Genomic DNA, 72,089 nt, shown 5'->3' on the forward strand with positions numbered 1-72,089 from the left:
GTCTTTATCCAAGCCCACTCAAATTTAATTCGGGCTTCTAAATTTTTGTCCAATCCCGTACTGAATTTGAAAGTATCTTGTTTAAGCCCTAAAAAAATTCAGACTGGATTCAGGTTGCTCAAGTTGAGTCTACCTAAGTTGCACTCCTATAATTTTTTAGGTAAATTATATTTACCTCTCCTAAGAATATAATAGTCTCATGCTTTTGACATTTTAACTTGGTTTTTTTTTTTTTTTTTTTAATGTTCGGCTTTTTAACTTGTTTGGGAACATGGTTATTCCTTCCACCTCAAAATATTGTTTTTTTTTTCTTTTTTGAAAATTCAAATTTTTTTTAATAGTATAATTATTATATTTCAAAAATATTAATTTTTTAAAATTACCCTTGATTTAAAATTAAAATAGTACAGTTTTTTAAGAATATCAATTGCTATAATTATATTTTTGTGTATATTAATGTTAATGAATTTAAAAAAAAAAGGTAAAATAAAAAATTCACATTATTTTAAATTTTGATTTTTTAAAAGAGACTCATATTTTAGAACAATAAAAAATAAAATGAGGGACTAATATTTATGGACAGATAGAGTATTTTAGTTGGCTTTTATTTTTTAGTTAAGTTGTATTTGAGATGACAATAATTGATTTGATAATTATAAAAAAAATATAAAATAATTATGATTTAAATGTTAAAATTTTATTTTATTAATTATTTTAACATATATATATATATATATATATATTTTTTTAGACTATTTTAGTCCAACCGCCGTCGGTGTGAAACAAACCCGGTCAACAACGTAAAAAAAAGTCAAAAAATTTTGCCAACAAACCAACACCCAGTATACACGTGTCCCACCGTTGAAATTTGAAATGATCAGAGCGCCGCCCTCTCACCCCTGGTAATCTTTTCCCGCAAGTCTCTTTCTGCAACAACCCTACTAATCTTCTCTTTCTCCTTCAATCCCTATCTGGCTTCACCATCCGGTCTTGCTCAAATTCGAGGTTGCGCTTCATTCACCTCTCACCCTTGAACACAAATTGTATAGTACTAGTTTTCATTTCATTACTCTCTGATCGATATCATAACGTTGCTCTGTGATATGAATTGATTTGTGCAGTGATGGTCCGTGGATCAGATACCTTATCCTGTGCTCAATGTGGCAAACCTGCTCATCTTCAGTATGATATTATATTTATTTATTCTCTTCGATTTTATTCTCCACCATACATTATTCATTACATACACACACAGACACAGTTCAATGTATACTTGGATTGGGATTTTTTTTTGGTTTACAATGTTGACCAATCAAGAAACAATTAGGGCATTTAGGAGGATTGATGGAGTTTTTGCTACTCAGAAATTAACTTATGGAGACCCTCTTTCTCACCTCCCCTGAAATTTGAGAAAAATATTGGTTAGCATAATTACCCTCAACCTCCCTTTTGGTACGGTTAAAAGTAATCAAAACTAATGTAAATGGTGGGTAACACAAGAATAAACAAAGTTAAATATAGTAAAAAAGAGATGATAATATCATCTTTTAATCTTGCGACTCACAAATTACTGATGAAAAATGACTATGAATTAAATCTTGATGAGATCATTGTAATTATGTTAAAAGTATGGAGTTAACTGTATTTTTTTTTTTTAAACTGAGAGATGAGTGTAATTTACCCTATTATATAGCGTGGAAAGGTGAAATGACCAATTCTTTGGAGAGAAGACAACAAATTACTTGTTCAGGAGGTAAAATAGCATTTTAAAACCAGCAACAACCCAGGTGAATTGGGTGATTTGGGAAGAAAAGAAAACAAATGTGGTCCATATAACTGTCTAAACTATAGGATGGAGGTCAAGCTAATTGGAGGATTGGCCTAAGTTAGTTACCTGGAGTGCTTATTGTTCCGGTACGAGGAACAGAAAAAGACCATGGTATGCCACGTGTTCTAAAATGTAGTATGGTAGAAGGTAGACACTTTAATAAATTGCACAATTACATTTTTAACATTTCTAAATGTAAGAGATATTTTCTTTTAATAATTAGACATTTAAATAAAGATTATAAAATATAGTTTTATTTTTTCAATTGATCATGTAACAACACAATTCTAGGAAAATTATAGGCTATCATTTTTTTTTTTTGGCCTCCCCAAAACTTCATTCCATAGATTTTAGTTCATTATATTTGATTTTTTCCTCTTTCAAGAAATTTTTAAAGAAATATTGGGGATCGTTTTAAATTGCCAGGCATAAATGCCAAGGGTATTTATTAATGTTTTCTTGTAACACTGAGATTGCCATGTTCAGATTGGCAATGCTCATGAGTTATTGAGCAAAATTGTGGCATACTCTGGAAAGCTAAATCGTGAATTTGTCAGCACTAGGCCAAGTGGCCGAGTCTTTTCCCTCTTTGTACTGCAAGTATGATATACTGAAGATAGTAGCATGGACTAGTTCATGTATGGATAGCACTATGCTCACCTCATCCATCTTAGCTCTTCTCTTGGAATGGACAATGCTTGTTGGGAAACCTCTAGAAGAGAAATAATGGGCAGTGGAAGATTCAAAATTTTCTAATGGGGCAAATCAGAGGGCATAAAATTATTGATTTAAAACCTTCTGCAAAGCAATTGGAAGTTTAATTGGGGGAACAGAACTTTTAAGCAAGAACACATACTAGTGAAGGGTTGTTGTGGAGTTGAACTTCTTGATCCATTCTGGTCTTCACTGGGGCAGCTGATTTCTGTTCCCAAAATGAATTTCCCTTGGCTAAGTGTGTTTCCTGGTATTATTGATGCAGCCAAGCAAACTTTTGAATAAATTGTTTTGCAATACACTTGTTTTCCGGTTCACTTATATCTTAAAGGGCTTTAGATTATGTTTCTTTCATTGTGTAAACAGAAAAAAGTAGTATATTTTGGGAATAGTCAATGTCTTAGACAGTTAACAATCTAGGGTAATTCAAGTTTTCTTAAAAGAATTGGCTTCCTCTGATTTTCAACTCATCATTCTCATATGGTTTCTACCAAAGGTTTGAGTTCCTCAGCAGTCGTACCCCCGTGGTGTTACACCTCTTGTGAGGGTTGAAGTTATGGTAAAATAAAAATAGTCTCTCCAATTATTTTCTTATGGTTTTGCTTATTTCCTTCTTTTGTCTTTTTTGCAGGTGTCCTAAGTGTGTGGAATTGAAGCTTCCTCAGGAAGGTGCTGCTTTCTGGTTTGTAACTGCTTCCTTCACTGTGTAAATTTTTTTTAGCGCCACTGCCAAATTCCAGAAATGTGATGGAGGCTCATGGTAAAATTGTGAAATCAGATATCCAGTGTGACAGGCTTGATGGCCATGTTTGGTTTGTATTTGTCAAACAATTTTGAAAAATAATTTTCTAGAAAGAGTTTACAAAATTTGAAAATTTGTTTGGTTGTATGTTTTGGGAATAGTTTTGGAGTTCGGGATGATTTAATTTATTTTTTATTTTTTATTTTTTGTAGTTAAATAATGGGTGTGAGAGAAGAAATGATTGATTGACGTGTAGGATGTAAGAGTAAGAAAGGCGAAAGAGAAAAAATGATTGATTGATGTATAATAGAGAGAAAAGCAATGTTGAAAAAAAAATTCAAAAATTTTTTGAGATTTTTTCTCAAAAATTGTATCTCTAGATTCAAACCAAACAAGGCCGATGTCTTTTGCTAATTGCCATGTGCTGACACATACCCAAGCATTACATATAGTTCGATAGATGCAGATACTTTTCTTATACAATTTGTGTATACTAAAGATCCTAGTTAGGTGTGAAATTTGAATTAGATGGTTAATTATGAGTGAATGTAGAGTGGAAGTTTGTAGATTTACTTGGTAAACTGTAGAGATTGTGGTTGAGATGAAGGAATGATAGAAGAGGCATAACCTAAAAAACAGTCGCCTCTAGCAACTAATTTGCGGGGAGAATCTCAGTTGAAATTTTAACTGGCTTATGTATATGCTGATATAGTTCTTGTGGAACATGAACATGTTTTAGGGGTAGTTTCCTGTGGTTCTCTTGATGAGTTAAATAAATGTTAGCTTATTATCCATTACTAATATTTTCTGGGGGAAATAACAGACAAATGGAAAACGGGGAAAATAATTGCAAATCAATGCAGCGCAAGTGAGAAATATGCAAATATGGCATAGATCTTACTTGCACTCCATTGTGCAAAAATGGCATAGTTCTCACTTGCACCCACTTGCACTCCATTGCTTTGCAATTATTGTCACTGATTCTCATTCATCTGATATTCCCCTTTTTTTTTCCTAGCTATTATTCAGTTTATGGCTTTCATATTGATTTAAGTTATACATCAGCACTCAGGAATGTTTCAAGGCATCATGGAGCTCTCATAAATCAGTTCATCTGAAGGCAAAGTTATCCTCATTTGGGCCCAGTACTCGAGGTGAACAAAATTTGGCATCATCAAATGATGGTTGGTTATACTGCTTGAAGAAAGGGCAGGCTCGAACACCTAAACTTCCCCATTTTGATTGGACAGGGTATTCATTTTAAATTTTGATTTTTGCTCTAATTTCATATCATAGAACGCTTTTTTTACAAGGACTCAAGTTTGCATGCATAGTTTTCAATATTGTTCCATATTAGCCAGTACAGCCCGATATAAGAATACAAAACAAAGGGGGGTTGAATTTTGTTTTGGGTTGTACACACTGGCAGAATTAGTGTTTAGTCAGTTCAGTTGTTGTATTGAAAAAAGAAAAAAAGAAAAAAGGGAAGAGTGGTTAAAGTTACAAATAAATAAAAAATAATAAAAATAATGTCAAGTAAAAGTTTTTAAAAGATGATTAATAGCTGTGAATATTTCGACCTTTTATTTAAAATGTACTTAGTAAAGTGTACAAATTATATTTGTAAATATAAATTATCAGTCATATTACTTTTTGTGTGCATTTTGTACTGTCAAGTGTTGGAAACTATTAAATACTAAAGGTGTTATGTTTTTCTTAAAGTGTATTGATATTATTTGTAAAAATTGATAAAACATTTTTAATAAGTAGCTTATATAATATATATTTGGCTACGGATGAGTGCTTGGTGTCAAACTGTCTAATTTTTGTATCTTAAGACATGGGTTAACCTATTATCACTGGTTTCATTTTTTTTCAATTTCCCTTCCGTGGCTTCTAAAGTAATAGTGCTTATACATGATGGTGCCTTCACTTTGAAATGCCATGCTGTAAGCTAGGGTACTTCAAAATATTTTAAGAAACATAAAGGCTCCGTTTGGTAGAGCTTTGTAACTATGATTTGAGAATATGAGTTGTATTTTGAGTTTGTGTGTTTTAAAATTATGATTTGAGTGTTGAAAATTTGTTTGGTTATTGTTTTTGAATAAAGTGTTGAATTGAGTGTAGAATTGAGTTTTGAATTGAGTGTAGAATTGAGTTTTGAAAGTTTGATTTGACATGTGACGTAAGAAAATTTGTTTGGTTATGAGTTTTGAAAAGAGGTTTCAAAACTTAATTCAAATTGCTATAACTCATAACAAAACACATTACTTTCACATTATTGAAAATTTTGATCAACACTCATAACCAAACTCTTTTTAAAATTCAATTAAAAAATTTATTATTAACAAAAAATAACATTAATCAATTTTTTAATTGAAAATACTACAAAGGAAATATTTTTTTTTCAAAATAAATATTCAAAAAATTTAAATCATAAATATTTAAATAATTTAAATAATCTAAAAAATTTAATAAGTAAAAAATTAAAATAAATATTCAAAAATTTTAAATCGTAAAAATTTAAATAATTTAAATATTCAAAAAATTAAAATAATTTAATATTTTAATATTTTAAATTTAAAAACAACTCTACACTCAAATCGCAACCAAACATATAAAACAAAAACTCAATTAAAAAATTATTTTTAAAACTCATAACCAAACACATAACTCGAAACTCCATACTACTTTCACAACTTTATACTTAAATCGTAATCAAATACATAACAAAAAAATTAAAATATTTAAAAATATTTTTATAAAATAGAGTTTAAATTTATTTTTATAAAATATTTTAAAATTTAAAAAATTAAAATCGTTATATTTAAAAATTAAAATATTTAAAAATACTTAAAAAATTAAAAAATTAAAAAAATCGTAACATATTTAAATATTAAAATATTTAAAATCTTAACAAAATTAAAATATTTTTAAAATATTGATTTGAATGGAGTTTTGAAAAGAGTTTTGAATTATGTGTTTGGTTATGAGTTTTGAAAAATAATGATTATGTTTTGAATTGAATTTTGAAAAATGAGTGTAGAATTATGATTTGAAAACCGTAAACAAACATCATACTCAAAAGTGAATGTGGAACTAGATTTTGAAAACTCCACCAAACGGAGCCAAAGTGTGCTAGATACATGTTTTCTCCATTTCTCTAATCAATGCTCACTTTGGGAAGTGTCTAATAGCAGATGTGCTTGACACTTACCTCATTTTCATACCCACATTGTGTTTTGTCTGACATGGTGCCCACATTAGCTTCTTCTGCTTCCAAGCATTAGCAGATTGAGATCTGCAGCACTAGCCTATTGAGATCTGCCTGAACACTGGAGAAGTTTTGGGGATTGCATGTTCTTAAAACACCAGAATGCTCAATGACCCTGGGGAAATCATATGGTTTCTTTAAAAAGGTGCCACTGTAGGCTTGGCCGCCTTCTATGCATTTGTGAAAATTTATTTGATAAAATTTGTAGTTATACATTTGACCTGCCAAGCACTGTCAATCTTCTCCAGTGATGATGAAATCCCCGACTTTTAAAATTGTTTGTTCCATTGTTTGGGGTATGGTATTAATATTTTGCTTTTCATCAATGATTCTCACATGAAATAGTAATGTCTAATAGTGCAATGATGTTTGGTTTTTCCTCCTAGATAGTTCATAAGTTGTTGCATGAGGTTTTTTGAGCATTGATCTCAATTTGACTCGAAAATAAGAATATAAAGCCTTTTTTTTTTAAATCATTTTGGGTATCTTTGTGAATTTTGGATTACACTTACCTCTTGTTTGCTCTAAACTCAAATTGGTTTCTGTTATTGCACAGGACACTAAGACCATATCCCATATCAGAAAAGCGTATGGTACCTGCTCATATTGATCAACCTGACTGGGCAATTGATGTGAGTTGTTTGGCTTATTTATGTGTGCCTGTTAAGTCTTTGCTTATGTAATCTTTTCTTTCTTTCTTTCTTTCTTTCTTTCTTTCTTTCTTTCCTCCTCCTCTTATGCTTCAGCTTTTCCCAGTAGGTGATTTCATCTGATTAATATGCTGACTCTTGTCTGTAGTGATGGATTCGTTTGTCGATGAACAGGGACATACTTATATATTCTATTAAAAGTCAACTTCTGCATTTCCCAATTTTCTTGGTTCTTAGTGCTTTGATGCATCTGGCTGTGTGCATAACTTGTCAATTTATACTGCAGTGTCTTCAAATGTTTTTCGTATCTCCCCTCTAATTTTTTTTTTCCCCTCTCTTTTTCAATTGTTAATTTTTGTATCTTAACTTTGCAGGGAGTCCCTAAAATTGAACTAAATAGCAATCTGCAGCATGTTGTTGAGGTATGCTTTTATTTGGAAACATGATTCTTTAAGTTAAATTTGAATTTCTGTATAAGTTGAGACTTCTTTTATTGAACAGATTGATGTAAATTAGACTATTTTTTTTATTCCAACTTTTGTTTTGAAGATCAAAACTCCGGAGCAAATTGAGAAAATGAGAGAAGCTTGTCGAGTAAGTTCTAATCATCATTTTTTATTTTATTTTTTATCCTATGAGTTTCATTTACATAAAACAGACCTATCTTATTGTTTTTTCATTGCTTGCAGCATTAACTCATCCAAGGTCTTGTTTTGCATACACCAATTTTGTTTGTTTGTTTGTTTGTGTGTAATGAATTAGCATCTAGTAAGAGTGGAAACATTTGCTTGAAGTCAAGGCCTATGTCTAGTTATAAGTTCTTTTATCCAAGATAGGGAATTGAGGCGGTAGATTGTAGACTCAAGTAGGAATGACGATTTACCCGCATCGGCAGTGCCCTGCCATTTGGGGCTGATGACAGTATCAAATGCTGAGTCCCGATTGATTTTGGTATGGGGATGGTATAAGCCACTATAAAAGAAAGTCGCATGGCTTTCATGCATGTTCATGCAGACCATGTTTTGTGCCATGTGGCTTGAGTTTAGTCATGTTGGCATGATGACTTCAAATTTAGTCATTAAAAATTAGTTTAAATATTTACCAAAGCCAACTCAAGGGGGAACCTGTCCCTTTAGCGGCAGGGATATTAGCCTTAGAATATTCCCTGTTGGGGATTAGGAAATGTAGAATTGGAATAATTCCCGTCGGGATCGGTGATGGGGTAAATAAAAAATCGTCTCGCCCCATCCTAGTGCCATTCTTAGACTTTAAGAGTCATATGTTGAGGCCATTGTGCGAATTGGATATTGAGAAAGCTTATGGTCATGTGTGCTGGGACATTCTTTTATTTCTGATGCTGAAGATAGGTTTTGGGAAGAAATTGGTTGTTGTGAATGGAATTCCTGAGGGATTATTTTTGGGTTCCAGGGTGTTGAGGCAGGGGACCCACTCTCTCTTTTTCTCTTCATTTTTATGATGTAGGCTCTTAGTTGCATGTTGGAGAGGGTGGGCTTAATTCATGACTTTGAGGTGGATAATAGAGGAGGCTTTCTGATTTTAGTGTCTGACCTTCTCTTTGCAAATGATTCTCTTCTGTTTTGCAAGGCAAAGGAGGAGATGAGACGGTTGAGGGGGATGTTTTGTTTTGAAGATATATCGGTCTTGCACATCAATTTGGCTATGTGTGTTGTCATAGGTGTGGGGGCATTAGAAAATATGGATAGTCTTCTGGGTTGTCAAGTTGATTCCTTGTCGATTGCATATGTGGTGTAGAAATTTAATGTATAAAGAGAAATAGAGAATTGTATTATTGATTGATTTATATTGATATCTATTACAATGATTCATGATTCCTATATATAGAAGAGGGTGAGTGTGTAGTAGGTAAGGAGTAGGTGAAGTGGAGGTGGTAGTGATGTAGTGGGTTAGGTTTAGTGGAGTAGGTGAGGTGGTAGTGGTGTAGTGGGTTAGGTTTAGTGGAGTAGGTTTAAGTGGGTGAAGTAGGTGGAGAGTAGGTGGATTTTAACAGCCCCCCGCAAACTCAAGGGGGATAGGAACGAACCAACTTGAGTTTGGAGAGAGTAACAAAACAAGAAAATACATAAAAATAAAAGAGGATAGGAGACACTGTATGGTCGTGTCAGACCATTGGTGAAGACACTGGATGGTGGTGTCATAACGTTGTAGAGGACACTGTATGGGGGTGTCATAACGTTGTAGAGGACACTGTATGGTGGTGTCATAACGGTGTAGAGGACACTGGATGGCGGTGTCAGACCGATGTAGAAGACAGTTTATGGGGTCATGTCGGACCGTTGTAGCAGACAATGCTGTGACAGTTGTTGTGACAGTTTACGAAGTCTTGCTGGACCTATGAAGGAGCTAACCGGAATCAATGTCGGGACAGTTTACAGAGTCTTGTCGGACCCTTAAAAAGTCGCACCCTCAAAAGGTGTGCCCAATCTTTCAAAAGGCGTGCCATCAAAAGGCGTGCCCAATCCATAAAAAGGCGTGCCATCAAAAGGCGCGCCCACTTCATCAAAAGACGTGCCCGACAGAAAGCGTCGAGCCATCAAAAGGGGCGCCTGACACGCGGCGATGCACGTGATTGACAGAGCGCGTGTCGGCCTCGTCGTCTCTGTCTTTATAAACCAAAGCGAAGTCTGAGGCTTGGAAGCATAACAAGCCAGTTGAAACCTCTTCGTTCTCTGTAACATTCTGTAACCAACCCTTCTCTGAAACACTCAGCAACCCAAAAACATGGCTTCTTCTTCCCGTTCAGCTACCCAGAACATAGCCTCTTCTTCCCGTGGTCTGCTCACTCTCTTTCCCGACCTCAACGAGTCAACAAGAGAGATAACTGGTGCGGTGGCCTGTGAACCTCAACCAAACACCTCTGGTTTTGCTCCGTTGAACTTTCCGATGCGGTCGGTGGAGCAAAAAATGGCAGTGCAAACGGATATTGAAGCTAATCAGTATACATTGAAGTCCTGTGTTGAAACTATGACTGCGGTCACAAACTTGTCGCACCGGCTGCAGAGTAGGACAAATGAGGTGCAGCAGTTAAACGCCCAACTGGCTCTGCTCCAACGCATGTATAAGGATGCGCGAGCAGAGATAAGTGTGTTAAAGGCGGAAAATAAGGAGCTGAAGCGGAAGGCCACCGTTATGTTCCGATTTGGAGGTCCGCCATATGCTGTAGTGGAGGAGCAGGGTGGAGTGATCGTGCCCAGTGGAGTGGGAAACACGGAGGCAACACCGTCAAGGGTCGCCCAGGACGGAGGCAAGAAGAAAAGACCGGCGGAATAGGCGAAAAAGTGAGGTCGGTGGGTGGCCGTCTGCAGAAAAGAAAACAAATCTTGTGGTGTTGTGGTTTGTGTTGTTGTGGTTGTTGTTGTGTTTTTTTTTTTTTTTTTTTTTTTTTTTTTTGTTAAAATTGTGATCGGGGTTGATCCCTGAGATGAATAAAAGATGGTTTGGTGTGCAAAGCTATATGGTATGAATGGAATTTGAAAAAGATTAAAAAATAATGTGAAAGAAAAATAAAGAAAGAAATAATAAAAATATATTTGAAATCAAAATGAAAGATGGGGGAAATAAGGAAAGTGGTTTGGAGAAAATAAATAAAAATAATGGATTTTGAAATCAAACGGAGGAGAGAGAGGGGACAAGCCCATGTGAGAGAAAGAGGGGAAAAATGATAGCCGATGCACCCAAAAATAATCTAGCTGCTATCCACAGGCGCTTAGGGGAAGGAAATGGTAGCAAGAGACGGCCAACACCATATATGGCTATAGCAAAGAAATGGAGTATCAAGCTCAATGGGCTAGGATTTAGACCAGAGAGTAAAGCCACTGGTCCTGTTGAACACACACCTCCAAGGCTCAAATAATCAAAACATGCTTCACGCATTTCCTTCCTTGCTTGATCAGGAGATGCACAAAACACCTTATACAGGGCTCCAGTCATTCCTCCACCAGTTAAAGGATGACGCATGTTGAAAGCATCACCTATTAATAGTGCTCCAGGAGTAGGGTAAGGAGCAGTTGGCATACTTCTATTGGGCATTGTTCTAATACTTCCCTTATCAATTGCAGCTATAAATGAATCATGCAGCTCAGGTGGAACCTGGGGAGCCACCAGAGGGAAGCAAAGCCGAAGGCTGCTGCAAAGCCGAAGGCTGTAAAAGCGAAAAAGGAAAAGAAGGCTCCGGCTAAGACAAAAGCTGCTGCGCCAAAAGCTAAAGCCGCTGTGAAGCCCAAGCCAGCGGCAAAGGCCAAGCCAGCTGCGAAGCCAAAAGCTGCTGTGAAACCGAAGGCTGCCGTGAAGTTGAAAGCTGCAGTGAAGCTCAAGGCTGTGGCGAAGCCCAAACCAAAGCCGAAGGCGAAGGATCCTAACAAGAGGCAAATGAGCATGGAGGAGAAGCATAGATTGAGTGTTGGGTTGCAGAGTTTGCCCCAGGAAAAGATGCCACAGTTAGTGCAGATTATGAAGAAGAGGAATTCACATTGGCCTCAAGAGAGAGGATTTAGGCAGTGATGGGAAGGTATGTGTAGAAAATAAGCGGAATAGGTTGAGGTCCGGCGGGCGGCCAAGGCGAGGTTGCCGCCCGCCGGTGAAACGAAAAATACTAAGTGCTTAACCTTGCTCTGATACCATGTAGAAATTTAATGTATAAAGAGAAATAGAGAATTGTATTATTGATTGATTTATATTGATATCTATTACAATGATTCATGATTCCTATATATAGAAGAGGGTGAGTGTGTAGTAGGTAAGGAGTAGGTGAAGTGGAGGTGGTAGTGATGTAGTGGGTTAGGTTTAGTGGAGTAGGTGAGGTGGTAGTGGTGTAGTGGGTTAGGTTTAGTGGAGTAGGTTTAAGTGGGTGAAGTAGGTGGAGAGTAGGTGGATTTTAACATGTGGGCTTGCCTCTTAGATTTATTTATTTATTTATTTATTATTATTGTTAGAGTTATATCAATTTGGAATGTGGTGGTAGAGAGATTTGAAAGAATGCTTTCTATGTGGAACATGCCTTATCTATCCTAGAGGGATTGATTGACTCTGACAAGGAGTACCCTCTCTAGATTTGTAATTTGATGTCTCCTTTTCACCATTCCATGCCCTGTGACAAAGAAATTGGAGAGATTGGTGAGACATTTACTTTGTAGGGGAAATGGGTAATTTAAGTGCCATTTGGTAGGCAAGGATGGATGAACTGTTCTTTCCCATTCAGATGTGAGCCTTGGGGATTCCCAAGTTAGGGGTGTTTAATAAAGCTTTGTTGTATAAGTGGTTGTGGAGGTTCGCATCAGAAAATGAGAAACTGTGGAGAAGGGTGATGAAGGGGAAGTATAGGAGAGATTGGGTAATACCACTAGCTGAATTCTTGCTTCTTGTGGAGCAGGGTTGTCAAGAGGCATCATATGAGGGTGCAGGATGAGTTTGCGAAGAGAGGTCTTTACAGGGTGTGTCATGGCAGGAGCGCAAGGTTTCGGCTTGATTTATGGTGTGATCATAGGCCTCTTAGGAAGGTGTTTTCAAATCTTTATCATATGGTTCTTGATCCTTGCACACCAGTTGCAGGTTGCCTTTTGCTCAATGGCAGTGGCTTGGTGTGTAAACCGCGGTTCTGGACAGCATTGGAAGACTAGGAAATCCAGTTTATGAAGACTTTCTTTAGCATGCTTTATAACACAGATTTAGTGGGGTGGTCAGAGTGGTTTGGTTTTGGGAGTTTGTAAGAATGGAACGTTTTCTGATCATTCCTTCCACCCGAATTTGGGTGGTTTTAGTGGTTCTGGAGAGGTATTTGTAAAGTAGGGCCCCTCCTAAGGTTGTTTTTTTGCCAGGACTACAACTCTTGAGGCTATTTTGACAGTTGATAACCGTAGGATGAGGCACAGGATATTGATTGAGTAGTGTTGCATGTGTAAGTAGGCACAGGAAATTGTTAATCATCTCCTCCTTCACTGTTTGGTGGGCAGGAATTTGTGGAATTTGATTTGTTCCATGTTCAGGGTCCCATGAGTGGTGATGCTGTTCTACATAGGAGAGTGATACTGTTCCATTCTCAGACTCTTCTTTTGTCTAGTTTTAGGTAATCTGCACATGCCTATGGATGTATAGATTTATGGCTTCGGCCGATTGAGCATACAAGTTTTTCCACCTTACATGTTTTTTTTTGTTTTTCATAATGTTACTTGTCCAAAAAAAAATAATACAACAAAAAAATTAAAAGGCACAACAAATTTATGTTATAGATAGTTCGCGTTGTTCTCATGACCCATTCTTTAATATAAATCCTGAAATTTGTTGTTTTCAAATATGTTCCCTTCAGATTTCAAGGGAGGTTCTGGATGCAGCTGCTCGTGTTATTCAACCTGGTGTGACTACTGATGAAATTGATGAAGTGGTTCATGAAGCAACAATTGCATCTGGTAATGTTGACTCCATCAATGAGCCAGTAATCTGGCCATTTGTTTGTTGACTACTAGAGGTTGGATTTGCTAACTATTTGTTTGATTTTACCTGCTTCAGGAGGATATCCATCTCCATTAAGATATAACTTTTTCCCAAAGTCATGCTGCATGTAGGTACTTTTTTATGTTCACTGCATAGTCTGACATAGATTAAGTAAATATGTTATGTTCTTCCTATTTGTTACAGTTCAGTTAATGAAGTAATCTGCCATGGGATTCCAGATGCAAGGTACATAATACTTTCACCCTTTACTCATGTTCTCCAGCCGTCATATTCATTTTTGCACGTTATAAATTCTTTTTTTTTTTTTTATAAAATAAAATTTTATTTTCTATTCTCATGATATTCTGTTCTCTCAGTAACACATTCTGTGGTTTTCAGATTATTATATTTCTTGATTTTCTTTTTTTCTTTTTTTTAAAAAAAAAAAAAAAAATAGGTGTAGTTTGATTGCTACATCACTGTTGGATGTCATACTAACTTGTTTGTCACTTTGTCATTCTGAACTGCGTGGCAACTGTCTGCATCTGATTGTGTGTAATATGGGGTTACAAGTGGAAGTTTATTAATGAATAATTATTAATAAAGTAATAAGAATTTCTTCAATTCTATGAATTGAAGTTCCTTATTCTCGAAGTTTGTCTTCCCTCCTTCATCCTTGCACACGTGTCAATGGCCTTGTTTGGCAAAGGCTAAAATTTGGCTTTTCAAGTTAAAATTCACAAAAAGACAAAATAGGCTAAAATAGTCAATAAGACAAAATGTCACATCAAACCCATAATTATTTCACTTTTTCTCTCACAAACATCATATCAAACTACAAAAAAATTCAACCCACTTCCTAAACACACAAATTTTAGCCTACTAAAATAGCCAAAAAGTAAAATAACCTATTAAAATTGCCAACTTCCAAAGAAGGCCAATATTATGCCAATCTAGGCATAGAACTCTGGAGATTCATAGATCAAATGATCCACTGTTTTATTGCTACTCTCTTGAGTGTGTGATAATTTTGTTTCCCTGAACTTTCAAATTTGAGTTGAGCCTGAATGATGCATTTATGATCGACTATTTTTGAATTGTTTCAGGAAATTGGAGGATGGTGATATTGTAAATGTTGACGTGTCTGTCTATTATAAAGGCGTCCATGGTAAGAAGCACTATATACCCCCCTCCCACCTCAGCTCTCATTGCTTGACCAATTGCTCTTTATACAGGTGATCTCAGCGAAACATTCTTTGTGGGAAATGTTGATGAAGCATCTCGACAGCTGGTCCAAAGTACTTACGAGTGCTTGGAGAAAGCAATATCAATTGGTTTGTTTTTCTTTATACGTTTTATTACTAGATTGTATCAACTTGTTTGGAACTTAATCACTGTACCACCCATTAATTATGCCTCTCCCTTCTCTCTTTGTGGTTATTTGTGTGGTTTAGCATGAATTCTGATTCTTATATAGTCCTGATATTCTGTGCTCTTAGGTTCAACTTATAATCAATTTTAATGACTTGTTTTTTTGGTTGCTAGTGATTCCTGACTTTTTATTTGGTGCTCATAGAATTTGACCTGCTTTTCTGCGTAATCATATTCAGAGTTTTGTCCTATTGTCTATTAAAAGTTCATTAACTCTAGTGGCTATTGAATGTCATTTGTCCTTCCAGACACACCCTTGGGAGTTATATATCTTCTTTTTTTTTCGGTTAATTTTTATTCTTTCATATGATGTTAATCAAGAGTGCGATAAGTGCTACTCAGTCTTTTGGTTTAGGGAGTAAGATACATTGACATGAATGGGGTTCTTTTTAGGGATGGTTTTCATTCCTTCATATGAAGCCAGTCTTATTTTCCCTTTGATATTTTAACATTCTGTAATAAAAATTACCATTTGCATTGTTTAATGCTTAATTTCTGGAAGGTCATTGAAGTTTTGCTCTTGGAACACCTAAGCTCATGTTTGGATGGCTTTAACATGAAATTCCTACAGTAGATTCTTTTCCAAAATGGAGTTCCATACATGTTTTGGACAGTTAAGTACAAAGATCTAACTGGAAGTAATTTCCAACAAAACACAGTTATAACTAATATCAAACCAAGCGGTTCATCTTCAACCTGTTCTAATTCCTATTCTTTCTTTTTTATTTAATAACCTAATCCTGATTCTCATTCTTCTAATTTTGATGTGGTCATATCATTTTTTTTTTCTTTTATTGCATAAAGTAAAGTACCTTTTGGTCATATCATTTTTATTTTTCTAATTTTTTTTATTACAGGAACTCTAATTTATCAAATGATTATATTTGTAAAGCTTTTCCTGTTTGATCTGGATTTGCACATTCTGTTATAATTATTCTGTTAACACTCTTGGTGTGTTATTTTCTATTAGTTTCCTTGTTTCTTGCATTTTCTATAGAATCAGAACTTTGATTTCTTTTTCTGGTTCTGTATACACTGTCACCAGTGAAACCCGGGGTACGTTTTAGGGAAATTGGGGAAGTGATAAACCGACATGCTTCACTGTCAGGGTTCTCTGTGGTAATAAAATGCTTCAGATCTATAATCCTAAGAGTTCATAATTTTTATCAAAATTGCTGACATTTATCTAACAATTTTTTTCATTCTGTTGTGTAAAATTAGGTGAGATCATATTGCGCTCATGGTATTGGAGAGCTCTACCATTGTGCACCAAATATTCCCCATTATGCAAGTATCCTCAATAAAGCATTTTTTGAATAAATTATTTCATATGAAGATCTATCCTTGATGTATTATAAATTTAATAATGTAAATATCAAATTAACTGCTTACTTGCTACTCTAATGTTATGAATCAATCTCCTATCAATTGCAAGTAAGTTTTATTTGGTCATTTCTGCATATTGACCTTAACCCAAGTAGGAAACAAAGTAGTTGGTGTGATGAAGGCCGGACAAACCTTTACAATAGAACCCATGATCAATGCAGGTATCTTAGATTATTATTATTATTATTATTATTTTGGGAGAATGCCATGCCTATTAGTTGATTAATTTTGTGACCTGCTACTTACATTTTATAGGTGTTTGGCGTGATCGGATGTGGCCTGATGGATGGACTGTTGTTACTGCAGATGGCAAACGCAGTGCTCAGTTTGAACACACACTGTTGGTAACTCTCCATTTCCCCTTTTACCTGTTTCTGTTTCAATAAGGCTTATCATTGTAATTACTTTGTTTTTGTTAGTGTATGGGCTCTGATTCAGTCTAGATAATTTAGCCGTCACAATTGGTTTTTTATTCTTGCTGGGTTATTATGCATACTCGTGTGGATTGGGAATTGGCTTTTTTAGTAGTTTTTTGGCCTTTTGGCTCTTTTATGAGGTGAAAGAAGTTAATATATTTGGGAATGAAATTCGACTTTTTGGCCGATGTGATATTTTGGCTTTTGCTTGAAATTCCCATTTTACCCTTATTTTAGTTGTATGGAAAAAAGTTAATGTGAGAGTATGTTTGTCTTTTATATTGTTAGAGGCCACCTTTTTTAGATGCATGCCAAACATGCTAGCTTTTTTACTTTTTTAGTGACTTTTTGGCTAAAATAGTCTCTTCCCAAACGAGGACAAAATGATTGTTTCTCTTGAGAATTTGGCTATTTCTATTGGATCCTTGGCACGCAATGCTAACCTTTCTTGTTTGTTAGCTTTGTCTATCCATAAAAATACTTGAATGAATGTAGATTATGTAGTGGAAACCAATCTCCGGCTATTTGATTATGGTAGTAAGCTTTGGCTAGGGCTACAAACCAACCAAATCAAGCCAAATAGTAGATTATTCAATCTTGGCCTGAAAAACTTAAGTTTCAAAATGTGTTTTAAGTTTGGCTTGTTTACCTTTCAAGCCGATCTTAAACAAGATTTAATTGAAATGGGTTTGAATAGCTTGGTTTCTTACAGTGCATATACACTTATCGAACCTGGTTTGAACCGTTAAAATGTGTTCAAGAGCTTGTTTGTATAATGATTCTATCTCAAACGAGCCAAACAAGAGTCAAGCTCGAGTAGGCCGATCATTTTACAACATAAATTTGACCTAGGTCTTGATGAATGTTTTGAAATGGATATCAAATATCATGTTTGCTACACATATTGTTGGACAATTCAGCTGCTTGAAAACAGAGAATGCCGTTGTTGTTTTTGTCATGTAGGTGACAGAGACTGGTGTTGAAGTTCTAACAGCGCGCTTGCCATCGTCCCCCAATGTGTTCCCCTGGTTAAGTTCATAATTGGTGACCCATCATAGAGCTATTGCATCGTATACCAACAATAACGGAGTAGAAGAGTTGATTCTGTCACCATCGTTATGGCAGAGTGTTGTAGTGTAATTTTTTTACAAATTGATTAACATTTTGGTTTAAATTCAGAGATTTTATTGTTATTAGTAGTGTGTACTGTGGTTCTGAATTCAGCTTTCTACCCCTCTTTCAGCGATTGCATTTTTTGAAACTCAAATCTGTAACTGAGACAACAAACATGTTTAATAAAGTCACTCTGAAAATAAGAACATTTTCCCAAAATGAAATAGCTAATGAAAGAGTGGTTGTTGATTTCATGTTCATCATTTGAGTACAAACATTTCAATGGCATGTTCATCTAAGAGTAGCTTGATTTAAATTTTTTAATGCTCGCAAGACCGTCATTTTGTGGTTGTCAAAAAGGAAAAGTCATTGTCTCCTTTGTCACTAACTTATAATCACTAATTATTTTTTTAATTAAAAAAATTATTGAATATGAGATCGTATGGTTATGAATGCATGAAACAGGCGAGACGAAACATCATTTTGGAAATAGATAACCCCAACCAAGTGATAGAAGGTAGGGTTTGGGGAAAACGGTACATGACAATTTAAGCCATTTGGTGCTCTAAAAACACCTTGTATCAATGTGATAGGTGTTTTTGTTTAAAAATTAAAAATTAAAAAAATAAGTGATTGGTGTATCTGAGACAATCCCAATACCATATATTGGTATTTAAAAAAAAAAATTAAAAACAGAGAATCCTTTGCCTAATACACAAACAGTTGTTTTGCAAATTAATGTCCACAGCATGAATCAAGAGAAATAAGTGATATAATCATTGTCAAACAGGTAGCACTATGGAACCAAAAAAGTATATTCAGCTGCTCTTCCCCAAGGAAAAAAACAACATAAATTCACATCACACCCCCACACGTACAAATCTCCAAAATTTCCTAAGTCTTTCATTTTCTCATCAATCAAACAAGCTTTCAACCAACATGCCCACCCCTCAGATTTCTATTACTTGGGCGGGAGGTCAAGCATACAACAGCCATGGGAGATTTTGAAAGAAAATTTATCATATAAATCTACAACAAAATGATGGTTGCATTTTAGGTAGTTAGAACCCGGTGGACCCTACTAATGAAGAATACAATGCGTTTTCATCGGAAGCTGATGTCTTCTTTTTACCGTCCTTGTTCGACATTTCATTGCTAGTTTTGAGAAATTTCACACTTTCTAGACCAGCCGCATCATGCAGTTGTAACCTTTGTCGCTTCGCTTCTTCAACATCACCTTCCCAACAAGTTTCAGAAATAATTTCGAGTGCTTTCTCTATTTTGTCCTCCGCCACAAGACTTTCATTTTGCAGGAGAACAAGGTATACTTGTTCAGCAGAAGTCTTCCGAATCTGAGACAACCAAATTGGGGAGAGAAAAAAAAATCACGTAGAGCAATGTTCTGAAACTCGAACCACACAAACCGAAAAAGAGACTGGGTCAAGGGTCATTTGTTCAACTGTTAGGTTAACCAAAATCGAATCGTGACGTTATAATTATCTCATAAACATATTAAAAATTATACTCATTTAATATATATATATATATATGTATTAAGTTACATTCATTTATATTATTTTTATATTTTGTGATATATATGTTGACCAAATATATATGTTTATATATACATAAATATTTATATTGATGGCCAGTAAAAAAAAATATAAAAATATAAAAATATAAAAATAAATAAATAATTAATTATACTAGTGTTTGAGAGAGAATGAAGTGAAAGTAATAAATAATATGTTTACCAATTATTGTCGTGTTCAAGTCCCCTAAGACTGTCTTTTACAATGCTTGAGACAGGAGTCTTGGAGGCTTTCAAGGTTTACTTTAACTGGCTAGCTGGTTCAACCATGGGTTTGGACAGTCTAACAAAAATAAGCCAGTTTTCAATCTAAAACAGGTAGCTATTCATCATGCTTCCTTCTTTATTTGTTTTGATGTGTGTACCCTTTGTTTCCATTTTTTTCAAAAAACTTTTATATACGTATTTTTTGGATATTAGAGCCTTCAACTCAGCTCCTTGAATAGCATCAATAAGAAGAGAATTTGTGGAGCATATAATACTATGAATTATAATTTATTATCCACCTAGGGAATAGTGTGCACCACAAACCTTAGGGTATCGATGGACAAGGAAAGTCAGAAGATGGGAGAAAGCCTGGACGTTGATAGAATCAGAAAGCGAGGCAATATATCCGAGTATTGCAATGCCCGCATATAGCTTGGAGAAGTCCTTTGATCCCTTCAACTCAACAGCGAGTGATGCCAAAAGACCAGCACAGAAGACTTGAGTCTGGGCCTGGAAATCATGATTAAGAAACCAGTTTAAAGAAATGTAAGGGCTCATACCAAAGATCACAGCAAAATTTTCGGGAACATGATCAAAGTGGATAGATTAGTAGCTGTAAGTACTCTGAAACTCAAAGAAAAAGACAGTTATCCTAATTTTTTGAACAAGGCGTGAGTTTATTTGTTATTTGGGGATTCAATTTTCAAAGCAAGACGAGCATGGAAATGAATGAAACTTAATCAACGCCCCCTATCGTACCAATTTACTATGTCCAGCAATTGAAGTGGTATTGAAATTACTAGACGCCAATCACATATGAAAGAAGTTACTCAAAAAGTATGAATGCATTTCAAATTTGTTGACAAGAAAGAAAAGAAATGAACAAGAAGTAAAGGTATAAGTTGACAGAATGGGATTCTAAATATCAGAGAAATGGGCATGGAAAAAATTAAAGAATAAACTGTCCTACCTCCATGCTCAAGAACACCTTCTTGCTGAAAAGAATCTCGATGGTCTGAAATACAGAGGTCGATTCATCAAATTAATGAAATATAAATAAAAATAAAAATGCTAGTATGTATTGAGGACTTTTGAGTACATAAGGCCTGAACATGTACAATTGCCATAACCAAACAAACCATCTGTAGCCATACCATACTGTCACATGGAACACTATATGACTTGACATCTACTTCAGTATATATATAGTCCAACGAAAAACAAACCATTTTGTAGCCATGATCTTCTTGTAGTAAAACTAAAACAATTCAGTGCTAAGAGCTTCCAAAATTGAGATTACCTTTAAAGTAGGTATAACAACTCTGTCACACCTTCTGTGCTGTTGAAGAACCCAGAGGATGTCTGTAGATAAATTAAACTCTCTGAAGTTCTGCTCATTGTGTTTTCCAGATTCAGAGGCTTGAAGATACCCCAACAAAGCAGTGAGTGATGCCTTTTTCAGAAAATCTTGTAGCCCGCCAATGGAAATAACTAATCCAGACAGCACAGATTTACTATAACAACTAAGCTGAAGTAACTGCATGAAACGAGGATATGAGAAAGTGGGTACCTGCAGGCAAGCACATAATGAACTATTTGTCAAAACAAAAAAATCACTCACCAATCAAACTTTAGACAAAGCTATCTATACTTACCCCCCACTCTAATTCAGCCTTATTGGGAATGATTTCTTCTAACATTTCCCTGTAAGGTATGAAGGGCACAAAAATTGTTTTGTCATACAAAATCCTTTGGAGAACCTTTGCAGCCCTTTCTCTTATTTTATCCATCTTCTCGACAGCTTGCTTAACGATTCCTCCAACCAAACTGGTTGCCAGATTTGCATCGAATAACGTATACATCTGGTTATTCTCAACCATCTCACCCTCAGGCTGATCTGAGATAGATTCAACTCCACATGATTTACCTGAGACGTTCATGGAATGTCTCTTACAGAGGATATATGTACACCTCTCAAGGCCATCCATGGCAGCCTCACGAACCCAAGAACCTACATCACCTCTGTTATCTACGGAGTAATCATCCAGTGCTTTAAATAAAGTCTGCATCACTTCATTCTTGATCAATAAAAAGAGAGGCATATCATCCCAATCAGAACATTCTCTTGTCTCAGTTAATGTTTCACACACAGACACAAGTCCCTTGACAGCATTTACCCGTGCTTCAGCATCTCTATCTTCAGGTTTATCCTGCAAATGTAAAAATGTCCAGCCACATGAAATAATCTTCCATTTAATTATTTACAAATAGGAATTTCAGGAATAGCGGCAATAAGAAATCTTCCATCAAGTGTACCTCAACTGCACATGCACTACAAAGCTTTAGTATCACAATCTTCCATCTTTTAGCCAGAAGCTCAAAAGGCAAGACACCGATTGCGAATGCAGATCCTCTTCTTGCAGCCACATTAGGATCGGTCAACTGTTCCAGGTATTTGGACATGATATCACTAACACTTTTATCATCTGCACCGACAAGGTAAGCTGGAACGAAGTGTTTTAAGGCTTCAACAGCAGCATTCTGTAAATCATGCAGAAAGCTAATTTTAGGAATAACACTATTGTAAAAGAGTAATCAAAAACCTAATAGGAAAGAGTTCAGAATTTAAAATATAAAAAAATAATAAAAAAAGACCTGTATATGAGAATTAGGGTGTCTCAGATTCTCAGTAAGAGTATCAAGCAAACTTCGCTTTCCTTTTTCAGGCAGATGTATGTGAGCTGAAGAGATACGTTCAATGAAGCGGGAAACGGCAGAACGCATTATCTCTCCACCCTTTCCACGATACAACCGTGCTTTCTCTATAGCAGGAACTATACCAGCCACATGTTTTTGTTTATCTGTGAGACAAATTTGGAGGGTTTGTAACTCAAGGTAGAAGCTATCAACTTTAATCAGTATATCTAAGAACAAAATGACAAAACTTCTTTACTAATTAAAACAACTTGACAAGACAGGGTAATATACGAGTCTTCATAAATGTTCCTCGGTATTGTGGGGCATGGTTATGATTTCATGTATGTTCCTCCAATTAATGTCAGTCTTGGTGCTGGCCCGGCCACATTTAAACCAAAATCACTAAAATAAAAAATAAACTATAAGCCATTTGTGCTTTTCAGTAACAAAATTATGACATTTTATAACAGCATTAATTTCACACAAAAATATAAGGATTTCCATTTTCACACCCACGTGAGCAATAATTCTTAATCATCAATTTATGTACTGAAGAGGCCCTATAGAGCATTTAATTTTGTTGTAAATACTTGGTACCCAAGTAATTTATGTTGCCATTATGTTGCCAAGAACCAATTGCCCTTTTCTGGACTAACTAAAACCAACAAGAAGCCCCAAAGTAGATAACAAAAAGCCTGCCTGGCAGCCAGTTTACAGACTATAACAAAATTACTGTCTGCCACTGACAGAGATTAATTTTTTTAAAAGATCACAAAAAGAGCAGTAGAAAATTAAAACAGCCATTTTCCTGGCCAAGTTCTAAGCTAGAATCTTTCCAACAATAAAGCTCTTGAAGCATCGCAATCTCATTATCTTAAAAAACAAAACAAAAAAAAAAAAAAAAAAAACCAATAATAATAACATTCACATACAACCTCTTACTCCCTTTTATGTTTTTTGCTGGTGTACCTCTTTCTCCCTAATCACAGGATCCAACAGATTTAACTGCATTTCCAGTCATTAAACATACATTTGAAAAAAGCAGGTAATAGTACCAACCTGTTGAAAGAGCATAATCATGCTGATGTAAAGCAAAAACAACTTCCCCAGCTGCTATGGTTGAACCATGACGCATGCACAGGTCAGATGAGAGAGTGCACGTAATTAATTTCTCCAGAACATAATTTGCAAAATATTCAGGATCATATTTTACAAGAGCAGCAAGGGCGTTTGTTGCAAGTTCTCTCAAGCCTTTATCCTAAAGATGTCAACCATGAGTCAGTTGTCCGAAAATACAATTACTAGTCAATAATGACAAAAAGACAAATGCCAAACCCATTAGTCTTATTTAAGAAAATTAAAATAAAAGGAACATACCCATAGATCTTAAATATAGTTTGTCAAATGCACTGCACTTATAAATTATGTATATTAGAGGAACGAAATTCAATTAAAAATAAAAGTAATAGAAAGTGAAAGATAAGGCAACAACTTGCGATGTCTTCTTGCTGGAATGAGAAAATAAACAGAAAAAACAGCACAAGATGACTTAAAACTCTGTGGAGCAGGAGTTATTAAATAGTATATTTGCTAATATAGCATAACTCCATCCAACAAGAGGATTTCAAAGTACACTTCGGTCATATGAGCTAAATGGAGTGATTAAGCAAATATTAACCAGAGAATCAAACAACATTGGGTCACTAATAATTGATGGGTCGGAGTTATCTCCAAAGGAGGACACTAGTGGTAACATCGTGGACTTCTGGTCAAGTTTGCATTCAGGAGCTAGGTTAAGGACCTACTTTGGAGGATATGGACTTTCTAGTTATATCTAAAGAAGAAACGGTTTGACTTGAGAGACCCTTCTCAGAAGAGGAACTACTGGAGGCATTGAATAGTTGCAATGGAGAGAAGTCTCCAAGGCTGGATGGCTTCACTTCAGCTTTCATTTAGTAGTGTCGAGCGTTGTTCGATGTGATGTGATGGCAGTTTTCCACTACTTCTTTGAGCATTGATCTCTTGAGAGGAATTCTAATACATCACAGTGCCTTATCCCCAAAACAGGGGGAGCAGAAAATATTAGAGATTTTAAACCTATCAGTTTGGTAGGCAATGTTTTATAAGATCCTCTCTGAAGTTCAAGCTATGTGGTTGAAAAAAGTGAATGGAGTGCTTTTGGAGAGTCAAAATGCTTTTGTGGGAGGAAGGCAAATTTTGAATGAGGTGTTGATGGATATAGACACTGCGGTATCCAAGTTGAAGAGTCAAATTTTGGGTGACAAAAAATACAAGATCATGTTTGTTAGCAGTTTCTATTTCATTTCATGCAGAAGAAGGGCTTTGTTGGTTGATGGAGGAACCAATTGGATTTTGTGTTTCCACGGTGATATTTCACCACATAGACTCAGGTTTCTAGATCCCACATACGGAAAACAGCTCTGCTTTGGCAGATAGTCATGTTGCAGACTAGCATCATGTATGTAGACTATGTCTTGCATGATGATTGAAAAAAATAAACACTTCATATTAGTCGCTGAAGATGTGTCCAACAAGGACATCGTACACCAACACGCCTCCGACATGCCGGGACACATGTCCGACACGCGTGTCATCTATTTTTAATTTTTCTTGTTTCTCGTTGGATATGACGAGGACACATCACATGTACACACCTCCTTCCTCCGAACATGCCCAAAGACACATTTGACTTGTGATTATTTATTGTTGATGAACGATCTATACATTATTAATTCAAAGGTTTTCAACATTTCCGATGTAATGTTTAAGATTGACAAAAAAAAGTATTTTGTATGTTGAATGATTAAATTATAAATTGGGTGGTTTTTTATATTAAATTAGTTTAGTTTTTCATTATTTTTAGTTGTTTGGAAGTGTAATATTCATATACAAAGCAAATAAAAACATATAAATAATACATCTTGTCTTGTACATTAATTAGGAAGGAAGAGGTAGTGAAAGTAGGGCATCCTGCAGTGATGCAGCCTTTGTTTGTGTGTCCATGACCATGATGGTGCCCATATCTGTATCCATATTTGTATAGTAACTTACTAATCTTTGGCTGAGAAGGTTAGGCTGGTGGGCAATACCTTTAAAGGAAATAAAGTTGTGTATAGTATCAGAAGAAAGTAACTACAAAAAGTTTAAAACATAACAGAAAACTCTTCCGGGAAAAAGATGAGAACTATTTGTAGATTCATCCATTAAAAATATACATCCATTCACAGAGAAAGTTCTGAAAGAGGTAAAACAATTTAGTTTAAGATTTGAACATACCCAGTGACAGATCTTCTTGTTTATCAGTTCATCAACAAAAGGAAGAAGGTATCCATCATACTCAGCAATACAGACAGCAACATGAAGATAAGAGTTTACTCGTGAGGATAGTGCAAAATAATCAGCTGTATTCACTATGTCAATGCCATGAGGATAATTCCCTTGTCTCCCAACATTCTCCTGAAAAGCAGCTGCAGCTGCTCTTCTACAGTTTACCTACGTATTACATATCAAAAGCTTTGGCATGACAAAGATAACAACAACAAAATAGGAGACATCCTGAGGAGGAATAAAAATGCAGAAACAAAAGAAACTCAGTAATGATATGTTGTCAAGCACCTCACGGTCATAGCAGGCCACCGTTAAAAGGTGCGGAGCAAGCTGTTCCAGTACACTTTTCATATCCGTGTGATAATATGCACGGCCAAATGCCCAACAAACATAAGCAGCAGCATCACGTACGTGCGATCCAACACTGTGTGGACCTCTCCGAATATCATATTGCAGCGCCTGTCGAGAAGATTTGTTCTTTATCAGTGCCCACGACTGTAATCTTCATATTGCACATACACCTAGTTTAGCTATTTAATCCTCAAAGTCATAGAATGTTTTAACATCTATTTTAAAATGTCAATCTAGCAGGATAACACTCAAGGGGTACAAGAAAATGTGTCAATATTCATCCCCTCAATCTAATATCCAAACTGGAAGGAATGTGCACATGCATGTGCACAATCTTAAATAATAGGATGAGAAAACCTAATTGAAAAATCATGAATAAAGTCGTACAAGTCCAACTAATGCAGATAACTAGCGTCAAGCATGTTAACTTGATATACAATGTTGGATCCATTTTCCTAACAATAAGCTTTTGGGGGTAATTGGTAATATAACATGGTATCTGAGCTCTAGTTCCAGCAGATCTTGGGTTCAAGTCTTGTCACCCCTGTTATTTTTGTCATTGTACACTCTATCCTGCTTGTGTTTATGCACCTTGCTCAAGTCAATCTGTCTCTCCACGTGTGAGATGGGGTCACACATGAGGGAAGTGTTAGCTTGATATAAATTGTTTCGTAACAGCTTGAACTTTTAGGGGAATTGGTGATTTAACATAGCACAATATGAAATAGTACCATAAAGCAATTAGCAACCAGTGATGAACAGTCCTATGAAATTTAGCAATTCTACAATTTAAGCTGAAGTACATAAACAAAACATACAAATCCCAAGTCAAACCAAAATCCATTTCACACAGACACAGTAGAAAAGACAGAGCTCAAGTTGATAATTGACACCTAGAGGTTATAATTTTACACTGCACACAGGCACAGAAATGCCACCCACAAGCAAATGAAAAAGCAGGGGGGGGGGGGGGGGGGGGGAGAGAGAGAGAGAGGGCTAGAGTTCGGATATAAAAGATGAGTGAAATCAAACTGTTACAAAGCAAAATAATTAATTTATTGAGCATACCCAACATAAACTACAATAGTCCAAAAGCCTAAACAGTGAATGTAAACATTAAGCTCGATTTTCTTCAGAGGGGGTGTTTGATAACCTGATTTAGCACTTAAAACTCAATGTATTAAGTAATAATAAATTAAGCCCATTTGATACCCATAATTGATATTGTTAAAATCCACCTACTACACACCTACCACTACCACCTACTACACACTCACCTACTCTCCACCTACTCCTCACCTACTCCTTACCTACTACACACTCACCCTCTTCTATATATAGGAATCATGAATCATTGTAATAAATATAAATATATCAATCAATAATATATCAATTTTAACATGGTATCAGAGCAAGGTTAAGAAGCTAGTAATTCTGCTTTACCGGCGGGCGGCAGCTCGCCTTGGCTGCCCGCCGGACCTCTACACACCCACCAAGTTTGTTCCACTCTTTCCAATCACAAGAACAACCCTTCTTCTTCAAGCTTCAATTCACACTTTCCCTCTGCATACTGAACTCTCTCAGTCACTCTCTTCTTCTTCTCTCTCTAAAATCCATTGCTGAGAGAGAGAGAGAAACCCAGAAAAATGCGTTTCCTCCTCTTCCTCCTACTCCAGTTCCATCTCCACAGCTCCGCCGCCGCCAAACCAGGTCGCTTTCCGGCCTAAACCTCACCGCCTTCAAGTGATGATATACTTCTACACCCATCTTCATGGCTTCTGTGAAAGAAGAAGCCCCAACAGGAAGAATCATAAACTCCTGCATTGCCAATTTGTTGCCAGCATGTGAACCCCCATTGATGACATTGAATGCAGCTGTTTGGGTTTGCAGGCTGAGGCTGGGTTGTGGTGTTACCTTGCAGCTTTGTTTTGGAATTTTGCAAATGGAAATGTATGCACTCAATGAAGTGGAAGGAAATCTCATCAAAATTTGTCACAGGCCTAACAGAAAAGGCAATTAATTGCCTTCTGCCTTGAAGACTTTTTCTGAGCCCATTGACACGAACATATATTCCATCTTGTATGTTTTCCATTTCCTTCGAATCAAAAGCTTCGTTAACCCATCGGTTACAATCAATTCGCCCTGTTCCATCGTCGAGAGTGAAAGCAACATCAGTGACCCTTTCAGTCTTTTTAGACACCATACCAATCAGTGTAACATTGACTACGTCGACTCCATCAACGACGTAATTGGATTTTTCGTCGCCAGAGTGAGCGGATTCGCTTATCTGCTTCACTGTAATCGGAACTACTCCGTAAGCGTTACGATTTTTGGCAGGAGAGGAGCCGATATCGGTGGCCTGGGTTGACTGGGAAGACGTAAATCCACCGCCACTGAAGGCAGAGTTGCCATCAAACTGACTCGCGAACATTTCATCCCTTCCACCTCTTAAATGCCCCATGGCAAGGACATTCTACCAAAGTCCAGCACCTGGTGAACCACCGCTTGTTAAGGTTGGAGACAGTACAGAAGGGACAGGTTCTCTGCATCATTGAGGCCATGAAGTTGATGAATGAACCCACTTTCAACTCCACATTCTTTTTTTTAATCAACCCACTCTCTCTCTCTGGTCCCTTTTTCTCTCTCTCTACTCAAGGATCCACCACTTTGTCCACTTTCCAACCCCTTCCTTCACCTTTTGCACTCCACTCACCATATCTTTACCGATTCAGGGGACAAAGCATATATATCTTTTATTATTATAATATATTACCCACACTATTATCCTTCACTCACCCTATATCTATATATCTACTGATTCATCAATATATCTATATAATAATTTTTTCACAAACCTTTATTTTATTTTATTTTTATTTTTTTCTATCTTTCTTTTTCATCAATATTTCAATATTCTACAACTCAGTTGGTGAGTATCATCCTTTTTCCATTCTCTTTTTATTTTATTTTATTTTTATTCCCATACCAAAAAAAAAAAAAAAAAACAAACAAACAAACAATTTACAAATTTGCACAACACCCATATTTTATTCATCTCCGGGATCAACCCCGATCACAATTTTACACACAAAAAAAAAAAAAAAAAAAACAACCAAACCAAACCAACACAACTACCTCCACAGGCGGGATTTTTTTCTTCTCTACTCTGCCGCCGGTCTCTTCTTCTTGCCTCCGTCCTGGGCGGCCCTTGACGGTGTTGCCTCCGTGTTTCCCACTCCACTGGGCACGATCACTACTCCCTGCTCCTCCACTGCAGCATATGGCGGACCTCCAAATCGGAACATCACAGTGGCCTTCCACTTCAGCTCCTTATTTTCCGCCTTTAGCACACTTATCTCTGCTCGCGCATCTTTATACATGCGCTGGAGCAGAGCCAGTTGGGCGTTTAACTGCTGTACCTCATTTGTCCTACTCTGCAGCCGTTGCGACAAGTTTGTGACCGCCGTCATGGTTTCCACACATGACTTCAAAGTATACTGATTGGCCTCAATATCAGTTTGCACCGCCATTTTTTGCTCCACAGACCGAATCGGAAAGTTCAACGGAACAAAACCAGAGGTGTTTGGTTGAGATTCACGGGCCACCGCACCAGTTATCTCTCTTGTTGACTCATTGAGGTCGGGAAAGAGAGTGAGCAGACCACGGGAAGACGAAGCCATTTTCTGGACAACAGAGTGTTACAGAGTATCTCTCTCAGAAAAGGAAGAGTTTTTCAGAGGATTTTAACAGTTTTTTTGTCTTCGCCTCAGCCTTAGCCTCAGCCTCCGTCTTGGTTAAATAGACAAGGCAGACACGCGTATCGTGCGCCGCTCGGCACTAGACGACAACATGGGCGCGCCTTTTGATGGCGCGCCTTTTGATGGCACGCCTTTTGATGGCACGCCTTTTTATGGATTGGGCACGCCTTTTTATGGCACGCCTTTTTGAAAGATTGGGCACACCTTTTGAGGGTGCGACTTTTTAGGGGTCCGACAAGACTCTGTAAACTGTCCCGACATTGATTCCGGTTAGCTCCATCATGGGTCCGACAAGACTCTGTAAACTGTCCCGACATTGATTCCGGTTAGCTCCTTCATGGGTCCGACAAGACTCTGTAAACTGTCCCGACATTGATTCCGGTTAGTTTCTACAAGGGTTCAGCAAGACTCTGTAAACTGTCACAACAACTGTCACAACATTGTCTGCTACAACGGTCCGACATGACCCCATAAACTGTCTTCTACATCGGTCTGACACCGCCATCCAGTGTCCTCTACACCGTTATGACACCACCATACAGTGTCCTCTACAACGTTATGACACCACCATACAGTGTCCTCTACAACGTTATGACACCACCATCCAGTGTCTTCACCAATGGTCTGACACGACCATACAGTGTCTCCTATCCTCTTTTATTTTTATGTATTTTCTTGTTTTGTTCCTCTCTCCAAACTCAAGTTGGTTAGTTCCTATCCCCCTTGAGTTTGCGGGGGGCTGTTAAAATCCACCTACTACACACCTACCATTACCACCTACTACACACTCACCTACTTCACCTACTCTCCACCTACTCCTCACCTACTCCTTACCTACTACACACTCACCCTCTTCTATATATAGAAATCATGAATCATTGTAATAAATATAAATATATCAATCAATAATATATCAATTTTAACAGATATCACTTAAAAACTTAAGTGCCTCTTAAAATGTAGGCTAAAATTTTAGAAAATTTTAAGTCGTATGAAACTTACTTAATTCTGACTAAATTTATAAATATTAAAAATAACTATTGATAAACACTATTATAAACTCATTACCAACACCACCACCACAACAACCACCACCACCATTATGCCACCAACACCGCAACCACCACCACCATTGCTACTGCTACTACTGCCATCATCGCTACTATTACTACCATCGCTATCACTGCTACCACCACCACACCACTGCCACCACAATCACCACCGCTACCATTACCACCACCATCACTACTGCCACCACCACCTTCTTCATCACCATTGTCATTGTTGCTATAAACACCACCATCATTTTACTATCACTATCATTGTTTCCATTACTACCACCACCGTCAACGCTACCGCTACCATCTGTGAGAATATTAGGTTTGGTTTATATATATGACAGTGTTTCCTTTTCTAAGAGATTGTACAGGTGTATATATATGGTAGTGTTTCCTTTTTAGTCTTAGGGTTAGGTTTACTATATAATCAGATATATTCTTTGTATTAATACACAATTAAATATACAGAAACATTCAAAAATCTTACATGGTATTAGAACCTATGACTATCTCTCCAACTGCCTTTTCCTCTTTTTAGTTAGATTCTTTGTCAAATCCTATCTATTTGTGGCATTCCAGATTAGGACATTTGCCTGCTGACCGCTTACGGCCTTTAGCTCAGTCAGGTATATTGGGTAAAATTTCTCCTAATCAACTTACCAAATGTCGGGGGTGTAAACTTACCAAAATGGCGGCCTTACCTTTCCGTAAAAGTACCTCTATATCTGATATACCATTTTATTTAGTTTATACTGATGTTTAGGGCCCTTCTCATGTTCTCATTAAAGGAGATTCTGCAAATTATGTTTCATTTGTTGATGACTGCACCCGTTACACTTGGGTTTATCTTATGACTCATAAGTCTGACTTCTACTAGATATACCGTACTTTTCAATCAATGGCCACTACATAGTTTGGGTCTACTATTAAATTGTTGTAGTCTGACTTGGGCGGGTAATACTTTAAAACTGAGTTCTGTGAATATTTAGCCAATTTGGGTACCATTCACCAAACTTCCTATACTGATACACTAGTCCAAAATGGTCCAGCTAAGCGTAAACACCGTCATCTCCTTGAGACAGCTAGGTCTCTTTTTCTCTCTGCCTCCGTTCCGGCTCCGTTTTGGAGTGGGGCAATTCTTACTACTGCTTTTCTTCTCAACCGTATGCCTACCCTCTTTTTTCTAGTCGATCTCCTTATGAGGCACTGTTTTTTCAACTTTCTAATTACTCCCTCCTTCATGTGTTTGGATCTATTTCTTTTATCCTTTTACCCCGTAAAAATAGGACCAAACTTAATGCCCGGTCTATCCTATGTGTCTTTTTGGGTTACAGTCTCACTTAAAAAGGCTATCGCTATTATTAGCCTGTTTTCCATCGCCTTTGCATCCTCTCCCTAGGCTTTCCCATTCCTCTAGATAGGTTTGTCGTCTTCAGCGTGCTCTATATGATCTGAAGCAATCTCCTTGTGCTTAGTATGATTGCTTTTCAACTGTTGTTACTGAGCTTGGATTTCATCCTTCTGCCCAGGACTCTGCTTTATTTCTCCTCCACACCTCTGCTGGTTTTGTTGCCTTATTACTGTATGTAGATGATATGATTATTATTGGTTCTGATTCTTATGCTATCTTTGAGGTCAAGCAACATCTCTTCCGCACCTTCGAAATGAAGGATTTGGGCCTATTACAGTACTTTCTTGGTATTGAGGTAGCTTTTTCTCCCAAGGGCTACTCACTGTCTCAGGCCAAGTATGCTAATGAAGTTATTCACCGTGCTGGTCTTACTAACACTAAGATTGTTGATACTCCCATTAAGCTTAATGTGAAACTTAATATTATCGACGGTGTTCCTCTGACTGATCCTACTTCATATCGAGAGCTCGTGGGTTGCTTAGTCTATCTGACGGTTACTTGTCCTAATCTTGCCTATGCTGTTCATATGATTAGTCAGTTCGTTTTTGCTCCTCGTTCTACACATTGGACTACTTTAGTTCGAATTCTTCGCGGTACTATCTTTCAAAGATTGTTGTTGCCCTCTACTTCTTCCTTGGCTTTAGTCGCTTATGCTGATGTTGATTGGGCTGGTGATGTTACAGATTGTAAGTCCACTTTTTATTTTTGTACGTTTCTTGGCGATTCCTTGATTTCTTGGAAAAATAAGAAACAAACTGTTGTTTCTCGTTCTATTGTCAAAACTGAGTACCATGCTATGGCTCACGCTACTGCTGAAGTTGTCTGGCTTTGTTGTCTCCTCTCTGATTTGGGCGTCCCTCAGTCTTCTCCGACCTCCCTCTATTGTGATAATCGTAGTGCTATTCATATTATCCATAACACTGTCTTCCATGAGCAAATAAAGCATATTGAGATTGATTGTCACTTTGTCTGTCAGCATCTGTATTCTGGCTCTATCTCGCTTTCTTTCGTCTCTTCAACTTTGCAACTTGCTGACTTTTTTACCAAGACTCACACCACTTGTCGGTTTCAGTTTCTTCTTGGCAACTCTCTGTGTTTTTTGCTACAACACCTTGAGTTTGAGTTTAAGCTTGAGCTTGAGCGGGGCTGTGAAAATATTAGGTTAGGTTTATATATATGGCAGGGTTTCATCTTCTGAGAGATTGTGTAGGTGCATATATGGCAGTGTTTTAAGTGTATATATATGGCAATGTTTCCTTTTTAGTCTTAGGGTTAGGTTTATTATATAATCAGATGTATGCTTTGTATTAGTACACAATTGAATATACAGAAACATTCAAAAATCTTACACCATCATCACCACCACCACCACCACCATCACCATCACCATCATACCATCATCACCACCACTACCACTATCATTACAATACAAAAATTAAAATATACGATTTGAAAATAATAAATTTCAAATTTGATCCTATACCTATCAAATAATTTATTTTTAGTTCAGCACTTAAATTTTTATCAAACAACTTTTCAGCTTAAAAAATTCAACATTCAGTTTTCAATACTTAATTTTTAATCTTCGGTTTTCAATTTTCAATTTTATCAAACACCACCTAAGAAACATTCTATTCTAAGAAGCATGGACACGGATACGTGACACGACATGAGTACGACACGGACACGCTGACACGTTAATTTTCAAAAAATGCAGGACACGACACGTGGGGGACACGCATGAAATATATAATTTTATATATTTATTATATGTTATATATATGAATATATCATTCAAAGATAATAAAAAATGCAATATGACACTAATTTTTATAAATTTATATGATTTTTGTTTTATTATTGTATCTTAAGTTATTTTATTCAAACTTATAATTAGTTTCACATATGTCTAATCGTTAGACACGTGTGTTTAAACGATTGACACGTGTGTCCTCCAAGTATCCAACGAGTGTCCAGGTCTTTAAAAAATAGGACACGTTTTGAAGAGTGTCGGACACGTGTCCTGAGAGTGTCCAAAGAGTATCGGTGTCTGACACGGACATGACACGGATATGTCACATTCTTAAAAGTGTCCATGCTTCTTAGATTCTATTCATCAACTAGTAAACATGAAAACAATGCACAACCTTTACAACGACAGGTACAACTTTAGGAAAACTGATGGGCAAGAGCAATCCTCTACGAGCCAGCTCAGCCAATGCTAAGCAACCTCCGTGCCATGAACCATCTCCCTGGAAAATTAGAAAGAATCAGCATACTTGAATCCCTGAAACTGATAGAAGAATATATAATGAAGCAAGTGAAGACACATCTGAATTACTGCTCATGGTATTCCCAGAGACGCAAAGGTCTAACTTGTAAAAATAGCCATAGCAATGATGTTGTGAAACAAAAAGCAAAAAACGTGACCAACTGAACTAGCATACCTCACCAGGCGTAAACAGCTCTAATACAGATGACAGGACTTCATCTGAGAGCGTATATGTTAGATGTGAAGTTACACGACCAATACCTTTTGCCGCAGACCAACGCACAACAGTGTCCTGAATTATCATAAATTACAGCAGAAAAAACTGTCAAATTTGCAAACAAAAAGACTGATCTAGAATTAATTATAATTCATTTACTTCATTCATTCTTCAGCCAAAAATTTTTAAAGACACCACTATCTTCAAAAACATTTGAAGATAGTTGTGGTCCTGTGGAATGGCAGATTTAGGATTCTACTCTAGGAGGACCAAGTAAATTTTTTCTATCCTATATTAAGACTAAAGAGTAAATTCTTTTATAATTTTAAAGAGTAAATTTTTTTAAAATTTTATTTCTTAGATAATTGATAAACTCATTAATTAAATTAGGTACTATATTTGAAGAATGTTATATCAAACTGCATATAGAGAATAACATATCAAAAAACACTTCTATACTATAAGAGAGACAGAAAGGTAACTAGAATTATTAGTGGCCTCCATGGAATTAAAGAATTCCTAGATGAGGTCATTCTATGGATTAGAAAACATGAGAGGGGCAGTTTGTAGATAAAAAAAAAAAATTAATTAATTAATTAATTAATAAAAAATAAAAAGTGTGTGGATGTCACAGTGAAATGAGAATGGGCATTAATTTACTTTATAAATAGAAAAAACTAGACCATGAAGGTTTCTTTGTGATTAAAAAACTGCATTGGAGACCATTTCATGTTACCTCAGAAGGTTTTTCAAAAAAGAAAGTCAATGCATTTTATGGACCATATGTAAGACTCCTTTTCAGCCATATCTCCATCATATCCTCCTACTAGGTGACATGAGATCTAGGGAAAGTGGCACCAAATGAAAGTGTCATGACTTCAGTTTCAGAAAACTATGGTATGACAAAGTCGCAATTTTAGTTGCAGCAACTATGCAATCATATATAAACGTCGGTCGATAGTTTAATTATGCAACATGACAAAAAGAGAAAACATTAGCAACATGGAGAAAACATCAGCATCTACGCAATATCTTCATTATACAAAGTACTTTATTATACATAAAATTATAGTAAATTATGATAGAATCTCACCCTTTAAACATACCGTATCTTTCAATCCTGACAGCAACAACTCAATTATCTCTTCAACAATCTCTGGAACATCCATATCTTCCTCTTGCGGGCAGACTGCATTTTTGTTAGAATTGCAATCATCATTTGCACTGTGATTGCATTGATCAATTCTTCTTGACACACCTGGTGCAATATTCTCCCCAAGTGTGCTGTGTCTACCCTAAATGGAAGGGATAAGTGTCCAGCAGAAGTATATGATCAGAGTGGAGTTCATATGAAGTTTAGTAGCTTGCAAGGACTTAAAAGGAAAGTTCAGATAAGCAAATGATATAAGACAGAAAATTAAAATATACTAAAAACAGGATGATTAACACACACAAACATGTGTGTCCGCACAGCGCAAACTGAGATACAATCTATGCTACAATTAAATGAATCATTCAAGTAATTCCCCTAGCATCGTTTTTTCTCTTCTTTTTTTTTTCCCTTTGTTCACAAAAAAAAAGGTGGCAAAGGCGGCACAACCTTGGTACAAAATTAAACTTCCTCTAGGCATGAAAATTTGGTCCGAGGTCCATAGGTTGGACTGAGACTGGCCCAGACCCCTCTCAAGTAGGGTCTGGGCAAAGGTTTTTGAAGCCTGGCCAAGCCTGAGGCTCAACCCAACTGGCACAGCCCGAGGCCTGACCCAATTTTCAGTAATTCCAATGTTTTTGTGAACGTTTTCCTACAGAAAAAAATAAATTTAATGAAGATTAATTTTTGTATAAACTTTGGAGTGGAATAATGCAAAATGATATGCACGTCTGTAGGTGTCAACCCAATTAGAATGTTCTTGACTCGTAGTAATGCAATTTCTCCATCACTTAATTTTACTCTTGAAAATTTTCATTTAATTAATAAAACTTCATTTTGTTTCTATCATTTTTGTCTCTACCTGTCAATTTTAACTTCATCCTTATAAACAAATAATTTGGTGTTTGGGAGTGTTTCGCAAGTTGGCTGGATGTCCTTCAGTTTGGGGTCTTTTTGTATTAAAGTCCTGTGGGGTTAAGAGAACTAGTTTAAATGAGGATTGATCTGCAGAGAAGTGACACTTTTTCAGAAGAAAATCCAAATTTGAGCTGAGTGCTCCTCACCAGCTAAGGTCTGAAGAATTAGTCGCTTAGGTTTTGAGCAGCTGACCCTGCAGCGCCATCTGATCCCTTTATCACAGTGTATCATGCAAGAGACTAGCTCTAAGCCGCTGTTTACCTTTCTTTCCAAATCTGAGAAACTACCAAATTAAAGCATTTTCTTTGAGTTTGGGAAAGAATCACAGATTAGTGTTTTAATCTTGGTTCAAAACTACTACTATTCTATGTGGGAAAATGTTAGAATTTACCTACACCTACCACCACCTTTACCTACACCTACCACCAATTTACCCTCACCTACTCCTCACCTACTACCCAAACCCTCTCCTATATAATGAGTCACTCTGATTTGTAATATAAGATATATAAGAAATCAATCAACATATCAATCAATAATATTCATCAGTTTATTTTTACATGGTATCAGAGCAAGGTTAAGAACTTAGTGATTCCGTTTCACCGGCGGACGGCAGCCTCGCTTTGGCCGTCCGCCGGACAAACCCAAATTTTCTAATTCTCTCTCTCCTTCCAACATACCCATCTCCATCTCTCTCTCTTCAGTGCAGGGGCAAGTTTGGTAACAGCCGGTCGTAGTGCATAATCAAGCATCCATTCTTCTGAATTTTTCTTTTCATCCACCATTTGATGCCTGAGATCAACCTTTTCATCCACCATGCTTCTGACATGGTTGAATGCTGCCCTTCCATTTCATTATCATCTTCGCTGCTATTTTTGAGCTCCCAATGTGTTTGATCTTCTGAATCTATGGAATCTGAGATTTTGAAGCTCTGAGCTTCATGGTCTGGGTGGTTCTGGTCTTCAACATTGTTGTTGGTCTGAGACTCCCTAACAGATGATTGAACCAGGGTTTCAGCAGGCAGCCCTTCATCTACAATAGATTGATTTGCTTCACTATCTTCGGCTATGACACCAAATTGGATTCCATTATCATCTTGCTTAGTCATATCCTGGTGATCTTCAGATAAACCCTGCAGCATTTCAGAAGTTGGGATTCTAATCAGTGATTTGGCTGCACCCTCTTGCTCTTCCTCTTCTTTTTCCTCTTCTGTTTGATCTCCCGTATCAGCAGTAGGGAGTTCTTTTTCTAGGCTCTGGTTCATTTCTGGATCCTCGGTCTTGGGTAGCAGGCTTCCAACAAATGCCTCTTTCTTTTTGCAACACCCAACTTTCTTTCTTTTTTTTTTTATTTTATCCCCACAAACCATGTGCTGGTGTTACCAAATCCATGGGCCACCCTACACCCAAATCCCTGACTATTTCATATTTTATTACTCTAATGGCTGGCATCGTCCATTATCACTTTATTTTATTTTATTTTATTTTCATTAAAAAAAAAAAAAAAAAAAAAAAAAAAAAAAACGCGCACATGGCACTCACAGCAGATACACTCACCCACACACACCCACGGGATTGACAATCTTTTATTATTTTATTATACATAGCCGACACATCCACTCCCTCTCTCTCTGGTCCCTTTTCTATCCACTAGCCCACTTTTGAAAACCCACTTAACTTTCTTTTTCTTTTTTCTTATTTTACTCCCTCTTTTGAAATGAAACCGACAACACCACACCAAGCAACCCACGTGACCCATTATTTTTATTATTTTTCTTATTATTATTATTCTTACACATTCAAACCATTCATCTATTATTATTCTTATTATTATTATTATTAAAAAAAAAAAAAAAAAAAAAACACAAGAAGACGAACTGCACACCAAACTCATTTTATTCCTGTCGGGGCTCACCCCGATCACCATTTTACACCAAAAAAAAAAAAAAAAAAAAAACAACAACAACAGCCGAACTACCACACCCACAGTGGGATTTTTTTTTTTTTTTTTTTTTTTCCTCTACTCTGCCGCCGGTCTCTTCTTCTTGCCTCCGTCTTGGACGGCCCTTGTCGGTGTTGCCTCCGTGTTTCCTTGTCCACCGAGCACGTTCACTCCCCCATACTCCTCCACTGCAGCATATGGCGGACCTCCGAATCGGAACATCACGGTGGCCTTCCGCTTCAACTCCTTGTTTTCTGCCTTTAGCACACTTATCTCTGCTCGCGCATCCTTATACATGCGTTGGAGCAGAGCCAGCTGGGCGTTTAACTGTTGCACCTCATTTGTCCTGCTCTGCAGCCGGTGCGACAAATTTGTGACCGCAGTCATGGTTTCCACGCATGACTTCAGAGTATACTGATTGGCCTCAATATCAGTTTGCACCGCCATTTTTTGCTCCACCGACCGCATCGGAAAGTTCAACGGAGCAGAACCAGAGGTGTTTGGTTGAGGTTCACTGGCCACCACACCAGTTATTTCTCTTGTGGACTCATTCAGTTCTGGAAAGAGCGTAAGCAGCCCACGGGAAGAGGAGGCCATATTCTGGTTAGCTGGACGGGAAGAAGAGGCCATGTTATGGGTTGCTGAGTGTTTCAGAGAAGGGTTGGTTACAGAATGGCAACAGAGTGTTCCAGAATCTCTTTCTCAGAAACGGAAGAGTTTTTTCAAAGGATTTTCAGAGGTTTCAGACTGGTTTGCTTTCCACATGTTCTCTCAGCCTCCGCATTGATTTATATAGAACATGACGAAGAGGCCGACATGCGCACTGTCGCTCACGTGCATCGCCGCGTGTCTGGCGCGCCTTTTGATGGCTCGTCTTTTGATGAATTGGGCACGCCTTTTGACAAAATTGGGCACACCTTTTGAGGGTGCCACTTTTCCAACAGTCCGACATGACCCTATAAACTGTCCCGACATTTGATTCCGGTTAGCTTTTTCAAGGGTCCGACAAGACTCTGTAAACTGTCCCGACATTGATTCCGGTTAGCTCCTTTATGGGTCCGACAAGACTCTGTAAACTGTCCCGACATTGATACCGGTTAGCTTTTTCAACGGTCCGACATGACCCTATAAACTGTCCCGACATTTGATTCCGGTTAGCTTTTTCAAGGGTCCGACAAGACTCTGCAAACTGTCCCGACATTGATTCCGGTTAGCTCCTTTATGGGTCCGACAAGACTCCGTAAACTGTCTTCTACAACGGTCCGACATGACCCCATAAACTGTCTTCTACAACGGTCCGACATGACCCCGTAAACTGTCTGCTACAACGGTCTGACACGACCATACCGTGTCTCCTATCCTGTTTTATTTTATTTATCAGTTTATTTTTCTGTTTTGTAACTCTCTCCAAACTCAAGTTGGTTTGTGTCAAACCTCCTTAAGTTTGAGGGGGGCTGTTAGAATTTACCTACACCTACCACCACCTTTACCTACACCTACCACCAATTTACCCTCACCTACTCCTCACCTACTACCCAAACCCTCTCCTATATAATGAGTCACTCTGATTTGTAATATAAGATATATAAGAAATCAATCAACATATCAATCAATAATATTCATCAGTTTATTTTTACAGAAAATTATGTTGTTTGGCAGTTTATAGCCCTACATTATCACTAAAACTTCTTGTACTTGTTAAAATATTTTCTCCTACAGCTGCTCGCAGTCACATATCATATTCTTTTGTTGTATAGACTTTATTACCATCATATTCCAATAAAACCAATACTTCAATCATATTTCCCACGTTTAATCCACCAAAAGCACCTTATGAAAAGGTTTTTTTTGGGGGGGGGGGGGAGGGGGGGGGATAATTTTTTAATTATAAAAAAAAAAATTTTTGACTCCTTTTCTTTTCTTTTAATTTGCAATCCTGATCTTTTGTAAACAGTAACAAAACTTTATAAACAAAAAAAAAGAGAAGAACACCATAATTATTTGCTACAGGCCATGCATAATTCCACGACACACGAAAGCCCAAGGGCTACATCTCTTTCATTCATTTTCTCCTCTTGTTTCAGAGCAATGAATCATCCATATATACATATAAACATGTATACACATCTATTTTAAAATGTACAATACAAAAGCATGTGAAGAATATGATTAAAATTCAATTACATTTAACGGATGGAAGTTACCATGTAATCACCCATGAACACTTCAAACATCTTTAGTTGATACAATCAGCATAACCTATAATTTTCTCCACTCATGGATTCCCTAATACCTTCTACCATTTGTCCAGATCAACACCTCTACTCTATACTAAATAGCAACAGTAAAAGAGAATTTCCCTGTTTCAAGCCATCATAGCTCCCGAAAAAACTTGCTAGAAAGCCATTAACTGATACCAAGAATCTGACCATGAATATAAAATGACAGATGCACTTCCTCCATTTATCACAAAAGCCATATGCTCCAACACATACACAAAAAATCCCAAATGTGAATTATTGTTATCACTTAAAGGACAAGAGCAGTATAGCTGAGGACAAATAGACGTCAAGAAAAGAGAAAATTTGGTTGTAAATTAACCTCTAATGTTCTGTTAGTGATTAACTTTTTTATATATAACTTCTTGAGAAAAAATATATCAATTAGCAGACACATACAACAATTTACACTTTCTTGAACCCCATAAGAATTAATATTTTCAGTTTTAATATTATATTTTGGTACTTTACCAGAAAAATAAACTTGACCAAGGTAGACAAATCAAATTCTAGAAAGATAAACATCAAAACCACAATTACACAGAATTCAGCATTTCTTACCACATAACGCCAGGATGGTGAACGATGAGGGAGGCAAGTAAGCCCAATCCGCTGACTTAGTTTTACCAGATACTTGCGAAGTAAAGGACTACGGGCTGCTGTACTGGACTTCATCAAGACAGATATGTCACTCCACAAAACAGGAACCACATCAAGTAGCAGTTTACGGCTTCCAGCCTGCATTTGGAGTAAAAGTATTTACGTAATCCAAATATTACTAATCTAAAATAGAAATTCACATATATAGAGTAACTACTAAGCAACAAAAAGAAAAAAAGAAAGAAAGAAAAACAGTGGATTGGCCACATTGCTAGAATTTGATGACTCTGCTTCTCAATTTAACCATAGCCCCAACCTGCTATTTCTTACATAGGACAAATGTGGAAAATTCTACTAATAAAGTCCAATTCCCAATAACGGTCCCTGAATTTGACAGGTGCCTGGAGAGGAAGACTAGATACATACTAACCTTTGGCATAATATGCACAAAGTAGCTGTTCTCATAATAGAATCCAGGTTCTCAAGCTTAATAGCCCGAGTTTTAACCACTGCACCAAACAATGGCCCCTTAAAACACTCTCCTACTAATACTAAGCCCGAATGTAAATATATGGTAGCAGTAAGGAGTGGGTTTTAAAAGCTTCTTTCAATTGATTCTTACGGCTGGAAGGTTGGTAAAATATTGAATTTCGGTGGTTAGTATTGATGCATAGAAGGGCTGAAGGCTTGAGGCTTAATTCAACAAGAAAAGAGGAGTTTTCGGTGACTATCTGAGTGTTGTGAATAATACAAAAACAATAACCATGCTTTTAAGTTTTGTGTTATTTTGGGCAAGAGATTATAGTTGTGAAATAGGATTCTTAGGGCTATGAAAAGGCTCGAAACAACTCTGATTTTGGAGTTTTTTGGGCTGAAAGTGTGGAACATAAAGAAGAAAGAAAAGAGGATGAAAATTCTATGCTGCACTCCTATGTCTAGAATTACCTAATACAATTCCAAGTGAAGCTTCAAAAGTGCCAGAAAATTCTGCAAAACATATTCTCTATTAAATTAGAAACATTCCATAATTTGAAAGCATTACTTACTTCTAACAACTCCATACAGTACGAAATACATATTTATCTTTTTCATATATTTACTTCTACTACTCAACTTAGCCTTTGTCCCAATTACTTGGGCGTGATTACATGCATCTATTTTCTATGATTGATTCTATTTAAAGTTATATCCTTAATAAATTTTAAGTCAATCATGTCATTTCTTATTGCTAAAACCCATATTCTCCTTAGCCTCACTCAATTTCCTTTAGCGTCCTCCACGTGGATCAAATCATTATAAGTGCATACATTGGTACACTCACCATGTTGCTCTCGGATGGAGGTCACTTGAACAAATTGAGGGGGACTAAGCACGAGACAGCAAGTGTACTTAGTGCCTTTGGAGATTGTCCTCAAGTGCCTAGGAGTAAGGCACCACATGCATAAGCCTCAACCGGCATAGCTCAACCCCAAGGGTAGCAATCTGAGCGGCCCATGTGCCTATGCATGTGGACAAATGGACTCATATACAATTACTGAGAGAATAAGCTATGGAGAAGCATCGTGCACAATCACATGATGAGTAAAAGAATATGCAATGGAAAACCAAAAGCAAACCTTGAAGATGGAAGCCAGTGCTTCCACAGCACCAAGCAACCGAAAGTGATCCATAACATTGTCTGTGATCGAAGATAGAACTTCATGTGTCCATTCAGTGAAGCTGAAAAGGAAAGGGGGGGGGGGGGGGGGGGGCACAATTTTTTAGCTCAAGCAGTACCATAGAATAATTATAATTACGAGCACTTCACAAAACACCCATGTAAAGAAGTCTAGCAAAATATTCATTTGCAATGTTTTCCCAAATCAATTATATAGGGAAACCTATATTAAATAGGGGGTAAGGGGAGAATTTGAATGTAAAACAACTTAAGCACAGAATTGGCTATATTTCTTGCTTTACATATCTGTGTGTGCATCAATTGATCTCAAGCTATGAACGTTATTCAATAACTACAATCTAAGAAGCACGAACACATCTAAGGCCTTTTAGACTTTAAAAATTATTATATTTGACTTAAATATTCATATATATGACATATGATAATCATTTATCCTTATATATAACATATAATAAATATATAAAGTTATATATTTTACACATGTCCGTATCATGTTTTACATATTTTGAAAATTTCCGTGGCAGTGAATCAGTGTCATCTCATATATCCATGTCATGCTTCTTAGACTACGGTCACAAAATGCAGGATCGCAAAGTTGTTACACTGACTCAAAATAGCAACCGATCACACATCAGAATTTTTTTATTTTCATTTTCACACCGATAAGCACATTTTTGTATCATGCCCATATTGGTGTATCACATATCCATATCGATGCCTCATATTTCCAAAATTGCATATTATAGACTTTATGATAATTCATTATATTCCTATCAGTTAAAAGTAAATGCCTACATATTTGATGAGAAAAACCTGACAAAAGCCTTCAACATATCAGGGCGTGTTAGAAGCCTTGAGAGCAGCAATCCAGATATGGTGCGCATGGGACCCGCATTTGAAAGGTAATCTTTAGAGAACCCTAATATCCTCTGTACCAAGGGGGGTGACTCATCACCCCCAGGAGAATTGCTGTTGACAATACTACTATCCACAGAGGAGATATCAAAAGGAACTAACACAAGAATGGAAAGCCACAATAATATCACACATTTTGCCTCCATCTCTCCTGTACTTTCTTGCCGCAGTGATGTTACTGAATTTACAACATGGCATTTCTCTAAGAGAGATACTGCGAGTTCTAAATCAGAAACCTGATGTGGGAAGAACTTGATAACAGCTTTGTACCCACAAACTGTGACCAGAGAATATAAAATAATGCATATAGGCTTGATTATATCAAGAACTTCATCTGAGTCTACCCCTAGTTCAATGGTTCTAGACCGCACAATGAACATCAGTGGACAAACTATGGTTTCTAGGTAAGGCTCCAGAAGTTGACCCTGTTCCTGATACTTATCCACCTGCATAACAAAAGTAGAAAATTTCAAAATGTTAGTTTAATGATTTCCCTCCTATCAACTATGTGTAAAGATAGAAGGAAGATGAAAAAATTAACTTCTTTTTTTTTTTTTAATCTTAAATGGAACAGCTGAACAGAGTGCAAAACAACAGATACTATTAACTTAAAGCTCATCAAGGGTTTCAACAAACCATATTAAGTGTTTCACAAACTGGTAATCAATATGTCCAAGTGAAGATCATCTACACTCTCAATCCCCTCATAAGATGGTTTTATATGTTACATGGACTCGGATAGGGGTGTCTAGTGTGGGCATATATCTAGAAGTCAGACTCATCAAATCATAAATTTAAAGGTACATAGACTCAGTAAAAAAATGTCATATTTTTATATTTTTAATCAAGCATGCGAGACAGAATGGTACTATATATAACTTACAATGTCAAAAAGACATTTATAGTAATTATACAACATGTATATATAATAATAGTGTCATATACAATTATATAAGAAGTATCCATTGAAAAATTGCCAACACATATCCCATACCCTTGTCCGAGTGTCAGGTGTCTGACACGGGTATTTGATTTATTTTGAGGAGTTCGTGTAACAAATAAGTCTAACAAAAAATGCTCAACAAAGTTCTCCTTATTGACTATTCAATCATACTCTGGATCAATCTATTCCAAATGAATGTATCCTGTGAAAGCTACAAAGCTAGACCATCAACCATCCCATGAGTTATCGACCACTCATCCACACATCTACTCGTAAGTCCTGCATAAAGGAAGGCATCCTCATATAATAGATGGTATGCATCAAGTTTAGGATGCAAACATTTTTTGTTCAAGATCTATGTACTCTTTGACCAATAACAAGGAAAACAAGCTTTTTTATATACTGGGATAGAAGTCCAAGCTGCCACCATTGATCATTCAACCAATTTCTCTCCTTTTCTTACACTATTTTTCTAGACAATTTTGGATTAGTGATAATGTTAGATTCGATACCTAAAAAACCACGCTAGGCCATTGTATAAAATCAATGGACATTTTGTAATCAATCCTAATATATATATGATATAGCAATTTGAACTTGCGTTACATGTCTTTTCTGCTTCCCCCAGTGTACATGTGTCCATTGGATATGATAAATGTAAGATTGTGGGATTGTGTCCAAAACTCGTACCCAATTTAGACACTCAAATCCTCTAATTTGGTATGATATTTTAAGAAGACACTCACACGGCGTGTCACATGATTGGGAGATATAAATTCCTTATTTTTCTTAAATTTAATTTAATTTGAAGTACATTTGAAAACAATTTACAGCGTCCTATCTAATAATATAATACAATATGCAATATATGTGTGTATGTGTGTGTGTGTGCGCGCGCGCGTGTTTAAGACGTGTCCTCATAACATCCATACTCAAGTTTTGGATGGCATATGTGAATATCATAAGATGTAGGTCTATGAAGATATGACACTTAAACACACACCCACACACAATACTTATATCCAAGTCTATGTAACATAGGTTTCAACACGTTAGTCCGCACTTGAGTGAATCCAAAACATTGCTTAAATAAGCAGCTCTTGTTAGGACTAAGCATAAAAATTGAAAAGCTGCAAACCAGTCTGATCTAGACCAAATCGCTTGGTTTAATTTTCTCACTGCACAGTTCGGTCTCGGTTCTTAAAATAGGCGAACCGAACTTCATATTTTGGTCTGTGATTTTATAGTTACAAATTTGTTTTGGAACCAACTTGTACCTTATAGATATATATATATATATATATATAATTTGTTAACTATCATCAACACTCAACTATCTTATTAGTATTAAATATATAGATATATATAAGTTACAACCCTGTACTTTTGCAAGTGTGTTTTTATATAGTGGTAGAACTAGTCTAAACAATTCTTTAAGCTGTAAACAATATTTTGTGAACATATTGTGAATGATGAAAAGGTTTCTAGAAATCATGGCTCCATACCGAACCAAACCATGTTTTGGTGGGTTGGTCTGGTGTGGTTTCAAGATTTTCATGGTTTGGTGTGGTTTCAAGATTTTCATAGTTTGGTTTGGTTCCAAATTTTATGGAGCCGTAAGTAATGGTTTGGTCCTGATTTACTCCTGAACCGAACCAATTCAAACCATGCTCACCCCTAGCTCTTGTCAATCATTTTCAAAATTAGACTTGTGTTTATCATGTGGTAACCTACCTGAATGTGATTAATTTATATAGTGTAGCCATGACTTTTGTGTTGGTGTTTGAGGAGTCAACATGGGGATGGCAATTGATAATTGACACCTAACACGAGAAGTTTTTGTTCTAACCCAAAACTGAGGAAGCAAGCTTCAAGATAATATTCTTAGCAACACCACCAAGTGTTGCTTGTCAAATGCACTTGATTTTCAACAGAATAAATTGCAAAATCAAAACAAATTCAAACCCAAAACCAAAAATGCATAGTCAATTCATATACATACAAACATACATATGAAGGCACATTCAATCAGGCAACTGTAGCATTTTGATTAAAAGACCAATTAAGGTGTAAAATAGTTGTAAAAACGTGGATGAGAAGAGAAGAGAACAGACAGGAGATACAGAGAGGGAGAGATTACGATGGATCGGATCCTGTAAACAGAAGAGAGATCTGAGACTCGTCCATTGGAAACGATGTCGTCGAGGAGAGACTTGACGAGCTTCCATTCCAAAAGGAAGTATTTCATCAGAACCCTCTCTTTGCAACCGTGCTCGTCGTCTTCTTCTTCTTCTTCTTCTTCATTCACTGCCATCTTCGATTCTTCAATCTTTGGAGCTTCTTCTTCCTTGGCCGCCATTTTAGAGAGAGAAAGAGAGCAAAATCTAGAGAGAGAGATAGAGTGTGGAGATCGTCTTTCTCTTCCCGCCTCCGATAGTTCGATCCTCAGTGAAAATGCTCCTCTACACACTTCGATGTTTCTCAACATACGTGTGTGTTTGGCAACAAGAAACAGAGCAACTTCATTAGGAATAACCAGATGGTATTTTATTATTTTTAGTATTTTTTTTTTGGGCAAATTACATATACCCCTCGAGGTTTGGCTAAATTACAGATACCCCTGAGATTTCGGAAATTACATCCCGCTCCCTGAGGTTTGTATTTTCATAACAATTTGCCCCCTGAGGTTTATATTTCATAACAAATTACCCCCTAATTTCTTATGCAAATATAGCATTCAGGGGGAATTCGTAATTTCTCAAACCTCAGGGGTATCTGTAATTTAGCCAAACCTCGAGGGGTATATGTAATTTGCCCTTTTTTTTTTGTTTGTGAATAAATCTTTAAAAATTCAATAACTACAAAATATTAAAAAATCAGTAATTTTTGTATTTTTTTGTATTTATTGATTTTTTTAAAAAATTCACAAGTATTTTACGAATAAATTAGATGCATCTAAAAAATAAAAAAAATTACTAAAATATAAAAAAATCACTCAAAATAAAAAAAAATATATATAAAAATTGAAAACTCAAAATCTGATTTTGAAAACGGGATAACTAAACAGATTTCTTTTGTTTGGCATAGTTAAGCCGTATTTGGATAATTGATTTTGGTAGAATTTGAAAAGAAAAAGATGAGAGATGTGGAAAAAATACAACCTTAGGGTTAATTATAATTAGCACTTACATTTTCACAATTTGTATGCTATAATGGATGAAGAAATAAAAGAAATAATTATGATTACATAGTTTATCTAACAAATTAGTTTGTTTCTTATCAAATTTCATCAGTTTTGATGAAAAATTAAATAAATAAAATAAAATAAAATAATTATCTTTCGCATCATTCTCTCTTAATTTATAAATCAAAGGTGAGAAATAATTTTACCTTTATATCCTATTTTTTAACAAATTTTGTTAAAAAATAATATTGTAAATGAACTGAGTCAAGTTAAGCTCAAGTTGAGTTTAAATAATCAAAACTTAAGCTTGATTCGTTCAATATTTACAAATTTGAGCTCGGTTATAGTCAATTCAATTACAAAAATAAATTAGCCTGAGCTTATAAAAAAAATTAAATTAAATTAATATACACATTAAGAAATATAAAAATATATAAAAAAAAAATAAAGGAATTGACCAATAAATCCCATATTTTGGTCTTCTAATCCGTATGGTCCCAAATGTTTTCTTGTAAACCGAATAGTCCTTCTCGCTGGTTGTTTACCAATTTGCCATTGGGCAAAGCATTGTCTGTAGTTGTTAATTTAATTATGGGAATAACGGTGCGTGCGTTTCACGTTGTTGGAAAAAGCGGACTAATAGTCTTTTAGTAATTTGCAACGTATGCGAAGTTGCTATATGTGTGTGGTCATGATGTGGGTGTGTGATTGGTTGTTGTGTAAAGTGTGAAGTCACTTAATGGAACCCATGTTAACCCGTTTGCCCTTATCCCTTTAGACCCAACACATGCAATTGTACCCATTTGTAAAGTAGGTCATTCCAACCCGATTCGCACAAGAACATATTGGGTGGTGGGGTGTTTGTGTGCCACGTTGTTCGAAAAGTGCACTAATAACTTTTTAAAGTTTGGTTGTTTTTAACACGCGCAGTGTGGGACGTAAATTCTTTACTAATTGTTTTTTCGCATGTGATGTGAAAACATGCATTAATTTAATCAAATTAGATCCGCCACGTTGGAGTGTCACATGTCATGTTTAGGAAAAGTACGCTAAGGAGTTTTTAATTTTTTTTAGAGCGTTACAACATACCCGCCATATTGTCATATCTGAAAAAATATACTAAAGAATTTTTTTTTGAAGTGTCACATCATATCTATCACGTTGTTACATTTGGAAAAAAAATACACTAAAAATGAGTAAAAATTTTAGAGTGTCATATCATACCACGTTGTCACATTTGAAAAAGTACACTAAAGAATTTTTAATTTTTTTTGAGTGTCCCATCGTTGAAGTGTCACATTAATACATGTCACATTGGAATATCACACCATACCTATCACACATTTCAAACGAAAAATGTTTGGGGGCCCTAATTCTGTGGCTCAAATGTGGCTCAAATGGCCAAAACGACGTCGTTTTGGCCATTTTGATGTTGTTTTGTACTCAAAACGACGTCGTTTTGGCCATTTGAGCCACAGAATTTGGGCCCTCTACCATTGCTCCATTTCAAACAAAATCAACAAATTTGACGAAGTTATATGGCGGTTGCAGTTCATATGCGACATTGACTGAATGATAACAATACAGTAGCATGAAAAAGGAATCCATCTACATAAGAGAAATACATTTAAAAAAAAAAAAAACACTAATGATAAAAAGGTACAAACACACACACAGAGTAAGTGTTGGTGTGTGAACATAAATTGGCGTCGACGTCCACCCTGTAAACAACCCACCATTGCAACCATGTTTTTCCACGCATAAACCTGGGGTTTATGTTCATATAACAATCCACAAACAGCAACAAAAACTCCCAACAAAACAATCGTCTCTTTTTACGTCGTGTGCAAAAGACTACTCGCCCACGTCGTTAACGAAAGAGAATGTGAACAGAAATACACTCCTCACTGTCCAGAACGTGTGATCACCTATTACCAAAAAAAAAACAAACTTTTCTACTAATACTAAGGCTATATCCGTCTAAGCAACCCACACCCACATTTGAAAAAGGACTTTGTAGTCGCACATTCCACCTAAAAAGGATTCCTCAATCAACCATTTAAAACATAGGACCAAATAGTATAACAGTTCGCAAAATAAGATTTTTCAATAAATTCCCCTAAAAAATACATCATACTGAGATCTTAAAATCAATTGGTTAGGGAGAGTTTCAGTTATGTCTTTTATAGTATTTGACATCGCACCTTATGAGCTTATTTTCAAAGTATTCATAACAATCCCTCCCTCATTATAATGGACCCGTGACTCAAATTCATGACAACTTGGCTCTGATATCAATTGCCTAAATTGAATTCCACCATCTCTCCTAGGGCTCGTTTGTTTCTAGAGTTAGGTTGGGTAAAATTGTTAGTGTGAGAACTGTTAGTGATGAGATTATTAGTGTGGTGGAATGGAGTGAGGGAATTAAGAAAATTTGTGTATGTTTGATGACCACAGGACTGGTAAGAATTCTTTTTTGTTATCATTTTATGATGGGATTAACTATATGAAATTCCATAAATATCCTTAGTGTTTTGATATATTTTAATATTAAAAATTATATTTTATAAAAATATATATTTGGTAGTATTATATTATTTTAATATATTTGTTTTGGTATGAAGGTATATTATAGTATTATATTCTAATATTAAAAAATATTTCTTTATAATATGAGTGATAAAACAATCATTTCACCTCCAATTCCATGAGATTTGATTTGAATACCACAATTTTCATGAAATTGCTAGTCCCCTCACTAGAGGGTATTTATAATCTCATAAAACTATTAATTCCATGGTCATTTTCCCAATCAAACATGATTCTCACGAGTCCCTCTTCACTACTAGTCCAATCACATTATCTATCACTCAAAACAAAGGGCCTTCTAACCAATTGGTTATTTTAAAGAGTTTCACTTATGTCATTTATGATATTTGACATCACGCCCCGCAAGTCTTTTTTTAGAGTAGTCGCAAGTAGCAATATTGTGTACCAATAATGTTCATATTAATAAGTTTCATTAATTGGATTTGTAAATTTGTACAAACACCAAAAATAAACAAAGAAATAAAAAGGACTTTTTGTTTAAGATCCCTACTAATATTTTTTTAGAAGGATAAAGAAAATACAATTTTTTATATTAGTATAGGTCCTCCAAATTACATAGTGAAAAAAATATCCTATTATACCGCTTCAGGTAACACCTATTACTATTTTAACTCATTTGAAAATTTCAAAATTTTATAACATTTAATCTAGATATTTGATTTTTAATAAAATTTGTACTTTTGGAATTGCTTCATCATCAAGATATGTAAAACATGATTCATAATGAATACAAAATTCTATATAAAAAAATTGACAAAATCTCATTGACCTAAGATAGGTCAATGAAATTTCGATGACCAAGTAAATACAAGTAATTGAAATCTCAGTTGGTCAATGAAATTTTGATGACCGAGTCAGAGTCAGTGAAATTTGATGAATTTTTTTATTCAGAATTTCATATTACTCATGATCTTGTTTGAAAGATCTTGTCAATAGGATTCTAAAAATATAAATTTTACAAAAAATGGATATGTAAACCAAAAGCTATTAAACTGTAAAGTTTTAAAATCACTTAAACAATGTAAAAAGGCACAGAAGAGAGAAATGTCGTTATAAAAGAAACAATGAGAAAGATTAGAGTTTTTAAGAGAGACTGGCTTCTCTCCAGTTCTTCATCGGACTGAAAAGGTATTGTTGGGCCCAACAGGCCCACTGTTGGACACTACTTCAATGATCTAAACTGTTTACATTTTAGGGTTCATTGAATACATCATCCATGCAAAAAATCAAGTCGATCAGATTATGGCAACCATATCTTCGGATTAGTTTTGTATGAAAAAAAATGGACGGTGACAAAATAAACAATGCATACAAAATTGATCCGAACACATGTTTTTGTTATCCGATCGAGTTAATTTTTTGCGGGGATGATGTACTCGATGAACCCTAAAATGTGAACAATTCGGACCATTGAAGTAAGGCCCAAAAATCAACCCACTGGACCAAATTTGACGATCCAGTCCAATAGAGGACTAGAGACAATTCAAACTCTTTTATGAGGACATTTTAGACCATATATGTTAAACTTTGTCGTTATCTTTTTAAAATTTCAAATCTCAGGGACTTTAAGTAGCTAGCAAATTATTGGTGTTATCCTAGCTAGGCAACCCAAAAAGGGGGTGAATTAGGTTTCTAAATAAATTGTCAAATTAAAAATTAACCCAAGTAATAAATAAATCAATAAATATGCTCAAAAATATAAAATAAAGTAATGAAATAAAATGAATAAAGGGAAGAGAAATCAAACACATCGATTTATAGTGGTTCGGCATGCCGAGTCTACGTCCACTCCCCAAGTGTCCTCTTCTGGAATTTCTCCACTATTTTTCAAATACTAATTTCACCACTAGCTTCAGGGGTACTAATGAACCTTTACAACAAGTGACCAATCCCAATAACTCCAACTAGTTTAGAATCTGGTGTCTAGTCACACCTAACCAAGTAATTTTATCTCAAAAATCACTCACAAAAATATCCTAATTAGTTTTGAATCCGGTGTTTAGTCACACCTAACCCAAGTGATTTTGTCCCAAAAAAATTACTCACAAAACTCTATCTTTTTACAAGAATAATATGAATAAGGAATAGAAAACCCTTTTACAATTTTGCTCAAACTCTTAATAAATTTTCTCACAAAAAATATAACTTAATAAAGCACAATACAATATTTGAGAATATTTCAATGTCACAGATTTTTTTTTTCTTTTTTACTTCTTACTTTTCTCACACCAAAATACTTCTATATATAATAGGAAATATATTTGTTATATATCCGTTGGAGGAGTGATGTTCCTCATACTTAATTCGACGCCTCTGACACGGAGCAATGGACCAAATTTCCTTTTCAAATTTTGTAGGCGTAAGGTGGAATAATATAGCCAAAAGTCACTTTCAATAAATAGTAATTTAATTTTTTCAACCATTTCTCATTAAAAAAAAAAGAGTACATGGTAACTTTTTGGTTAAAATATTTAATTACAGAGTAACTTCTCTATTAAAATATCTGTTTGCATAGTAAAATCTCTTTAAATAATATTTATAAATATATACCCCTTTTAAAATCTTTGCAATTATTGTAGAGATTTTAGATACACTCTAATAAAAATAACCAACCATTCCATGTGAGCATATCAAATTTTGTCAAAATAAAACAACTCATCAATATCATATTTGTCAAAAGAATACAATCAATTAATATCAAATTTGTTAAAAGATAAACAGTGACCAATCGTATTTTTCAAAACGTAAATTGTAAATGTTATAAAATATTTTTGTAAAATTAGATCTTGCCCAGTAATTTTGATTTAAATAATATTTATAACAAATACATCATACAACATATATTTTATAGCGATTCCGGTTTGAAGCAACCTTTGTTGTGTCCCAGACACGGGTTTCATGGTTTCATATTGTTGTTCACATCTTACTTCCCTTGTATCTCCTTAAATTTGGCTTTGGGATTGTTGTAATTGCGTTTGGGATATGTTGGTTGCTTAGTTTCCAAACTCTTGTTGCCCAGAATTCTGCTTCTCCACTCGAACGGTACTTCTTGCGCTCAAGCGGGCTTTGTGAACTCTCAGTATTTTTGTAAGTCTGCAAAATTACTGGGAGAGTGCATTCTACGCTCGAGCAGTCCTTTTCGCGCTCGAGCAGGCTCAGTTCAAGCGGCCATTCTTGCGCTCGAGCGTTGGTCTATTATTTGCAAAACTACTGGATGTGTGTATTCTGCGCTTGAGCGTCACTTTTTGAGCTCGAGCGGTAATGCCTTTTTGTTTTGTGTCTTGGCGCTCGAGCGTCATTTCTTGCGTTCGAGCAGAACAACTTATTATGTCTGACACTTGAGCGTCACTTCTTGCACTCGAACGGACTGTATGTATATCAGTTTGCGAGAATGACTTTTTACATCACTTTTCCAGATCTATTTCTCTCCAAACCCTAAAGTTAAGACCCTCTGTCTCTAAAACCTATCTTCTCTTTATTTTTTGATTTAGATCTAGCGATTTCTCTACCCTGGTGCCTTTGTTAAAAGGGTAGAGTGATTCACGAGCTACGTTTTGATCCGGTAAGTCTTGGTTTTGACATCTTTGGAGTTTCTCCACTTCTCCCTTAGTCTTCTAAGCTTGAGGTAGGGACTTTCTACACTCTTCTATGAGTTTTAGCTTAGTTATTTGTTAATATGTAAGAAATGTTGGGATTTGAAGTGATTTTGAACAAACCTAAGGTTTTTGATTTAAAATCCAAAGAGGGGTTTTCGAATGAGTGTATTGGAAATGGTTATGGGAATAAATATGAGCTTGTGTTGTGTCAAAATGATTGATTTTGGCGTTTGGGATGAAATTGGGAAAAAAAAAGAGGTTTTGCCCTAAAATGTCTTGAATAATTATTTTGTACAAATAAGGAATTAGTATTTGGAATATGAAATTGAATAGATGTTTATATAAATTGTGGGGTTAGATATGTATTACCTCGCACCTATGGAAATTTGGATAATTTATCTGTTGTAAAGATTGTATATCTGTTTAGAAATATCTGTCTTTGGGCTATTGATGGAGGATAGCCATGATTGTTATAGAAATTGCATGAAGATTAGGCGAATTGAAACTAATCTCTTATTGATTGTCATTGAATATGACTATGTTATAATGCATTGTATATGTATGATATTTGGGAGGAGAAAAGTGATGGACTCCATATGTAGAAGGAGAAAGAAGATGGACTTCATTGAATTAAGTTAGCCTGTGTGTCTTGGGTGTAAGTCCCGAAAACCACATGTATACATGGGTGCCGATTTCCATGGACGGAATTTTCGTAAAATGGCAAATTGAAATGTTGTGTATTGATTATATATGTTTGAGAACCACTGAGTTATAGTCCCAGCTAGGTTGTCTGGATAATAATGAACATGACTCATGAATTGAAGCGAAATGAATTGACATGAATGAAATTGAGATAAAATGGATTGGAATGAAGGAATTTGGCATGTTATGATCTTGTAAGATGATTAATTCTATAATGGGCATTAGACATGCACTTTATATATATGCCTTTGTTAAAATTCATATATTATTGTAGGCACCCCATTTTTGATCGTCCTTAAGACTTGGACGTCACCGTTTGAACACTAGGTGATCATCTATGTTCGTGTTCGTCTTGAGTTCTCGGAGGTTTCGGTCGCGCGCCTTGCCTCAAGACCTCTCGACTTGTTTGTTTTGTACTTGGTTGTACACCAAACACTTGTGTTTTTGCTTCTGAGGGAAGGGAATGGCTTGTTGGCCATCCCCACACCTCACCGGCCTTAGCTTGAGGCCACCGGCCCTCTTTTCTTGCTACCGGCCAAATATTTTGGTCGGTCGGCATTGTTTTTGGTCGACCGGCCATTTTTGTCGGTCAATCGGCCATATTTTCCAGCTGACCCCTTTCCATCTGCTTTTGGCAGATATTTTATGCCAGCTGTGACAGCTAGCATCCACTTTACACCCTCTCCATACACGTGTATGGAGGGATTTGCCTCTTGTTTAGCTTCTCTTGGAAGCTTGAGGATTTGAACCTCTATAAAGAGGGAGACCCTCCTCCCTTCTCTAGGTTCAGAGGATTAGGGTTAGAAGTTTTATATCTATCTATCTTTATATCTCTCTCTCTTTTGATTTGTGTGTGTATCTTGTGCTCAAAAGGTGTTTTTGTTCTTAGTTTTGCACTAAGACACCTAGTGTTACACTATACCTTGGAACTGAGGTCCCTTGAGGCTGATTTTGGGGTTCTTGGTTTGATTTGAACTCAGAAATTTGCTGGGGTGGTGTTCTTGAAGAGGTTCTTCAAGGGTAAGAAACTTACCCCTTTATTTCCCATTTTTGCACAAGCTTTTGACCTATCTTGCTTATTGTTTTAGGCTTAGCTATAAACTAATAAAAGTTCTGATTTTGTGTGTTTTAAAACTTTGTTTAAGGTCACTTTGAGGTTTGGGGTTGTTTCCCCCCTCCAAGGCCTTGTTAGGCCTTATTTTGGGCCATCCATTTTGGCCATTGTTTTGGTCTTTGCATGGCCTCTCTCCACTGAAATCCAAAGGATTTTCAGTGGTGGAGAGGTGGTTTTGAGGTCCCAAATGGGAGAGGGTCATCCCCTCTCCATGTTGTCTTTGATGCTTGCATAAATAGTTTGTGTTGTAGCATGTTTGCCTAGCTTGTTTTAGCTCCATTTCAGTATGTATTAGGTGTTATTTTTTGCCATGATATAGCACTGTTTTAAGTTGGTTTAGACATGCCATGTATGCTCCATACACTTGTCTTGTAATCCCATGTTTTGGCCTAACATGCACCATGTTGTAACATGTCTTTCTAGCATGATTTTGGCTTAGCTTCAAGAAGTTTTATCCATGTTTTGGTATGCTTGAGGTCTGATTTTGGTTGTCTTGGTCATCCATAACTTGCTTTGTATAGCTACCATGCAATCTAGCTTGTAGGCTTTGAGTTTCGAACCCCCTAGCATGCATTACTGGGCTCATTTCAGTGATTTGGAGTCACTTACCATGTCATTTCAGTCCATATGGCATGCTCGCTCACTCACATTTGATGCTCCTTTGATGCCTTAAAGAGTTGTTATTTTATGCTCTATGTTTGGACCATCGTGTATGCCATCATGTGTAGGCCATTTAGATGCCATCTAAGTGGGTTTTGGGGCTTATTTTGGCATGATATGATTCTGTTTTGCATTGAATAATCCATGCCATGTTTGGTTGTGATAGGTGTAGAGCAATGCTCCATTTTGTAGCTTTGAATACTCTTTGTTTTGGGCCCGTTTCTTAGCATGTTTTGGCCTTGTTCCATGCATGCTCTAACCTTGTTTTGGTCTGCCTTGGGACTATTTTAAGTCCTTTTGGCCCTTTGGGGCTTGGTTGATATGGTCATGGCTTGAACCCCTCGGCTAGCCTCAAGTTTTGGGACTCCCTTGCATGCTTTACTTGGGTAGTTTGATTGGTTTGGCACCACTCTTAATATGATTTCAGAGTTTAGCATGCTTGTCATTTGTCCATATTAGTCTCTTTTAAATGTGTTTAAGAGTTGCCTCTTTTATGCCTTAGATAATAGGCCTTTGTGCATACATGTTTGCATATCTATTCCATGCTTTTGTTGTATCATATTGGCCACTGTTTTGGATCTATTAGAGATCTGTCCTTCTTAGTGTAAGTCCATCCTTTGCATGTTGTTGCATGCTCGCCTTGTATGTTGTTGCATGCTTAAGTTGCATTTTGCATCCTTGTTAGCTTGCATCTTGTCATGTATTTGATATGTTGATTACATGCTTGCATGTTTGCATGCTTGTTCACATGCTTGAGTTGTTTGCATGCTTGTTTGCATGCTTAGGTTGCATGGCATTGTGTGTGCATTGCCTTGCCTCTTGATCACACATGATATATAGCGACCCCGGTCTTTTCCCATTTGATTATTGTATCCGGACCTAGGTTCCGTAGATTCTGGCATTGAATAATTGTAGTTGTTATCCTTTATTGTCTCATTTGGAATTATAGGATGTGTTGGGCGGGTTTGTTTCAGGTTGGTTGGGTTTAGAAACCAAGTGTTGTTGTCCAGGTTTTTGGTTTTTCGCTCGAGCGAGGAGTTGGTCGCTCGAGCGAGATGTCGTTTTGGTTCTTCGCTCGAGCTGGGATTTGGTCGCTCGAGCGAGAGATGGCGTCCAGTATGGACCTGTAGCTTTGCATTCTTGGCTCGAGCGAGCTTTTCTTCGCTCGAGCGAGTTAGTTCATCCTTCGCTCGAGCTATAGTTCCTTTGCTCGAGCGTGTGTCTTGTTGCAGACCTGAGGGTTTGAGTTCTTCGCTCGATCGAGCTTTCTTTCGCTCGAGCGAGCTTTTGAGTTGTTGGCTCGAGCAAGGCTTCCTTGGCTCGAGCGTAGTTTCTCTGTGTCTGGTCGCTCGAGCGACCAAGTCTTCGCTCGAGCGAGCCTGTCCAGTTTATATACGCAGCAGCGGGTTTTGATCAGTCTTTTCTTATTCTTTTTGGTTCTAAACCCTAGGTCCGACTTCTCTCCCTCAAAACTCATCTTCTCTTTAGGTGTTCATCTACTTCTAGTGTGAATTCATCTTGAGTTCTTTGTAAGAAAGATAGAGGGCGGCTTGGGCTTCATTCTAATCTGAACATTTGGTGATTTGGAGCACATTGGAATTTGGGCATTCATCTCTATCTTCTCCATTCGGGTTATTTTCTTCAAGGTAGGGATTTCCTACTCCATTTTATAGGTTTTGTTCTAAGTTTTGGTATTTTGATATGTTGGGGGTTACTTTGGTAAATTTTGGGAAAAACCCTAGTTGTGTTATTGAATTAATTTGTATAAGTAATTCATGGAATTGGGAAAAGATGGTTAAATTCATGGAATTGGGGAATTCATTGATTAAATAGCGTAATTGGGTAATTGGAATCATTTGTCTATTTAATTGTTGATATAGTTATTTCCAGTTTAGAAATAACTGTTTTGGGCTATCGGTGGAGGATAGTCGTGATTGTTGTAGACATTGCATGTGGATTAGGAATAACTGAAACTAATCATATTGGTTAAGTCATTAATTTTGACTATGGCATTGATACAGAAAATACGTGTATTGATTGAGCATTGCATTTGCATGCATTGTTTTGTGTGTGGGAGGAGATAGGGGATGTACTCCACGGTTTAGGGGAAGATAGGGGATGGACCTCTAAACCGGATTTTGTTTGGGAGGAGATAGGGGATGTACTCCATGGTTTAGGGGAAGATAGGGGATGGACCTCTAAACCGGATTTTGTTTGGGAGGAGATAGGGGATGGACTCCATTAGCATCACTTTTGTGTATGCTTATTTATATAGAAGTGTTTTATTGATACAGCACTAAAATGTGTATCAATCTGGAAGTATGAAGTGTTTGATTTGAGCTTGAGTCTCATTTGTTTGTTGATATTGGAAGGATGTGAATATGATATATGTGATTCACTGTTGTAAGTTTGGCCAGGTTCTGAGCCATGTTGATAAAATTGGAAAGAAAAACGTATCTTTGGCAATAGCGTCATGAGACTGTAAAATGAAGTAATTGATTATCTTGGTTAACCATCTGTTGAATGCTATTGCTTTATTCATTGCTTATATATGGTTTAGTATATTTCTACTGGGCTGTGGCTCACCCTTTATGGGAACATCATTTTCAGGTTCAGGTGATAAATTACCTCCAAGGACTTAGCTTGGGAGGGTTTGGCTTCTGGATTGGAGAAGACTACTTTTAGTTAATTGTCTTTAATTATTAATACATGTAAACATTCAAGCCTAGGGCTTTTCTTGTATTGAGTTAGAACTCATATTTTTGTATCCAAGTGTTGGCTTGGAAAGATGTAAGCCTGTAGGGCATTTTATTCGATGTTACATGTAATGCTTTATTTAGTAATACTCTGATGAATGAATTAATATATTGTCTTCTTTAAATAATGCCTGTCAATGATATTTAATGGGTTAATTTTGAGGGCGTGACATGATAGAGGTTAAGGTCCCTTATGTGTTTTGTGCATTTCATTTGATATCGAATTACACGCTTGACTCTTTTGGGCCATCATGCATTGAAATGCGTGATTGATGGCCTGAGGGTCGAGAACCATGCTCCTCTAACTCTCAAACATGCTGAGGAGGGTAGTGGTGCATAAATTGCTTTGAAAATGCATTGCCATGTCTTGTCTTTCCTCTGTTGCAGCAAACCAGTATTCTGCAGGAAGAAATGGCCGGTCGGCAACTTTCAGTGCCGGCCAACTATCAATACCCAGCTGGTGATCTAATTTTTGGTCGATAACCATAATTCCATGGCCGGTGGTGCTCCCTCTTGGTCGGTGGCCTCCCACAACTCTCAGGGAGTATTTCAGAAGCAATTTGGAAACTTGTGCAGTCTTCAGAAGAGGAAAATAGTGCAAACAGAGACAGCATGAGCATGGCGATGGATTTCCCGGCGGAGCCGAGCATGCGTGCATTTATCCCTCTTCCCGAGGCTGCTTTACCGATTTATTAGCTTAGTTAATTTGCTTAACTAGTTAAGTGGTTTGTAATAATTAATTAGCTAGAGTAGTTAATTATTTATTTGGTTTGTACAATTCTTTCGGTCCCTCGAGAGGGCGCAATTGTGTAATAAGCGTACGTATGTGTGATGCATATCTTCCAACCTCCACTTCTTTCTCCCTTTTACTTAACCGCATACGATGGTTAGTTCTAGGGCACGCTTCAATTAGCATCCTTATGCTATGCATGTTTGCATCATTCATCTGTATTGCATGCACTAGGCTCGGCGCATCATACTAATTGCATTGAATTTCGATTCCAACTTGAATACGTGTATTGAGTTGTTGCATTCCATATACCATTATTAGATTAGCCGAGCCTATTCTAGTTGCATTTTTGCCTGTGATGCATTAGCCATCTTAACATGAACTAGGATCATGCATGATTTCTAACTAGTTTCTTGTTTTGGCTCGGAGTACACTGTAAGCGTTTATGCTTTAGCATTTTGCATGTACGTGAGTGTTAACATGAAAGCATGCTTGCCATGAGGCTAATTGCTTATGTGATATAACTGCCTGAATGCCTGTGGGTGAAGGTTGGGTTGCTTGAATTAGAATAATTCGTCGAAACCTGTGTTTTAGCCTACTTGCGAGTAGCAAACTTCAAACCAGTTTAAAAAACAAACGATATGCGATGCTTTGTTCCAACTTGGGAAATCTAGTCTATACTTGTATGCTGTGCGTATCACATAGTAATTCTAGGCTACTAACCGGAATAAGAACGCATAATGTTTTCAAAACTCGATATCATGCTTAGTACAGGCCGATCTTCGGATCGGGCGAGCGGGGGTGCTCATAGCTGACCTTCCCCAATCGTACCCAAGTTCCCGAGCCGAGGCAACTTTGGTGATGACGGACGCGTGGCCTTAGGCACGAGTCAGGGTTTCCTAAATTCCCCCAAAACAAAAATATTTAGGTGGCGACTCTGTATCTGGCAAAGCAGTCCATGTTTGGCACTTCTTTCTAAAAATCAATTTTTCAAAACGATTTGCCGAATTTGGACTCTTTGGTGATTTATCGATCTTGCATTGCACACTCCGCGAGATTAGATACAGGACCGTGACATTGAGTCCGAACTGTAGTAAGCCCAAATGAACAAAACGGGATTCCCTCCCGGGACGTCTACAATTTTTGGCGACTCTTCTGGGGAATTAGAGAACTTGACTCGAAATCATGATATCTTGGTTTGACTACACTTATGTGATTCTTTGCATTGCATTTGCATTGGTGCGCCTAGGACATCATATTCGCCATCTGCTATTCCTGAATGGTTTGTCGGAGGCTCGCTTTGAGAAGTGTGCCATAAGGCTAACTGGTTACGGGCTCTGCCACGATGGGAACACAAACCCCAGTTTTTACTGGGGCACCCTTTTTGACCATTCGACCTAGTGCATATCGAAATCCGTAGTGACCATTCCAAGCTAGGACAGGTTGCTTACCCGATTATAGGTTGTTTGAAACGGCTGTGTGCGTAGTGAAATCCTAGCTCCTAACAAAATAGAACAGGAAAACCCTACCCCAACATAGGGGTGTTTTGGCTCTCACTTTCTTGTTATGTGCTTTTTGAGTTGACCTCTACAGGGAATGCACATATCAGTTTGCAAGTCCGGGTATCAAGCCAGCGGGCATCAGTGTTTTGAGAATCAATTATATTCTGCGGGTATCAGATTCAGATTTGGGGGAGTAATTTTAGGGAACAGTGATAAGTGGTCGAGTGTAGTTATTCAGCTATACTCATGTCTGCTCTAGTAAAATTGGGCTGAGATGTTGCCTACTTTCTCTTTCAGTTCAGAGATTCAGTTTGGAGCAGCCGGCGTTCTCCTTTGTTAAGGCAAGACCAGTCAAGGCTTACCAGTTCACCTGCTTCGTCAGTTACCTCCGTTCAGTTCAACAGACTTATGATGACACAAAATTTAGAGGAAATTGTGGTTATGACAGCCGCATTGGACCAAAGAATCATCTTGCAGGATGAGACCAATGTTGAAATACCCTATCCGCCTAGGTCGCCTGTCGCACACCCGATCTGGACGCCCCAGTTGTTTCAAACTCGTGAGCCCACCACGTTTGAGTTAATGGGAATGATTGGCAACCTTCAAAGGTCTGTGGCTGACCTCGCCTATGGAATGTCGGCTTCGCCACCAACCACATTGTTAATCATATTATTTAATTTTGATGATGTCTAAAATATTATTTGTAACAATTTGGATTTTTTTAATGTACAAAATATTATCTTTTTAAAATATATATATTTGTTAAATATTAGTTAAATAAAAATATTTTTGAAAACTTTACTATTCACTTTTTGAAAATTGAGGCTAATCACTATTCACTTTTTGACCAAATTAAAAATTGATTAATTGTATTATTTTGACAAAAATGATGGATTGGTTGTATTATTTTGACAAATTTGATATTGATAGGTTGTCTTGTTTTGACAAAATTAATATGGAGTGGTAGAATATATTTAGTTTAAAATCTCTACAACATATACAATATTTTAAAGAGGGCATATATTTTCAGATCCATCATAAATATTATTTATAGAGATTTTTCTGTGTATGCAAATATTTGATTAGAATATTATATATATATATATATATAACTTTATATATATAATGCATATAATATAAATAGAATACATCACGTGCGCTATTAAACTTTTTAGAAAAATAGTATCAATGGTATGTATAAATGACATAGATGATGCGCAGAGATACAAAACCTTCAAGTGTTCTTAGAAAAAATTTGTTCACCTTCTATGTAATCATATCATTCATTACTTTAGCCATCAATGGTTCTGACATGAATAATGTGCCTAAGAGTCAGGCAAATGAAAGGTTAACTACATTGAATACACATGCTATTCTAGTAGCTGAGAGTCCTATTGTATTTAGTAATTGCAATGATACAAAGGCTATCAATAACACTATGGCTCTTGGTACACAACGATGGCTACGGTTTCCAATATGGCTCAACGACTACAAGGAAGAAGCTAAGAGAATCAACAATTAAAAGAAGAGGTGATCTATTTAAAACAACAACTTGCTAAAACTCGTCAGGTGAAGGGAAGTCTAGAGAGTAAAAATGCATAGTTAGAGAATACGGTGCAATATTACGCAATCGTTATAATGCCAAGACTCACAGAGTTCGAAAATAGGGAGGTTCAAGTTCGGGAGGCTCATGAAAAGCTATTGTGAGAAGTTAATCGCAAAAAATCGGTGAAGCCTCCTCCGAACAACATGTCATCTAAAAATATTTTCTCCTTCTGAAATAAAATTGCAAACATTTCTCTTTCTCAATTTTTTTTTAATAAAAATAATTTTTTGTGCAGATAAGGAGAAAAAAAATTAAAGTAATTTCAAAATATATCTTTAGAAAAACTCTCCCTGAGATTATGCATATGATCAAAAAATAATTTTAAGAAAACTCCTCCAGAGGTTATGACGCTTCATTTTTCTATGGTGATTTTGTGCAAATATACACTACAAGAAATCTAGGCTATTGTGACAAAATTTGGTGACAAAATTTTTTTTTGTCTTAAAATTTAACCCAAAGATGACGAAATATTAATTTTGTCGTTTGTTTTAATTTTTCTCAAAAGTATAGGAGACGAAAACAAAATTTCATCTGCAAAAATGAGGCGCCAATTTCATTTGCATTGGCGCGAATTATTTTAACTCATTGGCGACGAACATTTTTGTCACAAAATATAATTTTTTTGTGACGAACGTAATTTGTCGCCAATAAATTCCATACCTATTAAATGATGTCATTGCATATTTTCATTTATTAGGCGACAAATATATTTTTGTCTGGGAAGGATAAGTTATGGAAGATGAAAATATTTCGTCACCAATACACACTCCATCATGCAGACAATGTCGTTTCATCTTTCTATTAAACAGGCGACAAATATATTTTTGTCTCGGAAGAATAAGTTGTGGAAGACGAAAATATTTCGTAACTAATAAATTCTAATTGATTGCATGACGAATATATTTTTCGTCTCATAAGGTTAAGTTGTGGAAGACAAAAATATTTCATCACCAATAATAAATTCTTTGTTCTAGTATTTAAGGATACAAAAATATTTTATTACTAATGATTTCTCTTTATTAAAATGCCATGGTTTTGTGTTTCGAAGCATTGAAACTGTGACCCCAAGAGATAAACTTTGACGCTTATCACTCATTTTCAGGTACACGGACCTTGAAGTCGTGACCCAAGAAGACACTTTCTACAAACCCTCATTTCTCTCTCGCACTTGAGTCTACTCCTCTCTCACAAGTATTGAAGTCGTGACTCAAGAAGACACTCTGTGAACCATTTCGCGCTAAAGCCCCTCTCTTCTGTCTCACACTTAAGCCCTTCGTGCATGCCAGCATTGAAGCTATTATCCAAGAAGGCACCCTATGCAAACCCACTATTATTTCTCACAATGAAGGCCCCTCTTGCATGCAAGTAATTTTTCTCATTGTCTGAACCAACTCTACCCTTTCCGTCTAGAACACCCATTTCAGAAAAATCAAAGGTCAAAACCTCTCTCCAAAAAAAAAGAAAAAAGAAAAAAAAGAAAGATAATTAATGTAGCTATTTTTTTGTGAGAAAAAATACAGAGAAACAAATAATAAAAAATTTGTAATTTTCAAAATTAATAGAAAGCATTACCTTGTTTAGTATAGAGTTTTCAATAATTAATTTTTAAAATTTGGTGATAACATTTATTTTTGTTTTAGGACGTAACCCAAACATGACCAAATATTACTTTTGTCATTTCTTTTAATTCTTCTCAAAACTATAGGAGACGAAAAAATAAATTCGTCAGAAAAAAAAAGAAATGCCAATTTTTTTTCTTGTTGGCGCCAATTATTTTGGCTCATTGGAGACGAACATTTTTGTCACAAAATTTAAAGTTTTTTGTGACAAAAGGAATCCGTCACCAATAAATTCCAAACTTACCAGACGATGTCGTTTCATTTTCTTATTTATTTGGTGACAAATATATTTTTTGTCTAGGAAGGATAAGTTATAGGAGACGAAAATATTTCGTCACCAATAAACTCTTCATGCTCGTTTTATCTTTCTGTTAATTAGGTGACAAATATATTTTTGTCTTGGAAGGATATGTTTTGGGAGACGAAAATATTTCGTCACTAATAAATTCTCCATGTGCCGTATTGCATTTTGATTGATTGCACGACGAATATATTTTCGTCTCATAAGGTTAAGTTGAAGGAGACGAAAATATTTCATCACCAATAAATTCTCCATCCCCACACAACGTTGTTTTTGTATTTTTGTTGATTAAGCAACGAACATTTGAGTTTAAGATGAAAATATTTTATCACTAATTATTTCTCTTTATTAAAATGTCGTTAGAAACTAAGAGACACTCTCACCTTAATCACTTACTTTCACACACGCACAAATACTAAAGTCGTGACCCGAAAAGTCACCCTCTACAAACCCTCATTTCTCTCTCGCACTTGAGTCTCCTCTCTCACAAGTATTGAAGCTGTGACTCGAGAAAACAATCTCTATAAACCATCTCTTCTATTTCGCACTGAAGCTCCTCTATTCTCTTTCACATTTAAGCCGTTTGTGCATGCAAACATTATTATCCAAGAAGACATTTTGTGCAAAGTTGCTATTCTTTCTCACGGTAAATACCTCTCCACAAAAAGAAAAAAATAGTAATAATAATTAAACAAGGAAACAACACTACAACAAATTTGGGATTTAAAGATGAAACAAATTTATCACAAAATGTATATATTTCGTCACTCAAACTAATTACGACAAAAATTTTCCGTCACCCATTTTGTCACCAAAGCGTCATCGCTAAAGGGTCGCAGAGACGAAAAAACAAATTTGTCATTGAAAATGATAAATTTGTGATGAATTTTTTTGTCTCTAATACACTCTGCTGGGAACATACTTGTAAGTAATTGGCGACAAAATATTTTGTCATTAAAGGAAGAAATTAGAGACAAAAGTATTTTGTCATAAATATAAGAAATAGAGAATAAATAATTTTGTCACGTTTAATATAAATGAAGATGAAAATTTTTTGTTAAAGAAACTACCAATAGAGACAAAAACAAATTCATCATTAAAAATGATAAATTTGTGACGAATTTTTTTGTCTCCAATACACTCTGTTGGGAACATACTTATAAGTAATTAGCGACAAAATATTATGTCATTAAAGAAAGAAATTAGAGACGAAAGCATTTTGTCATAAATATAAGAAATAGAGACGAAATAATTTGTCACGTTTAATATAAACGAAGACAAAAAAAATTTGTCAAAGAAGCTAACAATAGAGACAAAAACAAATTCATCATTAAAAATGATGAAATAATGTCAAAAAAATTCGTCACACATTGAGGGTAATAGAATGTGACAATATTTTTTGTCGTGACAAATTCATTTAGCGAGAAATAAATAATTCATGACAAAATTAATCTTCCACCTAAGCCAAATAAGAGACGAAAAAACCTTCTTTAGGGATGAAAAATTTTGTTACTAATTCCATAATATTTTTTTTCCACATTATATACCTATTTTATCAAAATCTGAATTTTAGTTCAACAAATGTAACCCTGTTCATGTTGAAACCTGTTGAATATAACAATTCCATCACACCTTAACCTAACCTGTCATCAACACATTTACGAATTAACAAAATGAAAATATCCATTCATCATTACAAATAATTTCTTCCTAATACAATAAAATAGTGCAATATCCACAAAATATCCAAAAGTTATAACTTGAACAATTCCACCAAACATCCAACAATAACTAGTGCAACTCCACAAAGTATGTGTGTCCTTATCAAACAAAAATGAACATGCAAGCAAATTACATCATTGTTGCACATCAAAAATGTCACCCCAATCCAATCTGCAAAAAAATAAATTAAAAACTTTAGTAATTAATTAATTATACAAAAGATTAAAAACATTAGTAAATCATCAATTCACAATTAGATCAATTATACAATTTATCCCTCTAACAGACTTTTTTTTCGAGATTATAAGAACAAAAAATTAATTTTCTGGCTAATTCACAAATGGTGCACCCCATTAATGTGCCGTAAGTTCATACAACTTATATTGGTCCCTCCTAAGGTGTTTTTGTTGGTTCCTGTACAAATCTGTGGTTGTGTGATAATTTAATCTTTCGACGGCCTTTTTTGAAGCTTTAAATATAGAGAAAAAGATTCATAATTTAGACTAATTCACAATTTATACATCCCGTGCACCTGTACAAATTGGATGTCCTATGCATGTTTCCATTACTTTCTAATTCTTCAAACATATATTCTTTTATAAAATTTGTTATATTAAAGTTAATATACTTTACCAAGAAGTATGTCCACTTGTGGATGAGTCCCCTCCACTTTCAAACTGTCCAGTGAAACCTTTGGTCCTCAAAAAGTTGACAACATCAGCCATTATCTCCCCTTGCTTCTTCCTACCCTCTTCAAGATCTTCTATTTTATTGTTCTGCATTTGTATTTGTTCCTTCCATGTCTCTATTTGCATCTCAAGGCGCTTCACATAATCATTTGTTTTAGCATATATGGCAGTGGTCCTCCTAATAGAGGATGAAGGTCTCATGCCAAGTCCCTTCACATAGCCAGACCTTGGCTTTAGGACTTTGATTGACAGCTCTTCTGTAGTCAAAGGGGTTGATCCTGGCTGGGAGAGGTGATCAACCTGTGTCTGTATCATATTTTCCTATCAAATATTAAAAAATTAAATAATTATTAGAAAATTAAATAAGATTATAACAAATAGTATTCTAAAATTTTGTTAATAAAAATTGCAATATATACTCACATAATTACACTGAGCTTTAGACGAGATCCACTGATGTGTTTTCTCATTATAGTGAGTTTCCTTGTAAAACTCTGCTAGATCAGGTAGCATCTTCTTTTCTCGTGCCTAATTTGATAGACCAAATATTCAATAAATAAAGCTAAGAATCTAATATAATTCTTAAAGTGTTTTTCTACTCTAACAGGGATTGACCTAAAACCACACCCATGTTTTGTACACATCCTTTCTCTGTTCGCGATGTTGGCCTTTGATTGTTCCTATAAGGAAGAATGACCAATATAACAATCAAATGTATCATTAGTAAGACAAATATGTTGGCTTTTGATTGTTTCTGTAATGAAGAATGAACCAATATAACAATGAAACGTATCACTAGTAAAACAAATTTAATGCTTGATAATAAAGAAATTGCATTGTTCCTATCTATCCTTTTCCTATATATCATTTCAACTTAAAAGATATTTCAAATTATTCACTATTTTCATTCAATTCTTTGAAAAATAGATTAGAGGACTTGTTGAGATTTCATCATAACATGTTTTTTCTGGGTGAAAAAAAGAAAAATGAGTAATTTACACCGTTCACAAATAGGGGGCATATAAGCATGGATAAGATAGATTTTGAAAAAATCTATTTACATTTCACAAGATATGGAACAATTACTGATATCAAACTCATAACCCTTTCTTTCTTCCACAACTCTATCAAATCTAAAGTTCTGTCTTAATACCCTGTATTAGTTACTCAGCTAATTGCTTACCATTATCATGAAACTTCAGACCAAACTCAAGAACAAACAGAAAATACAATCATAGAAACTAAAATCTTAGTTCTTTATTCAATGATGTGAAAGATGCACTTTAAGGAACTATAAATTAATCTCTTATTATGTGAGCCTTCCAATCCATGTTTAATAGTTTCCCTTTCTCATTTTGCCACTTATTTGGTTTTTATTATGTTCCACTTACATGCCTAGAAGATAAAGGAAAAAGAACGCATATGGAATTTCACAGCAATTTGATTGTGTTCTTTCTAGTTTTTTTGGAATCTCTCCCTATTCTAATCAAATTCTTTCTTCGCTGATATAATAAAAAAGATGAAAATGTTACCAGAAATTCTTTAGTGTTACACTTTTTATCGATAAGATCTATCCACTTGGTAGGATCAACATTCTTTGGTGGGTGGTTTCTTGCATACTCCTCCCCTTTAGCCTCCTTCAGCACCATGAATTGTTTGTGCAACCTATAGGTATGGTTACTCAATCTCCGACCAAATTTTGTGTTCATTGCCTTCTCTATATCAACAGGGTCTCCTTGTAAATCAAATTAATCTTGCAAAAAATAGATAAGTCATAGATAATTCCTATAAAAAATAAAATTACAATAAATAATTAAGATTTCTAACCTATTATAAAATGACTAAAATGTCCTATAATAGAGTAGACAACGAACTTACATTCAAGCGTTAAAACATTGCCTCCTTAATGGAGGCATCAACATACTTCCACCTACGAACACTTGGATCCGGTAAACGTGTTCGCACCTCTACACCAATCTTTGAGGCTAGTTTTGAGGCATAGTCCCTTACCGGTGCACGAAATTCTGGAGGGATAGGCACGTTAAGCTTTCCATCTCTATCAACAAGGCCTTGAACCTCTTTGCCTCGAGTCGAGCCACGAATACACTTAGCAGCTGATATTGTGAAGCCATAATATTGAAATAATATGTGAACAAATTTAATTAAGATCTCAAATCAATGTAAATAAAGAGTGTGCCTTACCAATAGTATTACCAGCAGTCACCTCAAGTTGAGGCTCCACATTGAGAGGTGGTGGCGGATGGCTAGCCACCTCAGGACGTGAAGAGGTATCCCCCTCTTCTGATACGTGGGTCAATGCCTTAAGATGAGATTGTGAACGGGCTCTCGATGGTATCTCTAACAGCTGAATAACATAATAAAATATGAATATATGTACAAAGATATACATGTCTATGTGTGTATGAATTGAAAGTAACAAGAAAAAATATATTTCACAATGCATAAATGTATAGTACCTCATGCTCAAACGAATCATAGGATTCAGTCTCATTGCCATCTTCAGCCTCTGACGGTCGATAATCATCATCATTTTCCTCAATTGGTATTTGTTTTTCCTTTCTCAATTTCTTATGTTGAACCGCAGCCTTCAAACAAGTTGTTATATTCTTCACTCCTAGAGCATTCATTCTCTTACAATTTTTATTAATTGTCTTCATTCTTTGTTTCTCATAGTTCATTACCTTCTTAGTTGTGGTACTTGGTTTGGTCAACTATTTTTTTGTAGTTGTAGACACCCTATTTTTGACCGTCCTCAAGACTTGGACGTCACTGTTTGAACACTCGGTGATCATCTATGTTCGTGTTCGTCTTGAGTTCTCGGAGGTCTCGGCCACGCGCCTTGCCTTAAGACCTCTCGACTTGCCTATTTTGTGCTTGGTTTTGCACCAAACACTTGTGTTTTTCTTTTGAAGAGCAGGGAATGTCTTGTTGGCCATCCCCACATCTCATCGTCCATGGCTTGAAGCCACAGGCCATTGTTTTGTTGCCATCGGCCAATTGTTTGGTCGGTCGGCACTCTTTGTGGTCGGTCGACCATTTATTTGGTCAATTTGTCATTTTTGGCTGGCCGACCATTGTGCATCTGCTTTTGGTAGATATTTTGTGCCAACTGTGATAGCTGGCACCCACTTTGCACCCCCTCCATACACGTGTATGAAGGGATTTCACTCTTGCTTAGCTTATTTTGTAAGCTTTGCAAGAGTGAATCTCTATAAGAGGAGGCCTTCTCCTCCCTCCTCAAGGGTCCCAGAAGTTCAAGGGAGGGTCTGAGATTAGGGTTAGGGTTGTGTATCTATTCTATCTCTATATCTTCCTCTCTTTGTGTATTTGTGTGTGTTTGTCCTTACTTTTGTGCACAAACACCTAGTGTTACACTTTCCTTTAGCTACTGAGAAGTGATTTTCAGAGTTTTTGAGTGGATTCAAGCTTGGGGAAGCGGCTGGAGTTCAGTTCTTGAAAGGGGTCTTCAAGGGTAAGAACTTTGCTCTTTATTCTTCATTTTTGCATAGGCTTTTAGCCATCCTTGCATTTGTTTTTGAGCTTACCTTATAACATATAAAGGTTCTGATTTTAAGTGCTTAAAATAGTTGTTTTAGGTTATTTTGGTGTTTGGGGTTGTTTGACCCCTCTTAGGCCTTGTTTAGACCCCATTTTGTGCTATTTTGGTGAGCTCCGGGACCACCTTGTTTCGGCTTCCTCACCACTGAAATCCAAAGGGATTTCAGTGGTGGGGATGGTGCTTTAAGGTCCTAAGAAGAAGAGGGCCATCCTCTCTCCTTGTTGCCTTCAATGTTGGCCATTTTAGCCTCATGTGTGAGCATCTTGTTTAAGTGCATGTTGGCCATGTCTTAAGTGTTATTTGTGCTTATTTTGCCATGATATAACGTTGTTTTTAATTGGTTTAGACACACCATGCATGCTTAG

At 36.2% G+C, this 72,089-nt stretch overlaps 2 protein-coding genes and 1 pseudogene across 4 annotated transcripts; 1 reads left to right on the plus strand and 2 right to left on the minus strand.

The window, feature by feature from the left end:
• The first annotated feature begins 771 nt into the window (after positions 1 to 771).
• On the plus strand, positions 772 to 18,238 carry LOC114304850 (methionine aminopeptidase 1A). Of its 2 annotated transcripts, XM_028250001.2 has the most exons (17): positions 772 to 1,005; positions 1,122 to 1,182; positions 3,174 to 3,224; positions 4,350 to 4,535; positions 7,115 to 7,190; positions 7,583 to 7,630; positions 7,758 to 7,802; positions 13,549 to 13,648; positions 13,749 to 13,800; positions 13,878 to 13,919; positions 14,780 to 14,841; positions 14,909 to 15,007; positions 16,150 to 16,223; positions 16,326 to 16,395; positions 16,586 to 16,651; positions 16,746 to 16,834; positions 17,870 to 18,238. In XM_028250001.2, exons 2-17 carry the CDS (start codon positions 1,124 to 1,126, stop codon positions 17,945 to 17,947), a joined length of 1,197 nt encoding a protein of 398 aa, XP_028105802.2. In that variant the 5' UTR covers positions 772 to 1,005; positions 1,122 to 1,123; the 3' UTR covers positions 17,948 to 18,238. The 2 variants fall into 2 exon arrangements, 1 of the variants encoding a protein (XP_028105802.2); XR_014330024.1 differs by lacking the exon at positions 16,150 to 16,223 and having other exon boundaries at positions 824 to 1,005.
• A 535-nt stretch (positions 18,239 to 18,773) lies between these two features.
• TTN1 (ARM repeat superfamily protein) lies at positions 18,774 to 47,901 on the minus strand. Its single transcript, XM_028249992.2, has 17 exons — positions 47,494 to 47,901; positions 44,309 to 44,856; positions 43,434 to 43,536; positions 41,779 to 41,955; positions 36,036 to 36,224; positions 34,888 to 35,004; positions 34,588 to 34,692; positions 26,151 to 26,321; positions 25,812 to 26,027; positions 23,574 to 23,772; positions 22,473 to 22,678; positions 22,134 to 22,358; positions 21,473 to 22,027; positions 21,118 to 21,387; positions 20,788 to 20,832; positions 20,142 to 20,327; positions 18,774 to 19,371 (listed from the first exon to the last, which is right to left on the minus strand). The coding sequence occupies exons 1-17, from the start codon at positions 47,839 to 47,841 to the stop codon at positions 19,081 to 19,083; spliced, it is 3,951 nt and encodes a 1,316-aa protein (XP_028105793.2). The 5' UTR covers positions 47,842 to 47,901; the 3' UTR covers positions 18,774 to 19,080.
• Positions 27,454 to 29,292, minus strand: LOC145790807 (replication protein A 32 kDa subunit A pseudogene; annotated as a pseudogene). Its single transcript, XR_014330025.1, has one exon. The product of XR_014330025.1 is annotated as a replication protein A 32 kDa subunit A pseudogene (transcript).
• Positions 47,902 to 72,089: the final 24,188 nt, after the last annotated feature.

This window comes from Camellia sinensis, chromosome 5 (genome assembly GCF_055761805.1).
Source record: "Camellia sinensis isolate YWXY chromosome 5, ASM5576180v1, whole genome shotgun sequence".
In the NCBI taxonomy this organism is placed as follows: Eukaryota; Viridiplantae; Streptophyta; class Magnoliopsida; order Ericales; family Theaceae; genus Camellia; species Camellia sinensis.

What these genes read in the sequence shown, in the direction of transcription:
- TTN1 (XM_028249992.2), bottom strand. Translation starts at nt 47,841, where the DNA reads ATGTTGAGAAACATCGAAGTGTGTAGAGGAGCATTTTCACTGAGGATC. An exon ending in TGGCCTGCTATGACCGTGAG is followed by an intron (nt 26,028 to 26,150) that starts GTGCTTGACAAC and finishes TGTAATACGTAG; the next exon opens with GTAAACTGTAGAAGAGCAGC. An exon ending in TTGTTATACCTACTTTAAAG is followed by an intron (nt 20,833 to 21,117) that starts GTAATCTCAATT and finishes TCTGTATTTCAG; the next exon opens with ACCATCGAGATTCTTTTCAG.
- LOC114304850 (XM_028250001.2), top strand. Translation starts at nt 1,124, where the DNA reads ATGGTCCGTGGATCAGATACCTTATCCTGTGCTCAATGTGGCAAACCT. An exon ending in GGCAAACCTGCTCATCTTCA is followed by an intron (nt 1,183 to 3,173) that starts GTATGATATTAT and finishes TCTTTTTTGCAG; the next exon opens with GTGTCCTAAGTGTGTGGAAT. An exon ending in CTATTATAAAGGCGTCCATG is followed by an intron (nt 14,842 to 14,908) that starts GTAAGAAGCACT and finishes CTCTTTATACAG; the next exon opens with GTGATCTCAGCGAAACATTC.